Source organism: Myotis daubentonii, chromosome 11 (genome assembly GCF_963259705.1).
Source record: "Myotis daubentonii chromosome 11, mMyoDau2.1, whole genome shotgun sequence".
NCBI lineage: Eukaryota > Metazoa > Chordata > Mammalia > Chiroptera > Vespertilionidae > Myotis > Myotis daubentonii.
The window spans coordinates 61,456,486-61,527,774 of NC_081850.1; the positions used below are offsets into that span (position 1 = coordinate 61,456,486).

At 47.1% G+C, this 71,289-nt stretch overlaps 1 protein-coding gene and 1 long non-coding RNA gene across 3 annotated transcripts; one reads left to right on the forward strand and one right to left on the reverse strand.

The window, feature by feature from the left end:
- Window positions 1-2,217: 2,217 nt before the first annotated feature.
- On the reverse strand, window positions 2,218-7,329 carry KLF4 (KLF transcription factor 4). 2 transcript variants are annotated; one of them, XM_059657580.1, is made up of 5 exons: window positions 6,806-7,327; window positions 6,570-6,690; window positions 4,899-5,889; window positions 4,640-4,804; window positions 2,218-3,302 (listed from the first exon to the last, which is right to left on the reverse strand). In XM_059657580.1, exons 1-5 carry the CDS (start codon window positions 6,808-6,810, stop codon window positions 3,127-3,129), a joined length of 1,458 nt encoding a protein of 485 aa, XP_059513563.1. In that variant the 5' UTR covers window positions 6,811-7,327; the 3' UTR covers window positions 2,218-3,126. The 2 variants fall into 2 exon arrangements, with proteins under 2 accessions (XP_059513563.1, XP_059513564.1); XM_059657581.1 differs by lacking the exon at window positions 4,640-4,804 and having other exon boundaries at window positions 6,806-7,329.
- Window positions 7,330-7,694: 365 nt separating this feature from the next.
- LOC132212240 (uncharacterized) lies at window positions 7,695-23,391 on the forward strand. Its single transcript, XR_009447691.1, has 3 exons — window positions 7,695-8,893; window positions 9,701-9,812; window positions 22,678-23,391. It is a non-coding gene; the product is annotated as an uncharacterized LOC132212240 (long non-coding RNA).
- The last annotated feature ends 47,898 nt before the right edge of the window (window positions 23,392-71,289 follow it).

Consider the following 71,289-nt stretch of genomic DNA (forward strand, 5'->3'; position numbering starts at 1 on the left):
ATAGCATAAGGGCTCTCTTACCTGGGCTATCTATTATGTAAGGACATTATATTTAAAAATGGTTACTCTCCAAATGTGAAATAACATTGCATGTTTCTGAAAATTGGAACAATTTTTATTTTTATTTCATTTATTGGGGTGACAATGGTTATTTAATATACAGATCTTCTAACAGGGAACAGTTTTTGAAAGGAATGATTCCCCGACTTGAGATGGTGACAGTTCCTGTTTCACCCAACCATAACAGGGTTGTAAGAGTCAAGCATTTTTTCAGGTAGAAGGAATATTTTGCTGGAAAAGAGATAGACTGAAAATGTGTTGATGCGTAGGAAACAGTTGTTAATCCTTTGTGCGCACAAGTTAAAATCGAGGACATATAAAATTAAATCTCATAAGAAAAATGGGATAAGTAGGCGTCGAAAATATTAATAACTCTTTATTATACAGTATGAGAGGCTCTGTAACGCAGTAATGACAGTATACCCAGGAGCTCAGGACTGACAAGACCCTAAATAGTTTTAGCTATCTGTGCATGTTGAATAGTTTTGTCATATTACATTGAAAAATCTTCCTCACCTATTTTATTTTGAACCCAAAACCTTTTGGTGCAGGGGACAATTCTCCATCCAACTGAGCCACTTAGCCAGGGCAGTATTCATATTTTGACATTTCAGCCTAGTCTTTCCCCTTTTCTTCTTTTTTAAAAAAATATATTTCTATTGATTTCAGAGAGGAAGAGAGAGAGATAGAAACATCAGTGATGAGAATCACTGATTGGCTGCCTCCTGTATGACCCACACTGTGAGCCCTGGACCAGTATCGAACCTGGGACCCTTCAGTCTGCAGGCAGAAGCTCTTACCACTGAGTCAAACCAGCTAGGGCAACTCTTTTCTATTATTTCTCTCTCTTCAATGCACACGCATTTAAACTTATCCAATTGGAATCATACTGTTTATAGTCTTATATCCTGCTTTTTCCACTTAACATACCATGAGCATTTTTCCATGTCATTAAGTATGCTTTGAATATGGTCTTGGCCACATAAAATTCCATCCTGTTGGTGCACCTGTTTTCTTTTAAGCTAAGACATATGCCATGTTCCCCTATTATGCCGGACTCTTAAAAAGCCAAGAGAAATACTTTGTGTTGGTCCACCATGAGCCTCTTATGAATTGCTATTTTTGATTCGCTTTATAAAATGCACACACTACTGGACACTGGATATAGTGGATGGTTAATAAGCAGTCGAAAGGAAATGCCAGTCAGCTTCCATCCACTGGACGATGTGAGTCAGTCACCCACATCACCCTTACAAATATACAGTGCCAGCAAGTTTCACAAATGCTTTTTCCTTTTCTGTGACTGCCACAAATGAACTGCAGACACATAGGGACCCACCTCAAAGCAGTCTCAGTGCAGTTCTAAGCTTTAATCACTTCAGAAATAAGCTTACAAAAACATTTCTTAAAAATGTACTGAATTTTACTTTACACTTAGTTTTGTGACTTTGGAAAATTTGTAATTCTCTGGTCTTGGTCTGTTCAAACAAAAGGGCTAGCCATCTTCAGAGGACTGATGACGTTTTAAAACAATCTGCTGGAGACTTTGATGCTGACTTCTTTAGGGTTATAACTAGAATATCTGCAACACGCACTAAGCATAAATGAGTCCTTTAATCCTCAGGAGGGCACTGTGGAACTATGTTCTTAGGGTTCTCCGCTGTGGGAAGTTTCTTTTGTTACAAATTGTTCTGAATGCAAGGCCAGGCCTCGGAGAGACAGATTTTTATATTTTCATTTCATTTTAAAGAAAAACCATAAGGATCTCTTAAAATGTGAACCTGGAATGTGTGTTTATATTATGAATACTTTCATATTAAACTGAGCAAATTGAAGAATGATTGATCGAGCTCTTTCTGCCGGGAGATTCATACTCAGGTAAGGGAACTGCTTTTCACGTACTTTTATGTACATTGAAAAAAGCAACCTGAAAAGGTAAATTTAATTCTATGAGCTCCATTACTCAGAGTTTTCAGCCCTACCACATAGATTGCATTTATTGCCAAACTAAGTAGTCTTTTAAAGTCTTCTTTTAAATCTGTTGTTGAGATAAAATTTGGCTTTTTAGTGTGCTTTTCTCACGTCCTACCCACTGTGTTTAAACTGACGTTTCTGTTACCTACCTCTTCAGGGAGGAAAACAAAACAAAAGGCAATGTTCAGATAAAATATTATAGGTTTATTTAAAACTTAATTCTCACCTTGAGTATGCAAAATACAAACTCCACAAAATGTTCATTTTACTTTGTAGTTTACAAATATACAAAATAGAAGTTTGCTTAAATTTATATTACATATTTATTAAGGCAAGGAACTATATAGAAAAACACATTTGTTCTGCTTAAGGCATACTTGGGAATAAACCATTGTACAAATTATTGCACATCTGAAACCACAGTGCATAACAGACTGTCTGCATAAAAAAATGTTAAAGTAAACCAGGTGTATTTACCTGACTTAGGTCATACATGTAGATCGGAAGACAAAAATAGATTTTCCTTGTCAAAGTATGCAGCAGTTTGAGAACTTTGGCTTCCTCATTTGGTACCTTTAGAACCAAGACTCACCAAGCACCATCGTTTAGGCTATTGAAACACATTTTCTGTACCTGAATTTCTTCCTCTTCTTCTAACATCATAATAATGGCTTTTAGAAGGCAAAGAGAATACAAGGTGATCTTTATATGTCTATTGCATCGAAACACAATTCCAGGGAATGCTGGTCTTCCCTCCCCCCCGCCCCCCTCCCAACTCACGGATCTAATTTATACCCTGATATCCACAGCTTCCAGTCACCCCCTTGGCGTTTTGTAAGTCCAGGAATATTCAAGTTGGGCTTAGAATTGGAATGATAGAAGATCCAGTCACAGACCCCATCTGTCCTTTGATTTGTCTCTGGGTTTCCTCCCGTCTCCTGATTATCCATTCACAAGTTGACTTGCTGGGAACTTGACCATGATTGTAGTGCTTTCCAGCTGGGCTCCTCCCTTCATTGGGAAGACCGTGTAAAGGGAAAAAAATACTGAATTATCTTCTGGCAGTGTGGGTCACGTCCACTGTTTGGGGATTTAAAAGTGCCTCTTCATGTGTAAGGCGAGGTGGTCCGACCTAGAGAACGCCCGGTCGCACTTCTGGCACTGGAAGGGGCGGTGCCCAGTGTGTTTTCGGTAGTGCCTGGTCAGTTCATCTGAGCGGGCAAACTTCCACCCACAGCCTTCCCAGTCACAGTGGTAAGGTTTCTCACCTGTAACAGGAAAATAAAGCCGTTAAAGCCATGGCTGAAGGATGAAAAACAGACAGATGATGGGTACACCTGAAATCTATATAATTGTGTTAACCAATGTCACCCCAATAAATTCAATTTAAAAAAATGGAGATTTCTAAAAACAAACAAAACAAAACAAAAAATGAAAGGGTTGAAGAAACATATACCATGCTAACAGTAGTTAAAAGAAAAGCTGGAGTAGCTATAGTAATTTCAGAGAAAGCAGACTTCAGAACAAGGGTAATTATCAGGGATAAAGAGGGGTGTTGCATAATGATAAGGGGGTCAATTATCCAAGAAGACATAGCAATCCAGGATAAGTCCACTGAAACAGAAAGCAGATTGAATTTGACCTCAGTAATAAAAACAGAGATACAATAAGAACAACGACGACGAAGAATTGGCCATTTGGAAAACTGGAGCCCAAATACTAAAACCAACTCCCCAAGTACCCAACTCTGAAAGGACCCAGGAATGTCTTTCTATCACTTAAGACCATATTAACTTTCAGACTATAAGAATGCGTTATGTATATTCTTTTTTGCTTTTTGTTTTATTTAAGGAGGCATTAGCTAGATAGTTGATCAGTGAAAACACACAAATCCACCTCAACCTACACTTCTAGAGGGCTAACATTTTCATTCTTTTGCAGTCAAGATATCACAGTGGTAGAAATGAATTTGGAAATTATGTCTGCTAGTGTGTCTCCCCCAGCCCAAGCCAAGTTATAATAGCCTATCCCATTAAATTGGGTGTAAAAAGCCACTTTTTCTGTACCCACATTTCTGTAATTTTCCTGAATAGAACAACTCCACACAACCTTGTGGACCTACTTACGCTGACATGGAAGTTCATCCTAAACCAGGACCCCAGCAATCGGACCCATTACATTCTTGAAATGTAAATAAAACCTAATTATTAAGACTAGAACTAAAAATAGAAAGGGTGAATCTAGGAAGGGAACAGCTAATGAAAATTGTCTAGAAAGTAAAAAAAAAAAAAAAGGATGAAAAGAATCCCATCCACTGCAAAGTATAATTTCTTGATTCCAAGGGCAATGCTTTGCTAGGAGAGGCCCATGTTCAGCCTGGAGTCTCCCTGCCTTTGAAAGGCCTGACAAAACTGCACATTCAAGCACTGATACCATCCATCAAGCAAAAGGCTCCTGGGCAAAAAAGTAGGCGCCCGTTTGCTGCTCTCCCGGGATCCAGGAGATGGAGGAGATAGACTGTACCCCACATCCCAAGAGAGACCATAGTTATCGGGCGGGGCTGGACACCCCCCCTCCTTTCCACCACGGCTGTCCGTCCTCCTACCTGTGTGGGTTCGCAGGTGTGCTTTGAGATGAGAGCTCTTCGTGTAGGTTTTGCCGCAACCCGCATAATCACAAGTGTGAGTGGCTGTCCTTTTCCGGGGCCAGGACCTTCTCCCCCTCTTAGGTTTGGGCTCCTCTGGCATGCAGGACCCGGGTGGCATGAGCTCTAGGGGCGAAGAAGCGGGGGCGGTCAGCCTCATCCCGTGGGCCCCGGCACACGCCGTGCTCCCCAGCCCGAACAAGGAATCCCCAGGACTGACCTTGGTAATGGAGCGGCGGCACCTGCGGCTGCATCTGGTCTGGCAGGAAGGGTGGGTAGTTGGGCCCCGGGTGGGGGTGGAAGCCCGGGGGCAGCGGCAGGGCAGGATGACAGTCCCTGCTGCTCAGCAGTTCCTCGGCTCCCAGGGTCGGGGTAGTCCTGTTGGGGAGCTGCCGCCCCAGGGGGAAGTCGTGCGCCGTCGGCCGGTGGCCGTTGCTGAGAGGAGGTCCCGTGCCCAAGTGGGCCTCCAGGGGCCGGCCGACCGTGCACGAAGAGACCGCCTCCTGCTTGATCTTGGGGCACATGCGTGGCGGCCCGCCGCTGTAGGGCGCCACCACCACCGGGTGGCTGCCGTTCGGGCTGCCTTTGCTAACACTGATGACCGACGGGCTGCCGTACTCACTGCCGGGGGCGCTCAGCGACGCCTTCAACACAAACTTGCCCATCAGCCCGCCACCTGGCGGCTGTTGCTGTTGCGGCGGAATGTACACTGGGTCCAACTCGGGCCGAAGGAGTTCGGCCACGAAGCCGCCCGAGGGGCTCACGTCGTTGATGTCCGCCAGGTTGAAAGGAGCCGTGGGAGGGGGCGCAGACTCGCGGCCATACAGGAGACCGCCGCTGGTGCTGCCGGGGGCCACGCCCGGGCCCCCCTCGGGCCGGATCGGGTAGCTGAAGCTGCAGGTGGAGGGCGCACTGGCAGGGCCGCTGCTCGACGGGGAGGACGACGAGGAGGCCGAGGCAGACGAGGACACGGTGGCAGCCACGGACTCCTGATGGGACAGCGAGTTGGAGAGGATAAAGTCCAGGTCCAGGAGATCGTTGAACTCCTCCGTCTCTCTCCGGGGAAGGAGCGCCGGGTTGCTGCCGCCGCAAGCCGACCCGACTCCGCCGCTCTCCAGGTCGGTGGCCACGGTCGCCGCTGCCAGGTCGTACGGGCGGCCGGGAAGTAGAGGAGGAAGTCGCTTCATGTGGGAGAGCTCCTCCCGCCAGCGCTGAGGGGACAGGGCGGGAGAGGGGCCGTCAGTGGTGGTCTCCAGCCGCCACCCGACATACTGGCAGACCCAGCGCGCCTACGTCGCCCAGGCGTGGGGAACGAGCAGGCAGGCAGCGCCCGGGGGCTCCAGTGCCAGGGCTGCAATCTCGACCCACACCCGGGTCCGAGGAGAGGCGGTGCGTCCATACGGAGGGTGTTAAGTTGTGTCTGCCCGATTGCGTGTGAGCAAGCGCCTCGGCTCGCCAGCCAGAGTCCCTCCCTCGCCAGATCCCTGGGACGCTCCCGCCGTCCCAGAAATTGGGACACCGAGGCTCTCCCGGTGTGTCCTAGCCACGGGGACGCCTACGCGCCGAGCTCTCAGGCCCAGCCAGTGTCTGTGGACACAACCACCTCCCGCCCGGTGGCCCGCGCGCCCGCCCTGCCGCCTGCACCCCGGAGGACGTGTGCGGACCGGGTGTGCGCCTCCGGCGGCTCCGCCGCGTCCAGACCACACGCACGTACGGCTGAGCCCAGGGCGCGGAAGCCGCCTCGGGAAGGCTGCGGAGCCCGTGCAGTGTCCACCTCCTCCCCTGACTCCGAGGTGGTCCTCGGTGACCCAGGGCTCCGCCCGTCCCCACCCTACCCACAGAAGGTCCCCCCCCGCCCCGGCTTACCCCCATGGCCAAGGGCAACACTCACGTTATTCGGGGCACCTGCTGGACGCAGTGTCTTCTCCCTTCCCGCGGGGCCGGACGCGAACGTGGAGAAGGACGGGAGCAGTGCGTCGCTGACAGCCATGTCAGACTCGCCAGGTGGCTGCCTGTGGGCCGGGAGGGGCGCACACGGAGGGAGAAGTCAGGGGCCCACTCTCGATCACCACTCCGGCGTGTCCCACCCCGACCCGCACCCCTCCCTTCGCCCCGCGCTGCACCTACCTCATTAATGTGGGGGCCCAGAAGGTCCTCGGCAGGCCGAAGCAGTGGGGATACCCCGAACCCCAAAGTCAACGAAGTGGGAAAAAAAAAGACTTAGAAACGAAGTCAAAACCAAAACCCCAAATTGCCCGAGATCCTTCTTCTTTGGATTAAATATAAATGGTAGATGCCCGTGTTTTTTTTTTTTTTTTAAAGTTCCTTTGTATACAAAAGTTCTTAAAAAGTCGTAAACTCGTATAAAAATGGGCAATCAGCAAGGCGAGTAAGTAGGTCCGGTGGCCGGGCTGCTGTCTTCGACTCAGCAGAGTCCCCCACCGCTGTCGCTGTCGCCGCGGCTGTCGCCGGGAGAGCTGGGGCTGTGGCCGGGGTGGCGGGCGGGCGGCGCCGCCAGGTGAGACTGGCCGCGGTGGCGCGGAGCTGCGGACTGGGCGGCGGCACAGGGCGCGGAGTCCGGGGGGCTGCGCGAGGCGCGCGCGGCCATGGGCGCTGGCCGCAGGCGGGTGGGTGGGTGGGGGGCCGGAGGGGCGGGGAGGGGCACTTGGCGGCTCCCGGTGCCGCCGCCGCCCGCCACCGCCTCTGCTCCCCGCGCGCCCGCAGCCGCGCTCGTTCTGTCGGGCAGGAGAACTGCCGGCAGCCGCCGCGCACTCCTTACTTATAACTTTTGGCTCTCCCGCCCTTCCCCCCGCCTCCTACTGGCAGTGAGCGGCAGCGCGCCTCCAGGCCCCGCCCCTCCCATTCTTTTCCTCTCCCTCCCGCGGCCCCCCGCGCGTTGCCATGGCAGCTAAATAAACAAACTCGGCGCACGTGGGGGCGGGGGGAGGGAGGGGCGCGGGCGGGGCTCAGCCAGCCCGTGACGCCAGCCCGGCAGCTGGCGGGCGGGAGCCACGCTGACGCCGGCGGCGGGCCTGGCGTGGGGCTCCGGGTACCGGGCGCCGGTCCGGTCGCCGGTCTGGTCGCCGCGAGGCCTGGGCAGTCCCTGGGTTCGAAGCCCGCGGCTGAGAAGGCCGGTGGGGGCCGAGGGGGTGGGTTACGCGCTCGCCGCTGTCTGCGCCCTAAAAGCGCGATTATCCGCCTGACTCATCCAGCCCTCGGTCCCTCCAGTACGCACGCGGGAGCCGGGCTCCGGTCCCGAGCGCCGGTGCGGGCGCTTGGCCTGGCCTCGCACGGCTCTTCGTGGGCTCTTCTGCCGGGTGGGGGCTGGGGGGTGCGGAGAGGAGGCGGGTGCCCAGCACCGTGCAACGAAGACAGGGGGCCCGAGAGAACCGGGGTGGTGGTGGTGGTGGAGGGGGGTGTTCCTCTCCTGGGAAGGACGTGAAGAGACCGGAGTGGGGAAAGGAGCAAAGGTTTTGACATTTAAAGGAGCGAGGAAGGCTCATGGTTTGCTTTGGCGTGGGGACGGACAGAGGGGCTGCGAGTGAGACACCTTTCAACCAGGGAATCTCAAAGGGAATCTCAAAGCACTTTACAAGCCACGCACTCTCCTTTCCGCTTTATGGGTGAGCACACTGAGTCACAAAGAGGTGAAATGGCGAGATGAAGGTCAAACGGCAACTCGCTCGCCTGGCTCGGGCTCCGAGCGGTCCCCCTCCCTGCGGGCACTGAGCCGGGAGGTGGAGCGCTGCGGTGGGACCCCCGGCTCCAGCGGGGCACACCGAGCTGGCGGCTGCCGCCTCCGTCCGCCGGGAAGAGAAGAGGAAACGGCGATCGTTATTTCGGGCTTACAACTCTGCCTCCCCACCCCGAGTCCCCCCTTAGTTTGTGATCAGTAGTTTTCCAGCCGGGAAATGTTTTCGCCCTCATCTTCTCGGCAAAGAGTGCCTTTTTTTTTTTTTTTTTTTTAACGTGAGTGTGGTGTTCGGTATCGCTTGCTGAACTTCCGCTTGCGAGGTGTTTAGCTTGGATTCAGGCGCGCCGAGGGCTCCACCCGCCCTTTCCACCGACAGCCCCCCATTGGGAAACGCTGCCGCCCTGGCCGCCTGGTGTAGGCCCAGGAAACAAAAGGGAGGAGGGGGGCTTGGAAACGCGTGGAAGCCCCATCCCTGGGCAGAGTGTGCACCCACCTCCATTGAGCTCTAGCTGCCGGCTACTGTAAGTCCTTGTCACCTGTTGGAGTCCTGAGACTATGTTCCCTCTTAGGTCTCCTCAGGGTAGGTGTGATCCCTGGTGTTCCCACTCCTTACCGACCTCAGAAGCATTCTTGGAATGCATCTCTCCCCGAGCTCACCGGGCCCTTTCCGCCAACGCTGGGTCCTAGGTCCGGAGAATCGGACTCCCTGGAAGGTGACTTCCATCTCCTAACTGGGCTCTGGCTAAGGGCTGTGAAGGCCTGAAGGTGGCGAGAGGGGCGGGCGGGCCTGGCTTTGACAGGAAAATCCTGCCCCTCCCTCCCATGGCCTAGAGGGGTTCAACCCCACCCCATAGGAGCAGGCCAGTTACTTTAACTCTGAAGATACTGCCCCTTTCAAAAGGAGGACTCAAGAAAGGAAACACACCTGTTACCCCCTCCCCCCTCTTTGTGATGACAAAACATTTCTGGGGATGCTAGGACTTCAGGGTTGTGTGGAAAAGTTATCCCCTTTTCCATGAAGGCCAAGGTTCCCAAACCCCAGTGAACTTGGATGAGCCCTTGATTGGCAGCCATCAGCCTCAGGAGGTAAACATGTAAGTCGGGACTTGGAGTTTCCAACCTAGGTAGCCAGTTCCTACGGTTTTTCTCTGCTTTGTTTTAATTTTTCTAAGTAAGGCAGTAGCCCTTGCCCTTTAACAAAAGTAACCACCACAAATGAAAAAAACAATATTACACAGATGAATTGGAAAGCCACTATTATTATGTCATATAATCAAGACAAGATTCTGTAACTCAATTTAAAAAGACAAACTTGAATTTCCCAATAGGTCTTTTGGAGGAAGAAAGCCAGTCCTCCTTTGTGGCAGGCAACTATCTGGTGAGTCCTCTGGTTGCATCATAAAGGGAAATCGCTAGATTCACCTCGGATTTCTAAAAGAGGTAAGGAACTTCGAGTTCACAAATCATCGCCTTTCAAGGCAAGTGCCTGGTGTGACAGCAGGGTTATGACCCTCCCTCTCTCCAGAACAGGTAGGTCCAGAAGAGTTAAGTTCCTGCCCTATATAATTTATAAACATGAGGATGAGTAAACCTTTGATGACTAAATTGTACTCTAAAATAATAATAATAGAAGACAGCCTGTAAAGAAGAATTAAATACTTACTGGTGACTTTATTTCAGCAAACCGATATTACAAGTTTTGTGGTATGGAAGTTAATTATTAACGTCCTTGGAATTATAGATTTTTTTTTTTCAGTATAAACTGCATTAGTAGGCAGAAGGTGTGATGGAAACCATTAGTGCTGGGGGATTAATATGGAGCCAGGCAGGGGGTGTGATAGATGGAGGAAGCTGCATGGGGTCTCAGTGAGGGCTGCACCAGAACTGGGCAGTGGATCTGGGCACCTGGCTACACAGGATTTAGGAAGAGCTGCTTTTATTTTATTTTATTTTGGGGGCCAGGGAGAAAGAGATGCTTTTAATGAGGAGAAAACAAGAGATCATTTTAAATATCCAAGTTGTTTTTGAAATGAAATACCTCCTGATGAATAACTGTGAGAACGGCTTCCCTCAGCCTCCACTTGCATCCCTTTGTAAACTCCAGCTCCTTTAACCCCAGTCTTGTGTGGAGGTTAAGAAAGTGGGCGGCAGGACTAGTTGTCCTGGGTTTGTGTCCTGGCTCTGCTGCTTTCTAGCTGGGCAAGTTGCTTAACCTCGCCCTGCCTGTCTGTCCTTCCATGAAATGGGGATGTTAATAGTACCTGCGTCTTAAAGTGATGAGGAGGGTAGGTGGGATCTTGTAAGTCAAGTATGGAGCACAGGACCTGACCCTCAGCATGTGGTCTCCGGGGGACCGTAAGCTTCATGAGGACAGGTGCTATTTTCTCCACTACCGTATCCCCAAGTCCCAGTCCAGAGCCTGCCCAGCACGTGGTCATGCTCTGTGTTTGTTGAATGAATGAAGCATGTGCTTTTTGAACAGTCCGTCAGCAGGAAGCCTGCCTTTCCTTTCAGTTCTCATCAATCCCCGTTCTTGTCAGGAACCTCCTGTCACCCAGACTCTTCTCATAGTTTTCCCCAGGTTATTTCCTTATTTCCTCATTCTTCCTCAGCTTCCCAAGCTAGAAACCCAGATTTCCCTTGATTCCTCCCTCACTTTATTTGAACTGGGCACCAGGCGTCCAGGAAGTTCAACAATTTCCATTTCTAAGTCTCTCTCTCTCTCTCTCTCTCTCTCTCTCTCTCTCTCTCTCTCTCTCTCTCTCTCTCCTACTGCAAGTTGGGCTGCCTTGTTTCAGGCACTCCTTATGTGTAGCTTTTAATTATTGCTGTGACCTCCAAACTGTTGCCTCTCCTTGTTCACCGCCCCAGTAGTCCCACTGGAATTTCCCTGCTAGATCCAATCCACTTGGCGCACCAATCACCAAGCTCCCTTCTGCTCACCTCCCGGCTACCAGCTCCCCTCAGGCTGAGGGAGCAGGACCCAACTTCTGAGCCTGACGTACCAATCTCTTCCTACTCGGGCGCTAACACACTTTACAGGATCATCTCTGGGGACTGACCCCACCCTCCCTAACCGTTAAGGGGATGTTCTCTCAAGTCTCTGAATACCCGCTGTGCATTTTCACTGGCCGTTTTTCCTGTCTGAATGCCTCTTCTCCCCTCGGGGGCCCTCCTCATTCTCAAACCCCAGAGCCCCCCTCTGAATTGTCCCGTGGCCTGTTAGTCCCCATCCAGGTTTGAACTGTTCTCTGAGCTCTACTAAAGCCGTGCGGTGACTCGGCCATGCCACTGGCCCAGGGGACTGCTATTGTCTGATTATTTGTTTGTGGCTTGTGTCCCACTGTGGCATCTTCAGGACCAGTGCCCAGGAAGTATTCAGTGTAGGATGAAGGAAGTGAGCAAACCTGCCCGCGTGAAACGATTTGTCTGGGAGCCCAGCTTGTCCATAATGTTTCTCTCTGGTTGCGAGTTCACTGGCTTGGTACTGTTTTCCATTCCTTTTCTTTCTCCCTCCGATTCTTTTCCTTCTTTGAAAAGCTCTGTGGAAGAGACCGAAAATAAAGCCCTTCATAACTCTGGCCTCTCCAAACAGTTGGACAAAAAGAGAGAGAACGGCCTGGCCAAGGCATTGTAATAAAACCAACTCGAAAACACAAACAAAAATAACCAAAAGGCAAACCAAAACCAAATGGAGAAAGAGTCCACTCTTTTCTGTAGCCAAATCCATTGCCTTTAAAACCCAAACAGTGGGTATTGAAGTTTTTAGAGCAGAAAATGAATCACAGACATTAAAAAGTTGATTCTCAGAAACATAATTTTAAATTTTTTTTCACGAACCTTTAGGTTTGATCATTTAAGTTATGTTCTTAATCCCCCCCCCCTCAAATTTAGGCCCAATGCATTCTCGAAGCTATTTAAAAAATAAGCTCTAAATGTAATGGGGTGATCTTAAAAACTTTTGAACTATTCTGACAGTAGTGTATTAGATTCAACTATCCAGTGTCCTCAGCCTGTATGTTAAGAAGATACAAACAACAACAATAAAAAACCCAGAAACAAACAACAAAACCCTCTTTTCAGGTTGTTTATTTTTAAATGTAATATAGTACATAGTAATATGTTTTAAAAGTATAATATGTAGTAATATTTCTCTTAAAAGAAATTAGGGTCTGGCATTTACCATTTTTTAAAAACTCTCATTTTAATTAGCATTTTTTTTTAAAATTTTGTTTGATTTTTAGAGAGAGAATAAGGGGGGGGGGAGAGAGAGAGAGAGAGAGAGAGAGAGATCAATTTGTTGTTCCACTTATTTATGCATTCATTGGTTGTTGCTTCTAGGTGCCCTGACCTAGGATCAAACTCAGAGCTTTGGTGTATCAGGATGATGCTCTACCTCGCCAGGGCCTAGCATTTACCCTTTTATCTAGTCTGATTGTTTTTTCTTTCTTTTATATGCTTGTTTTTAAGGCCATAAAAATACTCTGATACTATATGCATTTGAAAATAAATACAGCATTTAAAAGTAAATGACCTAGCAAAGAAGGCAAATCAGTAGGAAATGACCTGTTGCTGGAATTTCCTCCTTGATTTCCCTGGCCTAATACACTCTTTCCCAAAAAAAGAATTAGAATCAAAAGGAGAACTAAGACAGTATATTCTCAAAGATACTATTTTCTTTTTTATATATATATTTTATTGATTCTTCACAGAGAGGAAGGGAGAGGGATAGAGAGTTAGAAACATTGATGAGAGAGAAACATCAATCAGCTGCCTCCTGCACACCCCCCACTGAGGATATACCTGCAACCAAGGTACATGCTCTTGACCAGAATCGAACCTGGGTCCCTTCAGTCTGCAGGCCAACGGTCTATCCACTGAACCAAACCGGTTAGAGCAGATACTATTAATTTAACAGCCTTCCTCCCTCAGAATTGTAGATTAGGACAATGTGGCCCTTCTGGGAAAAACACAGTACCTTGGTTTCAATCAGAACGGAGGTGAAATTTTTGCAGTATGGAAAGTGTAGGGATTTTGAGGTTTGAAAATGAATGCTTCACACCCTGAGAAATGCAAACGAGAAACAAACAATTCTGTGTTTAATTTTCTTCTCAGTCTGCGGGCAGCACAAGAAGATAGGGTATTTTTGCCAATTTGACATTATGTACTTGGAGCTAGGGAAATGATTTTTTAAAAAATAACAATGCATTTGATTACCCTGCGGTTGCCTCTTCTTCACAAACATTGTGTTTGTTAATCATTTTAATGTACCAACTGGTGGGGAGTGCTGGGAGGGATGGCCAGTGTTAATGTGGAAAAAAAAAAAAAGACCAAAATAAGTTTCTGCAGTACTCAGATATCTCCTATTGTGCTTGATGCACTTTTCAAAGTCGATCATTCAAATGTAGACGCAGCTATATCAATGGATTATCAGAAACATCTTAGGAGAGGAAGCTCTGGAATAGTTACCTAATCTTAGTGGCATTCCCAGAATTATGATAGGGATTCAAGAAGGTAATCTACTCAAAGACAGTACTCAGTCTGTGTTGTCAGTTACTGATGAATTTTTCTGGTTGCCGCTTTCACCCAGCAAAGTGCTCCAAGTGATGTGTTTATGGGAAATACAGAACTGTTGGATTTCAGTGTTCTGTGTTTCATTCAACAAACTCGGTTTTCCAAGGAAATAGAAACTCTTTTGGGCTTCTTTAAAGCCAAGACACTATCTTTGGGCTGAGTGCAGATTACAGTGTCATTATCTGAGTTGAATTCTTTGCACCCTTTAGCTACAGCTCAGTGAAGGGAGGGTCTTGGCAGAATTCACTGGGTTAAGGAAGATGAAGGAATGGCTAGGATGAAAGTAGTGTAGAGATAAAGAGCAACCAAAGGACCTGTATGCATGCATATTAGCATAACCAATGGACACAGACACGAGGTGGTGGGGGCTTGCCCTCCGGTATGGGAGTGGGTCAATGGCGGGGGGGAGGGGGCGGCGGGGAGGGAAGGAGGCATGTAATACTTTAAACTATAAAAAAAAAAGTAGTGAAAAGGCAACCATGTTTGTTACATTCGTTGTTTGGTGGAAAAAGGAAAAATAAAAAAATAGTGTAGAGACTCTGAGGGAGATGGCTGGGACAGCCACCCCTAAATTTGGATTCCAGGCCCTGTGCTACCTCTAACTAGCCAGATGACCTTGGGCAAGTTATGTCATCTAGCTGCTCTCTACTTTCCCTGTCTGTAAATTGGGGCTATGAATGTCCTGGCCTCACAAAGCTGTTTTGAGGATTAAGTGAGATAAAGGATGTGAAAGCTGCCATTGTTTCTCCCCTCCAGCAAGGAAACCTGACTTGGTTATCCCAGTTTTAACCATTCTGCAGTACCACACGTTGGGAGCTGATTCAATTCTGCATCTGAGGACTAACGTGCTTTCTCACTGTGTTTTCTTTGCCCCTTCACACCCCAACGTCCCTACAGATGCAACAACCAAGGACCAGGCTCAGCTAAAACCTCACAGAGATACTGTTAAGTAGGGCCAGGTGTAAATTTACATGGGAATCACACTTCCTGGGTTTGTGCCAGGACTTGCCAAGGCCTTTTCTTTTGGTTGTGTCAAATCTAGAACAACGGCGAGTGACCTGATCCCTTCCTAAGCCAGTCAAGAGTTAGGTTGGACAGAGGGGCATTTCAAAGTCAAGATCACCATTGAAGAATGATATGCTGGTTGACTGTGTCGGCCATGTTCTAACCTTGTCCTTCCTGGGAGAGTCCTGGAAGGACTCGTGTTCTCCCTTCAGGAAGCGGAGGAAGCATGGACATTCGGATTAATAATTAACATCGTGACTGTCAGACGCTGAACCAAGCAGTGTGCTAAGCACTTCATAGGCACTAACTCCTTTCCCCTCTGAGGCGGGTGCTGCCAGTGGTGCACTAGAAGGAGGGCTTCAAGGGGCAAAGACCCTGCCTGCCTCACTCTTATTCCAGAACATAGTGTGGTTTGCCGGTACATAAGAGGTATGCAATAGATATTTGTTTAATAAGTGCACTCGTCTCTCTCTCTCTCTCTCTCTCTCTCTCTCTCTCTCTCTCTCTCTCTCTCTCTCTCTCTCTCTCTCTCTCATGCACTGGGTTCCTGGTTCCTGGCTCCTATGGCAGGGGATATACTCCCCTGTGCCCTGGTGGCTTATGGCCATGTGGGCCTCCACACATGGAATAATAGGCTTTAATGAGCTTGAATGCTGAACTACACCTGGCTACAGCATGGAACGGAAGTTCTGGACACTGGCCTATTTTTGGAACCCCAGTTGCACCTTTTCCAGGACTGGATTCTCTCAATAAGCTTTGCTTCCACTAAAAAATAAAAATAAAATAGAACAAATGAACCCCATGTTACAGTTAAAAACTACAGTGTAGAGTGGCTAAGTGGCAGGCCCAGGGCTGTGCAGCTAAGTAAGTGAGGCAGCCAGTGTTCCTGGAGCCCACTCAGGGAAGGCGGCATCACCACTCTCTGTGCAGCCTTCAAGGGTCCTTGTTTGCCCCTGTCCTCAGCTGTGCAGGCTCCGCTGCCCCCAGAGTTCTTCCATCAAGTTCTCCAGAGAGTAAACCTGTGATTTTCTGCCCAAGTTGAGGGGGAAAGCAGTCACCCAGCTGCATCAGGCTGGGGAGGAATCTTAGCGCCTAACTGGATGGATGGATGGATGGATGGATGGATGGATGGATGGATGGATGGATTTTTCCAACTGCTGCTTATATAGACTTTCAATCGATAATCTTGTTTTCATTGCCACACATACCTTACTTTCAGGGTAATGTGGTGTTTCCACTTCCTGAGACTTCCGTCCGAGGGTCCAGCACTTTCAAATCAGTCGCTTCATTTCCCACGTTCTCTGACCTGAGTTTATAGACAGTTTGTCCATCTGCTTCCCAGCTCCCACTCTGTCCTGGTCAGTTTTGTCTTTTCAGTTTCCTTATGATCACTTGAATGGGGTTTCAAAGGAGCATCAGAAAACACATTTGTGCCCTTGCTGGGTAGCTCAGTTGGTTAGAGCATCGTCCCATTATGCAAAGGTTGTGGGTTTGATCCCTGGTCAGGGCACAACAAGAAACAACTAATGAATGCATGAGTAAATGGAAGAGCAAATCAATGTTTCTCTCCCTTCTCCTTCCCTCCCTTTCTTTCTCTCTAAAATAAATTTAAAAAACCCCCCACACAAACACATTTAATAAATAAATAAAATCCTGTGATCCTTTTACTGTGTTACTTTTTAAAGTTAAGTTTCTGATTTCAAAAATTAATGCTTGCTTATTTTCCAAATCCTACCAGTCCAGATATAAATTTTCAGAATTTTTATGCATATATGAAAATATTAAAATTTGTTTTTAAAATACCAATTACCATTTCACACAGTTTTGTAAATTTTATTTTCACTTAGCAATGTACCACAGACATCCATGTTAATAGATAGATATACCTTATATTTTTATTATTTATTTATTTTAAAAAAATTTTTTTTTACTGATTTCAGAGAGGAAGAGAGAGGGAGAGAGAGATAGAAGCATCAATGATAAGAGAGAATCATTGATTGGCTGCCTCGTGCACAGCCCACACTGGAGATCGAGCCCACAACCCTGGCATGTGTCCTGACCAGGAATTGAACCGTGACCACCTGGTTCATAGGTTCACACTCAACCACTGAGCCATGCTGGTCGGGCTGATAGGCCTTTTAAATACTGGCATCTGCATACATCAGCTTTGGGGCTAGGCAGTGTTTGGACTTCCTCCTGACTCAATGTTGGAATGTAACTGGAGGCTTCCACTTCGCACACATGGAAACAGAGGCCTCAGGAGCGGGGGAAACTTCCCCATGCCACACTCGAACAGAGCTGGGGCTGTGAAATACGTGTCCTGGGCCCCAGCCAAGTCCAAGCCTCCTTCCTGCATGGAACTGACACAGAAACCCCTCCAACCTGCCCTTACTAATGCCCCTTTCCTTCTTGAAGCCAGAGTCATGGACCTCAGGAGGGGAGGAGGAACCGTGTGGTCTCTAAGACCTTCCTCCTGCTCTAGGTTCTTTGCATATGTTATGCCTACAAGGATCCTGCGAGGTCTGTATTAGTAAGTCTATTATACAGAGGAGGAAGTGGAAGAGCTGGGACTCAGCTCATCAAATTAGTGATCTGTGCCCAGTGCTAAGATCTAGCACCAGGGACTCGAGGAGATCTGTTTTAGAATGAACACTGTGGCTGTGTGTGAGTTGGATTTAAAGGAAGAAAGAGTGGTGTCAGCATAACCCATCTGCCCTATGTGGCGAAAGAAGATGTTTCCTGGGAAAACTGAAGACACTGACGCCGCCTCCCCACTAACATGCACCAGTTCAGGCGTCAGAGTGAAACCTAGCAGCACAAATAACTTCCCAAGGCTCCATCTAGCTCTTCCAGGATCCGTGCTGCTGGGGTCGAGCGCAGGCGGGACACAATGCTTGCTGGCCGAGCCGCGTTCTGGAATGACTGAGCTGTCCAGCACGGCTAGTGGGTAAATGTCAAGTAAACACCAAATTCAAGTGCAATCTAACTATTGTGCTGGGACTGTTTGCTTTAGATATAATAGTCGGCAGGAAGGGAGAAGGAGCCCGAGGAGGAAAAATATATGTAACTTCAGAAGGCAAATCGTGAGCGTTGGGAGCCCTCCCTGGGCCAGCTGGAATGTCGCAGAGACCAACGTCAAATAAATAAAGAGCCTCCACTCCATGTTGCAAAAATAAGCATGTCCATTTGCTTGAAAAAAGTTTTTCAGATGAGGGAACATTTTCCAGTCAATCACCCCGCAGCAAAGTCATCCTGTTGAATTTGTGACTCACAGGCTCTCTGTGTCAATAGACAGGGAGCTGGCCCAGCGTTATGACTTCACTGGGAGATGAAGCAGAAGTTGGGATGAGGCTGGGCTGGCGTTGAAACAGGACTCTGAGCTCTGACAAGAAATAGCAAAGGAAAGTCTGACCGCTCGCTCGCAGGATGGGTAATCACATTTGTTGGTCCCTTTTCTTTCTTGCTTGCTTGTCTCCCAGAAAAGGACCAACTTAAACTTTGACTGACTTCATCCTTTCCTTGCATCAGCTTTGATGGAGGACCTGGCCATTGTGAGGGCTACAATGGATGGGGATCACGTGGGCCTGGTGCGCTATGCACATTGTCACCACATTCCATCCTCATAGCTATTCTATAAGGTGGTGGGTATTCATGGTATTCTATAGGTGAGGATATTAATGCCCACAGAGCTTAGGCATCTTTGTAAGCTCTAGGCCAAGGATAATGATTATTTTTTAAATCCTCACCCAAAGGTATGTTTTTATTGATTTTTAGAGGGAAAGGTGACGGAGGGAGAGAGATCAATGTGAGAGAGAAATAAACATTAATTGGCTGTGGTTGCCTCCCAGACGTGCCCCGACGGGATTGAACCCACAACCGAGGTATGTGCCCTGGTTGGGTAGTTCAGTTGGTTGGAGCATCGTCCCGTACGCCACCAGGTTTCTGTATGATAGTTGAACAGCCTCCCCTTTTGCTGTCCTACTATAAGCCAGACGCAAATCTTGGCACTGGGACCCCACAGATAAGTGAAAAGTGGTTCCTGTCCTGACCGGTTTGGCTCAGTGGGTAGAACATCAGACCACAGACTGAAGGGTTGCAGGTTTGATTCCTGGTCAAGGGCACGTATCTCAGTTGTGGGTTCGCACCCTGCCCCTGGTTGGGACATGTGCAAGAGGCAACCAGTCGATGTGTCTCTCTCACATTGATCTCTCTCTCTCTCTCTTGCCTCCTCCTCCCTCCCTTTCACTCTCTCTAAAAATCAATGGGAAAAAATGTCCTCAGGTGAGGATTAAAAACAAAGTGGTCCCTGCCTTTGAGGAGCTCAGGGACCAGCCAGCGACTCTTATCTGGTGTATGTAACTGGCATGAGCAGTGTAGGTTGCCTGGAACCAGGAGATGTTTCAACAAAGTAGCAAGAGGCCCACTGCTTATTTTCCAAGTTGGCACCATTTGCGAATGCCTCAGGAATGCATGAGGGATAGAAAACCACTGAGAGATAATAGACCATAGATGAGCTAAAACGTGATGCCAAACAACTGATCTGAAGGCAAAGCTCGCTGCCAACGGACTTTGTTTGGTATGCTGGTTGGGGGAGGCTTGCTGTTTGGTCTTGTGTAGCCACATAACAAGGATGGGCAGGGAGGCGAGCCCTTCCACGCAGCTGGAAGGCTCGGCCTGCAGACTGGGCGCTCCTGTAACACAGTAGAGAGTTTGGGTTAATCATTTGCTGCATCTGCTCGTCGGGCTCTTTAGCCCTAATGTGAAGGAGGGGATGGAGCAAGTCCCCCGTGGTTCGGCAGTATCGGGATGAATCTGGATGGTTGGATCTGTTCTTGACTTTGTCCACATGGCCTCAGCCTAGATAGTCTCAACCTGAGACTGTGGTTCATTGCAGTGGACCCGCTAGCTCTCAAAGCTGAGCCTTTTCTTCTTCATTCTCCCTGCAACTCTGCTACCCATTGAGCTCATAAAGGAGGTTTGATCCTTTTAGAAAATCTGTTGTCTGACTAGACAAAAGCAGTTCTTAGGGTGGCTTTGCCTTCGTTTTAATATTACATTGATTCTTTCTTCTTCTTTCTTCCTATGGTCTGGTGTTCTCCCAGCTCTGAGCTGTCAGTGTATGTAATATATTCTCTGGTCGCCTCAGTTCTCTTAAAGTTCTAGTCCTTAAAGTTCTAGTCCTCTTGATGGCCGGGAAAATCCTTGAAAGGACTCGGTCAATACTCTTGTTGTTGTTTTTAATCCTCACCTGAAGATATTTTCCCATTGAGTTTTAGAGAGAGTGGAAGAGAGGAGGAGACACACACACAGAGAAACATTGATGTGAGAGAGACACATCGATTGGTTGCCTCCGGCACAGGCCCTGACCAGGGCTGGAGATCAAGTCTACAACCAAGGTACATGCCCTTGCCCGGGATCAAACCTGGGACCCTTCAGTCCACAGGTTGACCCTCTATTCATTGAGCCAAACTGGCTAGGGAAATACTCTTTTGCTGGAGTATACTTTAAAAAATTATTTTGGCTCTGTGTTGTTTGAGCCCTGTGAGTGAGAATGCCCTATAACCATTTTGAATTTCTCCTCTTCTGGTTGGCAAGTATGTGTTCTGCTGTAATCTGCCTGGAAAACAAACAAGAGGGTTTACACTGGTCTCTGTGTCAACCATCTGCCCCCTCAGTGATCTATATAACAATGTAAGTGCTAGAAGGTCAACTGTGTGTGTGTAGGGAGAGAAATTCATTCATTCATTTACATGGCTGATATTTAGGGAGCGCCAGACCAGCTGTGTGTCTGTCTTGGTGCTAAGCATTGGGAATACCAATGGTGAACAAAGATAGATGTGATCCTACCCACAGGGAGCTGACAGTCTACCGCCCGTAGAAAGACATTAATTAAATAATTGTAAAAATAATCACAGGCTAAGAAAGAGGATGCAGAGTCCAGGAAAGCTTATGCCAGGTAGAGCTGGCCTCGTTGGAGTATACCAGGAGTGTAGTGGGGAGAGAAAAGCCATGTTTTCTTTGTGACCTCTGATCCTCAGTGATTAACACAAGTATTTGTGCCCTTGAGTTAGCATGACCTCAATGGTATTTTAAAGTTATTTCACTTTTTAAAAGTTATTTAATGCCCTAGGCTAGGGGCTCAGGGCACAGAAATAAATAAGGTATTGCTTAGGAGACACTCCCCGAAAAATTGCAGTGTAAGGTGCCAAGGGTCATCATAGTAAGTGGGGTGCACAAGGAGCCCCGAAGGGAGAGGGTTGATTCTGCTTGAGGGAGGGCAGAGGAGGGGTATCCAGGCAGATCAAGGCATGAGGTGGGAGAATGCAAGCTGTGGTGGTGGACTGGATGAAACCCAGTGGGGCCAGAGTGGAATGTGTAGGTGGGATTGGCGAATCTTTGGAAAAGTCATTTAGGGACCAAACTTGAGGGGCCCAGTGTCACGACTCCCCTTATGACAAATACTTCTCAAGACCCACATGTTAAAGTTGTATTTTCCACACTTCCAGTGATTGAAGAACCACATTCCCTTTTTTTGACATGGATGTGTTCTACCAGTCCTAAAATGATTGATAGTTTTCTTTAAATCTACTCATTTTCAAGACATTTTAAGACATGCTTAACAATAATGTGCAATATCACAGTCTGGATGTGCTAGCTCAAACCATAATTCAATAAATGCATAACAATGAAAATAATAACTGTTTCACCGTGTGCCATATAAAATCCTTGCGTCCCAGGGTACTCACATTCCATTTTGATAAAAACCATTCTACTGTAGCTCTAGGGGGAGTTAGATGCGGAGAACCAGCGTCCTTCCTTCTTCCATCACTCTGGTGTTACAGTCAGTGATCCAGCCCACTCTCTCCACCTGGATGGCTAAGATTCTATGACCAGGAAAGGGTTACCGCATCCCTTGGAAGAGAAGTTTGGGCTTGGATTTTCTTTTTTATCTATATTCTCTCATTTCTGTGGTTTTGAAGAGCATGCACTGTCCATCCAGTGCCAGTCTGCCACCTCCCTCCTCTTGTGCCCCCCAGCAGTGCAGCTTCCGGTGGTCAGTTACCTGTTTAAAACATACAGTGTGTGTGTGTGTGTGTGTGTGTTCGTTTGTTTTCTGTCCAGGAATATTCATATGAAAAAGGAAGGGAATTTGTAATACTAAGCATCTTGTCTCTGAGTTAATCCTCAAAGCAACCCTGAAACAGTCCCATTTTACAGAGGAAGGAACTGAAGCTCTGATGGATCCAAGTAACCGGATCTCAGGACTGTGTGGCCAGCCAGAGCTGGGCTCTGAATCCAACATTGTCTCAAGATCCAAAGCCAGCGGCTCTGTCTTTGGCTTCTCAATTCACTTGGGCCTATTTCTCATCTACTTAACAGACGCTTGTGAATTCCAGTTATGTACAAAGGGCTCTGCTCTGAGAAGGGAGATTCAGGGAAGAATATGAATGACAGAGGCTGTGTTCCTGGGGCAGTCAGAATTAGAAATAATATATATTTTTAAAAAAAAACAATTAAGTGGAATTAATTTTTAAGTTTAAAAATTAATTGATTTCATATTAACTAATACATGTACATGGGGAAAGATTCAAATAGTTTATGAAAAATCTAAGATTAAAAGCAACACTTTTCCCCGTTACTCCTAACTACTCGGTCTGTTCTACAGATGAAACTGTCATGAGTAGCTTCTTTCTGATTATTTTTAATTTGCTCTGTTGTTCTACAGAGACTTTGAAGCGACTGACAGTGAAGGATAGGTTTTCTTTTCCCTTATAACATTAATAATATAGAAATAGAAAACCAAGTCCCTGAAAAAGAAAAAGAAAAAAGAAGGAAGCTAGCTTTCAATACGGTTGCTATGACTGGACATCAACTGCTTCTTAGCTTCCTGGCAGCCAAGACGAAAAGGGAACAGGCTGTGTTCCGTAGCGCTCATCCACACAGAGGAAGAAGCCCTTTGCCATTCTGGGTCCTCAAGCCTCAAGTTCACTTATTACCTGAAAGCCCACGTAGGGACATCGATAGACATGATCATTAACGTGTTGGGCGACAGTTTTCCCACAAATGCCAATTTTTGTCATTTCTTGTCAAGACCTTTAATTAAGGTCCAGGGCTGACCATGAAAGCAGACATCAGTGAGGGCTTGGCTAACCTGGCTCAACAGAGGACTGCGACACAGAGCAGAAGGGAAGAAAGGCTGGTGAGGGCTACAGGTGAAGTCTAGCAGGAGCTCAGAGGACCGTGGGGTCACAGAAGTCCCCCCTTATCTATGGGGATACCTTCCGAGACCCCCCGTGGCTGCCTGAAAACACGGATAGTACCAAGCCCTAACCAACTTCTTCAACTCTTCTGGGAATACGACGGCAGCTTCTTCATCGCCAGACACAGCCTCTCCAGTGATTTTTGTTTCTTTCAGTCCAAACCTACTCCCGAGTCTGTATAACCAGCTTGGTGACCTGGTGTCACTCGTTTCAGGGGATCCCCTGCTGAAGTCTCCATGAAGGCTCAGTGCTATCTGGTGCCACAAGTTTCTGCCAATCAGAACACATGTTCTGTTCACGTCCTCCACCCACGAATGTAATAATGCCTTTTCCATCGTAACTGTGGCTGTAACTTTTGCAGATGGATGTGTGACAGCAAAACTAGTAGAAATTCTTTTCCTTCCTTACAATTTCATTCTGACCGTAGATCTTAGCAACCTCAGCATGCCATTTGCCCCCTGTCCTTATCAACTTGGCACTTTCACCTTTTCACTTAAAGGAAGTACAGTGGGGCCTTGACTTACGAGTGTCCCGACTAACGAGTTTTTGAGATACCAGCTGTCTCTCGGCCAATTTTTTGCATTGAGTTGATAGAGTAATTTGAGTTAACGAGCTCCTTAATGAGCTCGGTCTCGGAACGAATTAAACTCGTAAGTCAAGGCCCCACTGTACTTTACGGCTTCTCGTTGGTATATCCGAATTGCTGGCATCACTACTCGTGACCATTGGGACCATTAAGCAAAATAAGGGTGATTTGCAGACAAGCATAGAGATACCACAGTAGTGGATCTGATGACCTCCATGGCTACTAGCTATTAACTAACAGGCGGGGAGCGTGTACAGTGTGGAGACGTTGGAGAAAGGGATGAGTCAGGTCTTGGTGTGAAAAGCATAACTATTCAAAACGTGTGCAATTTAAAACTTAGGAAGCGCTTATACCCGGAGTTTCCCTTTCAACATTCTTGGACAGCGGTTGACTGTAGGTAACGAACTGTGGGTAAGGGGGGACGACCATATTTGCAGTTAGGCCGTGGAGAAAAGGAGTCAAAAGGCAGAGAAAAGGGTCAAAGTGAGGGCCATCCCAGGCTTATGGAAACATAAGACGTTCAAAATGGTCAAAGGCAACAAAGAAAATGGTTGGCCTGTATGGAGATGGTCAAACTGTCTGGGTGGGAGGAGTGGGGGGTGGGGTGAGAGGAAGATTCTGAGAAGGCTTCCATGAAAGAGACCGGATTTGCTGCTTGGATATTTTCTAGTTCTTCCGAGACAACTTTTTTTGTTGAGTTAAGCGAAAATGAATGAGAATCAGATGGACCACATTTCTCTCGAATACACATGGGCTTAAAAAACGAAGGGGAACAAGAACTTGACAGAATGTGTCTCGGCTTCTGCCAAACCCAAAGTATTTGAAAAATCACACAAGACACATCTCGAACCCAAACACATGCCTGGATTCTCCCACTCCTAATTGCAGCTGCAGCCGTTTAATGAAATGAATTGTGTACAAGAAAATGGGGTCTGAATGGAGGGGCCTCATTAAAGAGAATGACTGATGTGGGGCGGTTCGCCAGGCTGCCCTTGAGGTTGCGCACATCTCAGTGCCCTGCAGAGCGAGGGAGAGGGCCATTGTGGAGTTGCTCACCGAGCCATTGCTCTTGCTCCCTTGCAGAACAATTAAAACCCCATATTATTTAGCTTTATTGTATCATGTGTAGAAAGAATTCAGCATCTCTTATTTCTCCCCCTCTCTGTCTCTCAGATTTACATTTCAGACTGTAAAAATGAATAGCAATATGTTTTGCATCAGTCTGTATTCACATGAGTGGAGACCAAATGAGAGATGGTGGAAATAGAAGAATGAGATCGTTAGCGGACTGTTTATTATAATGCTAAACTCTTGGCTTAGGGATCATGGATGTGAAAAGTGGAAGAAATCAGGCCTGGAGAGGTTGACTGACTTGTCCGTGGTCCACGGTTGGTTGTGGAATTCAGACACAAGCAAGCCTGGGTTTCTGATTCCCGTTCTTTCATATCAAACATAATTTTGTCAGGCTCAGGAGCTGAGATAAAAGTGAATTCTCTGAGGTATCCTTCCTCCCTCCCTTCCTCCCTTCCTCCCTCCCTCCCTCCCTCCCTCCCTCCCTCCCTCCCTCCCTTCCTCCCTCCCTCCCTTCCTCCCTCCCTCCCTCCCTTCCTCCCTCCCTCCCTTCCTCCTTCCCTCCCTCCCTTCCTCCCTCCCTCCTTCCCTTCCTCCCTCCCTCCCTCCCTCCCTCCCTCCTTCCCTTCCTCCCTCCTTCCCTCCCTTCCTCCTTCCCTCCCTCCCTTCCTCCCTCCCTCCTTCCCTTCCTCCCTCCCTTCCTCCTTCCCTTCCTCCCTCCCTCCCTCCCTCCTTCTTTCCTTCCCTTCCTTTCTTCCTTCCTCCCTCCCTCCCTTCCTCCCTTCCTCCCTCCCTCCCTCCCTCCCTCTCTCTTTCCATCTTCCTTCCTTCCTTCCTTCCTTCCTTCCTTCCTTCCTTCCTTCCTTCCTCTCTCCCTCCCTTCCTTCCTTTCTTACAGACATTTTTGAGTGCTCAATAATGGCAATTAGCTCCAAAGATAGTTAAGAATCAAGCCCAGTCTGGAGAAGCTGCCATGTAACTGTGCTGTTACAGAGTTTAGAAATCAAAAGAAAAAAAGCAGCCCCTGAAATGGGGTGCACTAGAGATGGGAGGTAAGAGAGTCATTGAGGAGGGCTCCACAGAAGAGGAAGCCCAAGAGACCATTTGCAGGGTGGGCCTGTGAGCAAGTGGGGAGAGGCGTGAGGAGCGCCGTGGGTTTGGCTGGGTGGGTGGGCAGTGGGCATCTGGGAGACTGAGGCTCCCTGAAGCCGGGGCTGACTTTGGGAAGGGGATGGTGGTGGTGGTGGCATTGGATGAGGGAGGAAAAGTGGGCAGGAGTCAATCTCAAAGGGTCTTGTATTCCATGTAAAGTAGGGTGGTTGGGTTTCATGGCGTTGTCAAATCCATGACTGCTCAAAGTCTATCCTTCTGAAATGAAAGTTCTTAAAGAGGATTCTGAGAGATTTTTACATGCTTTATGATTATTTATGTGTGTGGACCATACTTATTGAGCTGTACACTTAGGACTTAAAACCCACTTTATGTTTTCAATTTATTCTACCGACATATTTTGCCACATTATTATTTGCCTGGATTAGTGCAATGGCCCCCTACGTGGGCCTGCATCCACTCTTAGCCCCGGGAAACCATTATCCATGTGCCACTGGAGTGATTATTTTAGTGCGGAAATAACTTGCCACTGTCCCGCGGAGCACTTTCAACTCTCACAAGAGTGGCCAGCACCTGGGCTTCCACGAGCCCTCTCTCTCTTTTTAAAATTTTTTTATATTTTTATTTTTTATTGATTTCAGAGAGGGAAAGGGAGAGATAGAAGCATCGATGATGAGAGAGAATCATTGATCAGCTGCCTTCTGCATGCCCCCTACTGGGGATCGAGCCTACAACCTGGGCTGTGCCCTTGACTGGAATCAAACCCGGGACCCTTCAGTCCGCAGGCCAATGCTCTATCCACTGAGCCAAACCGGCTAGGGCACGAGCCCCATCTCTTGCCACTTCCAGCCTCTCACTTTGCACTGACTACAACAAGCTTCCAGAACAAGGGAAGCTTCTTTCTGTTGGCTTGCTTGCTTGTGTTCTTTTGTTTGTTTGCTTGCTGTTGTTGTTGCCTCTGCACCTTTGCTCATACTGTTCCCTCCACTGGGGACGCCCTTCCCGCCCATCACTTATTACCCCAAGGGGGACTCTTTGAAGAAGGAAGGGCTCCTTCTGAGTCAGCCTTTCATCCTTAGCACCTGACATAAAAACGGGCACATTTTAGATGTCTTATAAATATTTACCGGATGAAAAACAAAAACAAAAAAGAAAGAAAAAGATATTTACTGGATGAGAGTATCCATGACTCATAAACAATGGATTTGACAACACCATTCGTTCATTCATTCATCGGATCGGATATATGATCTCATTTAATCTTTGTAGAAGCTCATGGGCATTTATATGGTTTATACTGGATGAAATCAAATTGGTTGTTATAATACTGTATCAATATTGTAGAGGTTGGTAAATAACATAGCAACTGTCCTGAGTGAGTCCCCCCCAAACCCGCCTCAGCCCACCCCACCCCACCACACTGGTTCCTCCCTTGGAGTCCCCTGGTGCTCCCTTCAATGCAGCAACCAAAGGGTTAACTCCAAGCACTGCAGGGGGGCCCAGGAACTCATATGGTTGTTAAGGGGTGGTGCTCTATCACCCCTGTCCAGGGACCTGGGGTCATGCAGGCCCATGTCACAGAAGCCCCACTCATCCAGCAGGTATGTGATGCCCCAGCTTCTGAGTCCAGGGCTCCTCCCAGGACACAGTCAGGCCTCCTGCTCCTGCCTCTTCCAGTCTGTGTGTTGTCAAGCATCTGGGCTGGCCGAACCCCTGAGCCCCCTTGAGCTTGGACAAATCCCTCTGTGCACAGAGTGAGGCTCAGGGTAACCTACTGTTAGAAGCTTGAGAATGGCCTCCCCAAATTATCTAAGCTTAAAATATAACACTAAGCAATGGTGTGCATTGCAAATTCAAGATCAGCCACATTAAATTTAGTTCAACTCGTTCAAACAAAATTGCATTCACATGGAGACACCGTGGGGCATTTCTGGCCTGAACGCGTAATTATTTTCCCTAGGTTATAACTGTTTCCCTGTTTCTCACTTTCCAAAAATACAGAGTTCCCTTTTCAGCTCATACCGAGGGACAGTGGGGCAGCTGGAGACAGAGCACAGAGCACAATATTCATGTCTGTTTCTGGACATGGGGTCCAAAAGTTTACACATAAATAAAAACATCCTTCCAAGGCCTAAGGCTTTGTGCTCCGAAGCTCATAGTCTCAGCCCCACTCTGCCGAACTTTCCCATTCACCTCCTACCTGCGCTACAACACCCCATTCCTGGTCCTCCACCCACCAGGAAGCCAGGACTTCCTCCTAGGCCCCCCCGCCCCCCATTGCCCTGCCTCCAGGGGAGCTTCTGAATGAGCCTCTACAGCATGGGCTTGGTGCCAACCCGTCCCTCCGGAAGTCTTGAACCTCTGAGACACAGGGCAATATAGAAGTGGCTCAGGGCAGGTCATAAACCCATAGCAGTTCCTGTAGGAACTGATTCAGCATCTTCTGCAGGCCCATCCCTCACTTAGGAGAAAAGGCTCATCTGTGTTTCCTTGAGTTTCAGACACTCCCCTCCCCCCCTATTTAAGCATCTTTAAAACTGGGACAGGCCTAACAATCAATGGCTCTTACAAGTGCTCTTGGGGTTGCTAGTCATGAGAGGTTCATGCCTTAATTGATTGATTTCCTATATAAATGTATATAAGATGCACAGAGTGAGAAATGATCTCAAAAGCTGTTTCTAAGTAAGTGCAGAAGAGCCCGCTCACTAAGTACAGAGTGGAAATTCCCGGTGATAAGAAGGCAATGTGTCATGGTGTAATTGGCAGCATTTTTTTTTTCTTCTTGGTTCATAAAATGATGAAATATGGCATTTGAGAAGATGACCCCCCTTTGTCCTCAAGGAGCTCATGTTTTATTTTATTTTTATTTTTGTTAATCCTCACCTGAGGATATTTTTTCCATGGATTTTTTTTTTTTTTTTTTGAGACAGTGTAAGAGAGGGAGGGAGGGGGAGAGAGAAACATTGATATGAGAGAGATGCATCAATCGGTTGCCTCCCCCATGTGCCCCAACCAGGGCCGGAGATCAAACCTGCAACCTACGTGCATGCCTTTGACTGGGAATCAAACCCATGGCTCTCTGGTGTGTGTGGTGATGCTGTAACCATTGAGCACACTGGCCAGGGCAAGGAGCTCATGTTTTAGTAGGAAAAAAAACCATACCCAAGTGGTTAAAGACAGTGTAGTAATAAGTGCTATGACAGAAGAAAGCATGGGGTGCTGTGGGCAGACAGGAGGGAGAACTGGCCTGGCAGACAGGACCTGGGAAGGCTTCTAAGGTGAGGAAGCCATGGCTCTAGAACATGAAGGATGCCTGGCAGTTCATCAGGCGGAGAAGAGGAGTGCATTCTAACCAGAGGCAGGTGTTCACAGGCAAAGGCGAGGCTGCACAGCCCTGGGGAAAGGATGAGCGTTCTGTTTCTAGGTCAGGGCTAGAGAGTGAGGGCTCCCAGATGCATGCTCAAGGAGTTTGGTTTTATTCGGGCCAGGGGCATGACCAGGCCTATGCTTCAGAAAGGTGTCTGCGTGCAGTGTGCCAGGTGGCTGAGGATGATTGGGAGGCTGGGGAGGCCCTGCTGGGGATGGTCAGACAAAGGAGGAGTGAGGGTCTGTCTCAGGGAAGGAAGGGCAAGACCGGAACCCATATACCTGCTGGCTCTCAGATGTTCCCACAGGCACCCTGGGAGGTTGGAAGTATAATAGTTGAGTAAACTGAGGCTGTATGGGGTACAGTGGTTTGGATCAAAAGTTGAGTGGTGAGGTCAGAATATTACCAAGGGCTGGGCAGCTGACTGACTGGCTGTCGAGTGGCCTCACATAATGGAAAAGCTGTGGAGAAGACACTGTGGCCTTGGGGCCTAGTCCAGGGGCTGGGCAGGTTTAGGAACTGGCTTAGTCCTCCCACCCAGGGCCGCTTTAGCTCTGGGGGCTGGAGTCACATCATACAAGCTCTGAGGCATGGGTGTATATTGTATTATATTATACTAGTGGCCCCGTGCTTGGATTTGTGCACAGTGAAAGAAAGCGGGGCCACCTTCCCTCCTCTCTGGTTCCGGGGTGCATCACCCAAGAACTGCTGCTGCCAAGTCACCGCAGCGTGGCAGTAAACCAGATTCGGGGCTGACAGTGCCCCAGCAACAACGTAACCCCTGGCCAAAGGTGGAATCGCGCGGCCCTGCGAGGAATCGGGCTCCCTCCTCTCTGGTTCTGGGGTGCGTCATCCGAGAACTGCCGCTGCCAAGTCACCAGAGCTCGGCAGCTCCTGCGTTGAACCTCTGCCGCCCGGTGGTCAGTGCACGTCATATGTACTGGCTGGTGGGACGATCACTTAACCTTTTATAGATATACATTGGTTTATGCCATACCATACCATACCATACCATACCATACCATACCATACCATACCATACCATATACTGATTAACAATGAAAAGTAGAAGTGTCACAGTGAGGACAATGCTTGGTTTCCAGCATCCTCTCCCTCTAGCAGACCTGTCCGTGGGAAGCAAGGGTATGACCCGAAGGACTGATTGCCTCCCTTGTGGGCCTGGAATCCAAGCAGGAGGTCAGTCATGGTCCTTTTCTCTTTAAATGATTCAGCCCCTGACAGCCTGGTGCACCCATTCTGCCACTGGGCGGGGATGGAAGGCCCACACTCCACTGCTGAGGACCCCGGCCCCCTGAACAGTGCTGGGATTTACCTCTATGTCTCACCACGTCTTTGCGGTGACCTACAAGGCCCTAGACGGCCTAGCTCCCTGCTTCCTTCCTCACTCATCTCCCACTCCCCACTTGCAAACACCCTTCTAGCGCCTGGCTTCTTCAACACTCCTGACACCTCCCACCCCTGGTCTTTGGCATCTGTAATCTCCTCACCATGGGACCCTCCTCCTCAGACATCCAAATGGCAAATTCTCTCAATTCAAGTCTGGGCTCAAGTACCAGCTTCTTGGCATAACCAACCTTTCAACTATTGCCACCCTCCCTTCCCAAACCTGGAAACCTCTACTCCTCTTGTTGATTTTGTTTTCTTTGAATCACTTGTCACCCACTGAAGTATCATTTATTTTTCAGAGTTATCTTTTTTGTTGTCTGACTTCCTCCCTTGAATATAAGCGACACAAGAACAGGAAGCTGAAGTTTTGTTCACTCTGTGTCCTCATACCTAGAACAGTACCTGGCACACCGGGGAGGTTCAGGAACTATTTGTTGAATGAATGAATGAATGAATGAATGAATGAAAAGTGACTGCTTTTTTTGTACTTCTGGATCCAGACATTTCTTCTCTTCTCGCCTCTGGCCATTTCTGAGGGACACATTCCTTCTTTAGATTCCTCCATCTTAAATCAGGTTTAGCTTTGTTCTGGGAGAGCCATTCACTCTATCTCTTTTCAGTTTTGCATATCTTTGCCCTAGAGCTTTAGGGCATCTCACAGTCACCTCTAACTCGAGCCTAGGTGAGTGGATAGCTGCCACATTGGAGTCAGGCCCTCTGACTTTCCACCCATGCAGCCCTCTCTGTGTGGGAAGTGGGTGATGAAGGGGCAAGGTGGATTGGAGAGTTCTGGAAAGAAGGTGGGGGAGGCTGGTGAAAAGAGAACTGAATAACAGGGAGCAGGGGCGTCTGAGGTAGCAATTCAGGGGCCGTGGCGGGTCGTTTGGGGAGTGTTTTGCCTATGACATTCATTTCTGTTAAGGTCAAAGCTTACTTAGCAGAATTGAATTCCAGTGGAGCCGCTGAGAACTAACCATGTTTGTGAGGGTAGTAGTGGTTAGACCCACAGGCCTGAATGCCATAGTAGAAGGGACCTCTCCAGCGAGGGTCAGGGACCCCATGAGATGGCCATGGTGGTTTCTGTTGTCTCTTGTTTCTGGCAGTGATTAGCAGTAACATTGTCAACACTCAAAGGGCTTGGATCTGCTTTTAGGGAAGACAGGAAGTGAGGACTGGGGTGAGTCTATCCCAGGCTTAGCCTACTCCAAGGAGAAGAGGAACCTCAAGATCAGTTGCAAGAACTTAGCATTTTTAAGCACCTATGGGCACCAGGCATTGTCCTGGCTCTCATCCACCTGGTTTCACAGATTCCTCCTAACAAGCACATGAGATCAAGATTATCTTCCCCGACCCCAGGTGCTCCCTGAAGTCAGAGCTGGGCCAAGGTCTTTGAACTGGACTTGGGCTGTTGCAGCAATCTCTGCTCTTACCTCCAAAACCAACTTTCCCCAGGTGGGCTAAGCCATTGCTATGGTTTGCATTGGAAAATATTTGCTGGATTCTAGGACTGGAGTCCAAGGCCTGGCCCTACAGAGCCCTGGGGCTTGTATAAGATCGGTCAGGATGGGTTTTTGGACATTGTGGTCCCAGAGTGAGCCAGACCACCTCTGTGGCTCTTGCAGTCCCGACCCTCATTACCTGAGTATTTCTTGCCTACCTAGGTGGCCAGCAAAGGGACTGAAGTCAATTGGAAGTTGACTTGACCTAGAAAAAGAACCCAGCTCCTTCTCCCTTATCTTATATCTTTTTCCCCATTGGGACTGCTGGGTCCTCCCTCAGGCATCAAAAATGCAGGAGTCAGGCCAACTGGCATTCTCATTCTGGAACCTGCCACTTTCCAGCTGTGTGTGTTCTTGGGCAAGTCACTTGTCCATTCTGTGTCTTGATTTCTCATTCTTTGAATGGGGATAATTATTGTAGCCACCTTAGTGTCGACGTGGGATTTAAAGGAGTTAATACATATACAACATTTAGCGTAGAATCTGCATGTTCCAACTGAATAGATGTTATCTTTGTTAATAACCCCTTCCAGGTGTGCCTTCTTCACCCGAATGTCCTCCCTGTCATTGCTACTGCACACCCAACTCTCCTGCACCTCCTCCAAGCAGTCTTCCCTGACTCTGACCAGAGGGATGGAGCCCTTCAAGGACCCCTTTGCTTTCACCTGTTTATTCATGGTGTTTGTCACTTGTAGGCCTGAATCCTCTTCCTTGCTGATTTGCAAGCTTCCTTGGGCCGGGAGGATGTCTTTTCCACTGTTCAGGCTGTGCAGCACCAAGCATGACTCCCCTCCATCTCTGGGGCCTTTGACCTTGGGGCTGGGTGGGGATTACCAGCACTGCCAGGGTGAGGAGACCCAGGACTCAGTGGGGGCTCAGCGTGTAGTTGGCTTGGTCCTAGTCATGGTGGCTGCGTGCAAGTTGCTTCCTCATTTCTGGGGGCCTCTCTTTCCTCATTGGGGGTGATATCACAACCTGAAAGCTATTACAGAGGCTGTATTAAACGGGCTCATTCTTAAAGGGCTTAGCGCTGCCTATGATGGAGTCAGTCAACTGTAGCCATTACCTCCTTCTCCAAAAACCAGGAGAAGGAAAGAAAGATACCCGTGGCTCCACTTTTGACCAAAACTTTTCCCAAACAAAAAACAGTTTAAAAGTAGAGTGGGGTGAAGGGGAATACAGTGAGTCACTGGTTAATATATTAATTTATTTTACGAATGGTAGTTCTTAGCTCTTAGGCTGTATTGCCTAAGTTCACCTTGGAGAATAGAGGCTCCTGCCCTAGCCGGTTTGGCTCAGTGAATAGAGCATTGGCCTGCAGACTGAAAGGTCCCGGGTTTGATTTTGGTCAAGGACATGTATCTCATTTGCAGGCCATGTACCTCGTTGCAGGCTCCTCCCTAACCTGGGCTCTGGTTGGGGTGCGTGCAGGAGGCAACCAAATACATCAATATTTCTCTGTCTTTCCCTGTCTCTTCCACTGTCTCTAAAAATCAATGGAAAAATATCGAGTGAGGATTAAAAATAAAAGAATAGAGGCTCCCTAAATAAATAATTTTCTAGACCAGTGCCTTCAATCCTGTGACTTGGAATCCTTCCCCATCACTGCCCTTTTTGCGGACTCCTCAACAGGCACAGGCTAAAGACTCATATGAGTTAGTTCCTTAAATTCTCCTTGCTATGCTCTGCCATAGATGCCACTATTACTAGTATCTCCACTTCACAGGTGGGAGAACCAAGGACCAGAAATACCAAAACACTTGCTTGAGATCACAAGGCTGATGGTGGGGTGGGGGGTGGGGGTCGGGGGAATGGTGTCAGGATATAAATGCAGTGACCAGATTCCAGATTCTCTGGGATGAACACATGGGTGAAGTTCACAGCCTGGGAAAGGCAGCTAGACGAGGTGAGCATAGTGGAGCAGAGGGGAGAGATGAGGGTTGTCTGTCCTCCCTCCTGACCTCCCATGAGCCTGTTGTAATTCAGGCATTCACCTTTCCTCCTCCTGTTGCAACAACTGAACCTCCTATTGGTTCATACCTCCTCTCTGGCCACTCAGGTCAATCTGCCGACCTAGACAGCCAGGGAGATCTTTCTGATACCGAATCTCACTGTTCAACGACACCATCTAAAATACACCACTCCTGTTGCAACAACTGAACCTCCTATTGGTTCATACCTCCTCTCTGGCCACTCAGGTCAATCTGCCGACCTAGACAGCCAGGGAGATCTTTCTGATACCGAATCTCACTGTTCAACGACACCATCTAAAATACACCAACAAGTAGGGGACATATAGCTTCTTCAATAAATGGTGCTGGAACAACTGACTACCATTCAAGAAAAAAAAATTTATACACACACACACACACACACACACACACACACACACAGCCCATATACTATTGGAGCCCTACCTCACACCTTATGAAAAATAAACTCCAAACAATTTAAATATTAAAAAATGACAAAGGAAACCATATAGAGAAACATGTATAACCATTTTGGTAAGTTTGAAATGGAAAGAGCTTTCTGAAGAAAATGCAAAAATGCAGTAGTTTTAACAGACGGACAGACTCTACAAACATTTAAAATTCTTGTGTGTGTATGTGTGTGTGTGTGGTGTGTGTGTGTGTGTATGTGTGTGTGTGTGTGTGAGAGAGAGAGAGAGAGAGAGAGAGGGAGACCCCACAGTAAAATTAAAGAGGAAAACAAATATTGGGGAAAATATTTGCAATGTATGTGACAAGTGAAAACTTAATATCTTTGCCACATAGAGCCTTCTTTCAAAGAAAACTTTAATGCCATTTGGACAAAGTATGTGAACTGCCAATTACAAAAGAAGAAATAAAAACGGCCAACAAATACATTTTACAACTTGAACCTGAATTTTGCAACTTACATTCCTAGAATTCAAGCCTAACCTTGAATTCTAGGAATTCAGTTTGCGAATATACTTAAGAATAGTGAGAAAGCCTGGGGTCTTTGGACGAGATAAACATGTTGTTTATAGTATGTGCCTGTTTGTTTCCCTCGGAGCTTGTGAGGCCAGCCTGGCCAGAAATGAGTCTTATGCCCAATGGTGTGCACAGGTGTTAGCCAATGGGCCCAGGGGAGAATATGGCTCAGGGAATGCTTGATGTGTAGGTGAATGAATAGAAAGAAGAAAATGAATAAATAGAGGTGTGCACGTGCTTGGTATTAACTGTGGAGGCGTCCCAGCCCCCATCCTCCCACTGCAGTCCATTCCCCTGGGAGGTGGGGAGAGAGAAATTGGGGCAGATCCTGTTTAAGAACATTCAGTGGCTGTATCAGTATTTACCACCCCAGCAGCATCTGAGGGCTGGTTACTCCACCTTCTTGCCTACACTGGGTACTACCTGACTCTCTCACTGAAGCCATCCTCTTGCCTGTCCAGGGTAGCTTTAATAGGTATTTCCCTTATGCACCTTCTATATGTGCAGTGTGTGTGTGTGTGTGTGTGTGTGTGTGAAGTGCCCATTCAAGTTTCTTCTCCTGCACATTTTTTTCTGTTGGGTTGTCTATCTCTTTGTAACTGTGTGTAGGAGTTTTATATACATTCTGTTTATAAATCATTTGTTGGATATATTTTTGCAAATATCTTTTCTCAATCTGTGCTCTGTGTTTTCAGTCACTTAGCAGTGTCTTTTGAGGAACAGTTCTTATTTTTAAAGTATTAAATATTTATTATTTATATTTTTAAAATATCCAATTTATCTGATTTTTCTTTTTTTAAAAATATATTTTATTGATATTTTACAGAGAGGAAGGGAGAGGGATAGAGAGTTAGAAACATTGATGAGAGAGAGAACATCGATCAGCTGCCTCCTGCACACCCCCTACTGGGGATGTGCCCGCAACCAAGGTACATGCCCTTGACCGGAATCGAACCTGGGACCCTTTAGTCAGCAGGCCGACGCTCTATCCACTGAGTGAAACCAGTCAGGGCAAATTTTTCTTTTTTTAAAAGTATATTATTTTATTGACTTCAGAGAGGAAGGGAGAGGGAGAGAGAAATAGAAACATCAATGAAGAGAGAGAATCATTGATCGGCTGCCTCCTGCACGTCCACCAAGTGGGGATCGAGCCTGCAACCCGGGCATGTGCCCTTGACCAGAATCAAACCTGGGACCCTTCAGTCTGCAGGCCGACGCTCTATCCACTCAGCCAAACTGGCTAGGGCAAATTTTTCTTTTATGGTTACTGTTTTTTCTGTACTATTTAAATGAAATTTTTGCGTGCACTAAGTAATATTCATATACGTGTGTGTGTCTATATATATATATTATTTTTTTTTTACAAAGCCATGCTGTTTCACTTTTAACATTTAGATCTATAATCCATCTGGAATTGATTTTAATGTGGGGTGAATTTTTTTTCATGTGTTTATCCAATTGATCTGGCACCACTTATTGAAAACATCACTCTTTCCCCTTCTGCATTGCAATTGTCACCAATATCATAAATCAAGTAACTATATTTATGAATCGGTTTCTGAATTCTCTCTTTTAATCCATGGCACTATTTGTGCCCAAACACATGACCTTAATCACTGTAGTTTTATAATAGGTAGTCGTGTTAGACCTCCAGCTTTGTGCAAGATTGTCTTGAATATTCTGTGGCCCTTTAACTTTTAGAATCAGCTCGTCAATTTCTACAACCACCTTAAAAACAGTTTGGCGTATTCACTAAACCTGAACAATTGTACTCCTGTGTAAATGCTTAATAGAAAGAAATATTGAAGAATGCCCATTGCAACTCTATTTATAAGAGCCCCCAATTAGAAACAATCCAAATGTCCATCAACAGAACGGATAAATAAATAACTGCATGGTCAGAATGGAATGCTGAGCAGCAAAAGACTGTAAACCAACCAGTGCCACACAAAACGGCATGGTTAAATCTCACAAGAATGATGTTTAGTACAATAAGCAAAAACAAGAGAGTTCATACTGGGATCCCATTTAGACAAATTTCAAAAACCAAGCGAAGGTAAGGTACAGCGTGAGAAGTCAGGGAAGTCACGTCATTTGGGGAGGCAGGGTCACGGTGCAGGCCTTTTGAGGTGCTGGATAGATGTATTCTCTTTCAATCTGTGACCATTCAAAAACACTTATGATTGTGCACCTGTCTGTATGCATTTTATACTTCAATTAAAGCCTTAGAATTTATTCAATGCAATTAGGTATATTGAAAGCTTACTTGGGGCGGGGGGTGCTGGGAAGGGATGGAGGAACAGGCCTCTAGAATTTTGCAAAGCATTGTGGAAGCAAAGGGACCCTTCCATCAGGCTTGCCTGGCTTTAGGGAAGTTGTGTGGTTTATTGAGTGTTAAGTAGGATTTCAACTATTAGTCAAGAGCTGTTAGTGTTTTTGAGGCCAGGAAATAGAAACATATGAAACTAATGTGGCAAGTTGTATTTTTAATTTGAAAGAAGGTTAAAGTTTAATTTAAGGCCTGACTAATTTCCTTGGCACTCCAGGGGGGTAGTAGGTATGTTGTAATCTGGATGGTGAATATAAAACCTCTAAAATTTCTAATATGAGGAGAATTGATTCATGGGCCCCTTTATCCTGTATTTTTGAGTACACTGAACAAGTTACTAACCAAGGTCATCAGTTAGACGTGGCTTCACCAGTAACGTGAACTGTAGTTATATTTGTTAGACAAATAAAAACCCTTACATTTCTCTGGATAGCGAGGAGTTGCCAAAGTAGCCCAAGAAGAAACTATACTCATAGGTAAGGTCCAGGGGAAACACTGGATACTATGAAGCAACCAGGGAGAGGGAGATGGAATTTTCTGTCTAATGGTTGGCAAGTTGGGGAAATCCCAAAGGACCAAATGTTCTGGAAGAAATTTTGTGTAGTAAGAATGTCCCCAAATTAGACCTCGCAGCTTAATTCAGGCCTTCTGGAACCCGCTGGCTTCAGGAAGGGTAGTGTGATTGCTTCCTTAGAAAATGTAAACCAACTCGATCCCACTGAGAGTGGGTGCAAGCCAGGCGCAGCGGACTTGGTCCCTTGTACAACGCCGGGCCGGTTCCGCCGCAGCTGGAGCGAACTGTTATTTCACAGCTACTTTGTTGTAAAGTATCTGAGCCCGTGGAAAAAGCGTGTCATGGAAAGGACTCCGGAGGCGGATGGCTGACGATGCCACCCTTGCTGAGCCATTCTCAGGGCCCGGGACCCTGGGCTGCCGCATCACACATTCTCCGTGCCTCAGTTTCCTTCCTGAAAAATGGGATAACAGCACACACCTCGAATCACAAGCCCTCGGTGAGAATGAACTCAACCGCAGTGTCTGGCCCCTAGCAGGCCTTCAGCCAATAATCATAATGTTATTATTTTCGCAATGCTTTCTGGCTGAGGTCATGTTGGACAATAAACGCAGCATCGAGCATTTCCTTTTTCTGGGTCAGTGTGTCCACAGTTAGAGTTCCTGCTCTGAATCCACTTACACAAAGTTCAAAAAACAAGCAAAGCGGATGGACATGTCATGTCAGGAAAGTCATGTCGTTTGGGGAGGAGGGGCCACGGTGCAGGTGTCTGGGTGCATTCTCGGACAGATTCTGTTTGGATGTGTGTGTGTGTGTGTGCGCGTATGCGCGCGTGTGCACACACGATCACAAGTCCTCAGGCAAACACTGGGAACTTGACAATTAGTCAAGGAGTAGTATGGACATATTGATTGGTCTGTCTCTGCTACTAGCCTTGAAAAATCAACATAGTATGTTTTGAATTTTAAAAAAATAAACAACTAAAAAAAAGTAACCCCCAGTGAGCAATACATTTTGTACTGATTTCAGTACATACGTGCTTATAGATGAAGTAAGTTTCAGATGGCCACTGAAACTGCCTATTAACTGCAGTGCATCCAGATATTTTATATTCTAAATTCTTCTATTTCACTTTTTTAAAAGTTTTTATTGATTGATTTGAGAGAGAGAGAGAGAGAGAGAGAGAAACATTGATTTGTTGTTCCACTTATTTACGCATTTACTGGTGGATTCTTGTATGTGCTCTGACCAGGGATGGAACCCACTACCTTGGTGTATCGGGACGATGCTCTAGCCCACCAAGCTACCCGGCCAGGGCCTCCATTTCACTGTGAGAGAATGTTGGTTGCAATCCTTTATTGATTTTATTCCCTACGAAGGGATCAAATCTTGCCGTTTTAAAAACATGACTCTTACCCAGCCCCTCAGATTGCAGAATAGGAAACAGAGGCTCAGGGAGTTGGAAGGAGTCACTTAAGAAAAGCGTTAGATGGCACGTGACTGAGCCAGATGCATGGGCCCCAAAGCTCTGGCTATTTCCTTGAACCTCAGCGTGGAGGTGCGTCCCAGCGTATAGGCAGCATCGCTCCGGACAGGCTGGGGGGGGGGGGGGCGACATTTCAGAGCCCCACCTGCCCCTGCTGAGCGTGAGCAGCCGCCTCGCCTCCTTCCTGGTCAGAGGAGCTGTTCTCGAGGAACCCTGGCGTTCAGGATCTTGTCCTGCTTCCCGCAGGCAGCCAGCAGCAGCGCATCAACCTGCCGCAGCCCGCGGTGCTGGCACAGCAGCATGCTTTGTTGTGGATTTCTCTGCTGGGTGCACTTTCGCCTCCCGGAACCGGGACCTGAGCACTGGGCCTTCCTTGTAGAAGGAGCTTCTGAACCCGCCCTCTGTGCTCCTGGGTAACTGAGCGCCCTTATTCTGCGTTGCTAGTTATTTCCATTCGTAGTCATGTCTACCCCATGAATCTGCTCAATCTGCTACAGGTCCTGGCCCAGCCAATGTGAGTCGCATCAAAGTTAGCTGTGCTGTTTCCCAAGAATTTGTTTCCCTGGAGATACTTTTTTTTTTTTTTTTAATTTCAGGAAGGACACACACTTTTGGCCTTCTATTCATGGCTGCACCAAAGCCCAGACATCAGATCTCAGTGGCCGTGTCTAACCGGGAGGTTTTCTGCCTAAAGATACACCTGGCTGGTCTTGCTGAGGCCAAGTTCACAGGTTTCTGTGACAGCAGGAGCCTGTGTGCCCATTGCTACCTACACCTTGGCCTTGGCGGCTGTCTGCTCTTTGGCAAAAATGCCTGAACCTCTGCCCAGGTATGTGTGCCTGTCTGCTAGCTGGGAGGTGGGGCACTGCTGATCCGCCCCTTACTTGTCCCCTCAACAGTAGCAATTGGCACGCAGTCATTCATTTCTTTATTAAATACTTACTGAGTGTCTGTTAGAGTTGCATTGCTGGAGACCTAGTGGCCAAGGGAGACAGATAAGGTCCTTGATCCGCTGATGTTTATATTCTAGAGAAAGGCACCTAATAAACACGTAAACAATGCTAGTAAGTATGTAAACATGGGATAATGTTAGATAGTGTGTAAGTGTTATGAAGAAAAGAAAAGAAACGAAAAAGGGATAATGAGAGAAGGATTGGGGCTGGTCTCTGGAAGGAGATAACACGGGTCAGAGATCTGAATGACATACTGTTAGTATCTGGCCCAGGTGACAGGAGCCTGGGGCGGGGGGCGGGGGGGGTAAGGGTGGGGGTGGAGGTAGAGTGTGAGTCAAAATGAAGGTCATTGTGTGAGACCAGAGGAGAGGCAACTGGGGAGAGAGAGGGAGAGTGGGATCCTATGGCGAGTAACTTCTACATTCAAGGAAGGGCCCAGGAAGGAGCATGGGTTTTATTTTCAATGCAATGAGGATGTATCTCTTTAACACCTTTCTGACCTTTCTCTCTGGGTGAGCTGCAGATGGCTGTCTGCACCTGCCTACCACTTCTGGTCTTGAGGGCATCCTCAGAGCCAGGGGCTTCTACTTCCCAAGGCATGTAAATAAAAAAATTATATATATAACACAAAACTGCATCCCGCCTTTTTGGTGCAAGCAACATTATGACAAGAGACAAAGGAAAAGCAATCACTTCCCCATCTCCACCGTAACTAGCAAGACACTTCTCAGGTTTCCTGTGATGGCCCAGCTCTTGCCAATAGGCGCACTTTTTCATACCTTTCATTAGGTGAAAATGACCCCTGGTGTGGAGCGAAAGATCGAAAGATCCTTTACAGCGAATACTTTCCGCCTGCCCGGTCTTCCTTTCTCCAGCCCACCAACTTGCTGAAACTAACACCGTTAGCCAATGCCGCCCGGCATTGTGGGAATTCTTCTAAGTGCATGGTCTCAAATAATCAACGTAACAACCCTGTGAGGTAAGTGCTATTATTATTCTCACTTTACAGAGGACAAAACCAGGAGGCTCTGAGAGATTACACACATTGCCGACGATTGTGTAAATTGTCGCCAGTAGTGACACAGTCAGGATTCAAATCCCAAAGCCACTGTGCCCTGGATCCTCATTTTGACACTCCCCACCCCCACCCCTGCTGCTCTGTCAATTATAAGGAAACTTCACCAAACCAGGTTCTTTCAAAAAGAGCATGGCTTCTGCCTAGTTGGGCTGAGAAAGGGACTGTCACGGGGTTTCTGTCATCCTTATCTCCCACACTGACTGTAAATAATGCTGATCCTTAGCATGCATATAGCTTGGTAAATAGACACTTAAATGTTTATCAACGTCTTTCAAATACCTGATCTCACTTGATACTCAGACACTAAGCCTGTGGCAAGGGCTCTGAGGAGAGAGGACAGGGAACTGCAGTGACCAGCCCAAGGTCAGCTAGGCCACAGGAGTCTTCTGCTGCCAGACCAGGAAGGCGCAAGTGGGTAGTGGCTGGTGTTGTGGGCAGATACTAAAGTTCTCTTGGCCTTGTCAGTGGATTCCCTGGGCTGGATGTCACCACGGAGACGAGGTGGGGCTGGGCGTTCTCCATTTGCTCCTGCATGAAGGGTTATGTGCTGGGCTCTTGAGTTGCTTCAACACTTCCTCCAGATGCTTGCCTTTTATTTTGATTTGCCTTTTTGTGTTTCACTGTCTCCCGAGGAGTCCTGTGAAGTAATGCAGGCATCTCGTGCCCGAAGTGACCCAGTTGGGTCAAGGCAAAAAGGTACTAGATTCGCCGTTCCAGTTTTCCTTGTCAGCACAAAACATTAATGCTACCGGCAAAAACAACTCTGCTCCCCAATAGCTTAGGGCTCACAAGGGCTTTCACATCTGTTATCCCGGTAATTCCCAGGGAGGCAGGCAGGCAGGAAGACTTGCTGCTGTTTGTGCCCATTGTATAGATGAGGAAACTGAGTCCCAGAGAACTAGTAAGTGGTACTGTCAGGACTAGAGTCCAGTTTGTCCAAGAAGAATCCAAACTTTGTCCATGCTTTTTCTACTACATGGTGCCTTTCTCTTTTTATTTTCTAAAAAATAGATATGAAATGTCCAGCAGCCTTAAAATGGTTTCTTTACTGCCGTCCTCCCCTCCTCCCTCCCAGGATAATGCACCTTATAGATCTGTTCTCCAGGCAGCCTTTGAGCATCTGGCAAATGGTAGGATCTCTCCCCATGGCAGCTGGAAGCCAGCGAGTGAAATATTGACCAAGTTATTGACATAATGGCTCCCCATGTTTGTGTAGGCATCAGGCAGTTAAAGATTGCTTTTTAATACTCTCTTTTAAAATGAAAATAAATATGACAATAAGCCCAAAATGGCCTTAATAGAATGTCAAGGCCAATCAATACTGGAGCAGGGTTAAGTGTATAGTCCGGGGAGGGAACCCAGGGGGAGACACATTCCGCCTATCTGAACACATGATGGGGCTGAGGGGCCTGCAGGCTGGGCCTTTGAGAACCGGACGAGGGGCTTGGGTAGGGGTGAGGAAGGAGCAGTTGGGGAGCTCGTGGATGGAAAGATCACTGACTCCAGGTGGGTCATCTCCGGGGACTCGCGCTGGTGACATCCAGAGCAGCAGCGTGTCATTGAGGTCGTCCTCTAAGGGGTGAACTATCACCTAACCAAGCAGAGATATGCAAATCGAAAGGAGATAGAGCAGCTGACAGAGCCAGGGCATCCAGAACGTTAACATATCTAAAGAAGGATTGTGTTTACTGAAAGGCAACCCGGTCATTTCTGGAATCTGGGAAAACGGGAACTGCAGAGGCCGGTGGAGCCTTTCTCTATCAGGGTCCGTGGAGACCGATGTTCCAGACACAGGAGTGCAGACCTGCCACACTTTCAGTCCCTGCATCTGGGCCCCTCCATGCTTCTCCAGCAGGTCTGTCTCTAAAGAGAACCTCTGCTGAGGCCAGGAACCTCCGAGCACATGGGGGTTGGGGAAGAAGTGTTAGACACCATGATGAAGTGAGCAATGGCCGTGGGCAAGGAGTGGGTGGGTATTCTGACTAACAATTGGGTTCAGCCAACACAAGATCCCGGTGACCTTGGTAAGAACTGTTTCAGTAGCAGAATGGGCATGGGGCCAGCTTGTGGGCTGTGCAGGATGGGAGAGGAAGAGAGTTGAGCTAACTTCAGTGAGAGTGAAGGAATAGCTGGGGCGGGGGTGGGGGGGTGGGAAGGGGCGGGGGGTGCAATGAAAGATGTCTACGTTTATACATTTATCTTGTAGTGTGAGAGATGCGAGCACCTTTGCGTGTGGAAGGGAAGCGCTGGTGGAAAAGAATGGACTAAAGATACTGCAGAGAGAGAGGACCATTGACAGTGTGCTGCCCCCGAGATGGGTGGGGAGGGGGCAGGCTCAGGGGGAAGAAGAGAGGCGGGAAGTCTCTGCAGAGGCCCAGCGAGCCAGTGTGGGGCGGGCCCAGCTGTTAGTGTGAGGAGGGGATGGACGTGTGCAATGGGCTGTTGAGAGAAATGGGGTGGGGGGGGCATCCTCAGCAGGCCTCAAGGCAAAGGCTTCTCAGATGATGTTTCAGATGCAGCACGACCCCCTCCTGCAGCACCCCCAGGACATAGCTGGGAGGGCGAGGCAGGGCTTATAAAGGACACATGTCTCCCTGCCTTCAATGATGCAACCACGAGTAACAGTCACCAAATCCTGTCTCCAGTGTAAAAATGAAAGTGATATTAGAAACGGCCATTATGAAATCTAGACACATCATTCTTTCCCCGCGAGTCACCCAACACAGGGCCTTGCCAGCCCTGTGCCTTTATCCCCCCATCCCCACAGCGGCGACTGACTGAGAGTCCAGGGCCCAACCTCGGCTCACAGGCCGGGACCTCACAGCTGCACACAGGTTTCGAGAGGAAAGGGAAGTGGGGTGTGGACACGAAGCCCTAGCGGACGGTGGGGAGCCCAGAAGGATCCCATTTCCAAGAACTCCGATCTTGGATGTGGGAGCCAGTGGGTCCTTCTTAAAGCAAACCCATCAGCTATAGATGAGTTCCTCTGGGGCCAGCTCTTCTTCCTTTGCTTGATAATTGCCAGCAGCTTCTCTAGATACTGAAGTTCCTGATGAGTTACATTAGCATTTTAATGGCAGCAAAGACAATTCCAGGAACACGTGGATGAGCAGTTTCCCTTGGGTGGCAGTGTGAGATTTCAGTGTGTGTGTGGGGGGGTATGGGGGGGGTCCAGGCCTGGAGGTATTGGGGAGGCGTTTTCCTGAAGTTGGGTCTCTCTTCTGCAGCAGGGCGACCTGTGCTCTCTCTTCCCCAGGAGTGGAAGGAGACAGATGCCCAGATGGTCCCAGTTTATGAAATAAGAACAACACAGTCCAGGAACAGAACCTGTTGATGACAGCAAGTTAGACATGGCAGCGGAGGGCCTGGCCATTCTAGTAAGTTGTACGTGTTATCTAGACTGGCTTGTGAGGTGCATGGCAACATGTGAAAAGTCACACATACATCGTGGACTTGCGAACGCCCCTCAAGGGCCAGCAGTGGGGGTGAGGGAAGGACCGGAGGCCGGGATCCCAGCCCCACCACTTCCCACGGTGCGGCTCTGGGCCATCGTTGCTCTCTGAGCCTCAGTTTCCTCATCTGAGAACCATCATGATAATAGCCAGATCTCAGGGCTGCTCTGAGGACCAGGAGAGGAGATGGAATTTGAAGGCCTGTGCAAATGAAGGTGCTCATCACAAACATTAGTCCTCACGCGTAGAGGCTTCAGATAGGTCCAATCTTGCAGGAATTGAGGCGTGTACCGCATTCACTCACTTTGCAAACTTCTAATGTTGCCCACCCGTGTGAGGACTCTTGCTAGGCCTTTTGGATACGAAACAATAAGTTGTAAATCTCAGACCTGAACAATGCCCCACTCGGGGGAGGGGGGACCAGTGGTTTCAGGTGAATCGCGCTGGAGGGCATGGGGAAGGCGGGCTCTGGTGTTGGGGTGTTCTAGTTTTGGGGAGGAATCCCATGTTTGCTGAGCTGACTTTTTTAAAAAATATGTTTTTATTGATTTCAGAGAGGAAAGGAGAGGAAGAGAGAGTCAGAAACATCAATATTGATCGGCCCCAGGCATGTGTCCTGAAGGGGAATTGAATCGTGACCTCCTGGTTCATGGGTTGACGCTCAACCCCTGAGCCAGAGCGGCAGGCCAGGCTGAGCTGACGTTTGAGAGGGCAAACTGCTGGCTGAAGAGGAAAGAAAGGCTGTGAGGGCAGAGGGACCAGCCTAAAGGCTTGGAACAGCAGGGTGTTTAGAGAACTTGTGAGAAAGTCTACAGGGCCAGGGCCTTGAATGGCCTAAACCCCACAGGGCCCTCCCGAGGTGTGAGGCTGGGTCCTTTCTGTTCCCTGCCACTGTTCAGGCTGTCCTGTCCTGGGTGGTGACTGAGAGGAGCGGGGACAAGGAGCCTGTATTTTTGAAACAGACCAGGAGCCTGGGAAGGACAGAAGGGCGGCTCCCAAACGCAACGGCTTCAGGTCCGAAATATGAATGAGAGGAGAGGAGAGCGGGCGCGACTGGGCTCGCCGTGAGAACCCTGCTTTAGCTGACTGAAATGTTAGCTAACAGGTTCATACCGTGTAGACAAAAAGCAGACCCGTGGCTGGAATCCAAACACAGAGGCTGTTTAGGTGGGGCCTTTCCTTCCGCGCATCCTCTGGAGCTCCGCGCTCAGCCCTCGTCCGCCCGTGCTCAGGCCCAGCTGCTTGTGGTCACCTCCGTTGTGAAATATGCCCGACCTCGGTAAGCCCGAACCCTCTACTTGTACCCAAAGCATGTGTGTAATTACGCTCTTGGAATATGCCCAGATATTCCCTTCTCCCGGCTACAACGCCATCTCATTTGTTCCGATGGCATCGGCGGAGGGTGCAGGGAGGTCGCGGCTGTGCAGGGAGAGGAGTGGCGCATGCGCTCTGGAACCAGGGCGCCGGTTGTATCATTTGATCCCCGCGGGCTGGGGTCTCTCATCTGGAAGTCAGAGGCATTAGAACCTACCTTCCAGGCTTTTTGAGTTCAGTCATACAACAGACAGATGGGATTGTACACTTGCAGGGAGGAGGGGTTCATGATTGCATGAGGACTTCAGTGCTCTGTACATGTATATTTATATATATTTTAAGTGATCATAAGTCATACACATATATATCCTCCCTTCTTTTTAAAAAAATATATTTTTATTAATTTCAGAGAGGAAAGGAGAAGGAGAGAGAGATGGAGACATCAATGATCAGAGAGAACCATTGATTGGCTGCCTCCTGCATGCCCCCTACTGGGGATGAGCCCCCCAACCCAGGCATGTGCCCTTGACTGGAATTGAACTTGGGACCTTTCAGTCTGCAGGCCGAGGCTCTATCCACTGAGCCAAACCAGCTAGGGCATATATCCTCCCTTCTGTATTATTTCCCCTCCTCCTATTTTTTCAGTTCCAGATGGAGGAAGCTCTCTGAGGAATCAGCAAGGTGAAAAATAGAAGTCACATTTAAATTTACTTTCCAAGCCTCATGTCCCAAAGGCATGACCAAGTTACAAAGATAGTATCAAATATTCAGACATATTTAAAGAGATACAGCATGGTGATGACGAACATGAGCTGTAGCATCAGACAGACCAGAGTCCAAATTCCAACGTTTCCCAGCTATGCTTAGCTGCTCTGAGCCTCAGCTTCTTAATCAGTGAGATGGGTATAATAATACAGGCTTTATCGGTTACTAATATGCTGTTTTGCACAATGCCGGTAAGCCTGCAACACACAGAGCTACTCATCATCATATTTTATAAGCATTTTATTGTTTCACAATTTCTATGAACTGAGGTTTCTTTGATGACCTTGAAGGCCGATGTTTGCTCATGCCTTCATTTATTCAACAAATATTTATGGAGTTCCTACTGTATGTCAGGCACTGTGCTAAGCTCTGTGAAGTTTTGAATGAAAGAGTATTTGTAGGAGGTCACACTTCAAACATGAGTAAAGCACTTATTCTGCTCCCGGAGCCCTTTGTCAAGCTTCAGGGGCTATAAATCGGCAATTAATTTTGATTCCTCTATTAATTTTGGCAGGCAAGTGTGATTACATTTAAGAAAAGGGTTGGGTACTGGTATCTTCTTTTATCTCTCACTACATTATTTTTCTCGGCTTTTTTTTTTTTCAAACGAGATTTGAGGTGGCCTAAATAAAACCTAAGGAAGACAGATCAAGAGCCATAAAACATAATAACGTAATGGGGGCATTCGTTGAGCCAGATACAGAGTATAAGACTATCTATTGCAATAATGCACAAATCTGAGAACTGAGCTTCCTAGTAGTCCAGGGGAAATGGAAAAGGATGAGTTAAAGGTCATATGAAACAATCAATAAAAGTGAACCCACTCATCAAGAGTCACTTTCTTTTCCCTTCAGTGGTAAACGCTGAGAGGTTATGACATAAAACTTTAAGGACCATTGAAATGTAAAGCAGCCCCCAATTAAAACTGTAACCATAGCGACAGGAGTGTTCTTTGTGTGGCTGTCTCCTGCACCAAGAAGTGACAAGCGCTGATGTGTTTAGATGCGGAAGGAGAGCATCCCAGTCACACTGGGAGGCTTCCTGGTGCTGTGTGTGAGGTAGGAACTGCTTGAAGAGACTCCAGGGAAATAAAGTGTTTGCATTGTCTAAGATTGTTTCCTTTCAAGTATCAATTGTTCCAACAGGCATTTTGCAAGGGCGGGCAAGCAGAAAACTGTAGATCCAGTTATAGATTACATATCTTAATGTTGTTGAAATAGGCAAAAACATGGTAGAATAAAAACACTAAAAATAAAAAATAGGCCACCAACTAATCTGTTGGTTGAAGAAACTTTCACCTTCTCCACTGTGTATGACTTTAATGGCACTTGATAGCAACTAGAAAAATCTAAGACTTTCATTTTTTTTATAAGAAAGTATAGTCAATATTTGCTGTTTTTAAAAAAACACATATTTTTATTGATTTCACAGAGGAAGGGAGAGGGAGAGAGAGAGAGAGATAGAAACAGCAATGATGAGAGAGAACCACTGATTGGCTGTCTCCCACATGCCCCCCACAGGGGATCGAGCCCGCAACCTGGGCATATGCCCTTAATCAGAATCAAACCTGGGACCCTTCAGTCTGCAGGCCAATGCTCTATCCACTGAGTCAAACCAGCTAGGGCTTCATTTGTTTTTTGTTTTGTTTTTTTTTTCATTTGTTTTTAATTATGATTATTTTTATGGTTCATTGTGTGTAATGTATCATTACAGTGGCTTTGATAATAAGGGGTAACTCTTAAAAATATCAAGTTGAGCCCTGACCGGTTTTGCTCAGTGGATAGAGCATGGGTCTGTGGACTGAAGGGTTCCAGGTTCGATTTCGGTCAAGAGCACATATATATAAATCAAGTTGAAGCTGTAGGCACATGGTCTCCCAGAAGCCTCGAAAATGTGCCCCTGGAGATCAGCAACCTGAAGAGTTACATATAACATGCGGATGTGTGTGTCATGCTCCAGCCCCCATTTTACAGATTCCAATAGAGCTTCCATGAACTTGCCATGCTCCAGGAAGAATTGATTGAGTTAGGGAAACTTGGACAATATTTTAGAAGATTAGGGTAAAAAGCTCCGAGAACTGTCTAGTTGATCAGCATTGGCTTTCGGTAGCAAAATAATTTTGCCTTTATCCATAAATATTCATTCAGCGAGCATTACTGAGCACCTCCCGTCTACTCTGTGCCAGCTAGGAGTGGTTGTGGGCACGGATGCAATGGTAAGTCAGTCAAGTGGGAGGTGCAGGAGGTAAATGAGTAAGTGTGCCGAGTGCCACAGCGCAGGGTGGTAGCGAGTGTTGTTGGGTCCCAGAAGGAGAACGCCGTCTGCTTGCATGTTCTGGAGAAGACATCCCAAAGGAAGGGACTCGGGCTGAGTCTTTTTTTTTTTATTTTATTGATTTTTTACAGAGAGGAAGGGAGAGAGATAGAGAGTTAGAAACATCGATGAGAGAGAATCATCGATCAGCTGCCTCCTGCACATCTCCTACTGGGGATATGCCCGCAACCCAGGTACATGCCCTTGACCGGAATCGAACCTGGGACCTCTCAGTCCGCAGGCCGACGCTCTATCCACCGAGCCAAACCGGTTTCGGCTCGGGCTGAGTCTTGAAGCACGAGTAAGAGTCCCAGGAAGGAGCGAGAGGAAGGACATTCTGACCCAGTGGAACAGCATGCGCCAAGGTGCTGCACCAGGAAAGGGTGCGATGCAAGTAGGGAACAATAAAGAGTCCATCCGGTGTGAGCAGAGGGACCAGGGGTGGTGAGCAATGAGGCTGGGAGCTCCATCTCCAAAACGCGTGGGTTTGGTGGGTGCTGGCGCTTCCATAGAGAAGGTGGGACATGAAGTCAGTAATGTCTCCATGCACCCCAGGCACCTCTTTCTAAGAAAGCTAGCATCCTCTTATATTCAGACGCTGGCCAAATGTCTCTTCTTGGCTGTTGACCAAAGAACTTAAGTTCTTTGTATCCAGGAAGGGTTAGCATGCCGTGAAAGCCAGCTGAGAGGTTTGGATCATTGTCTCTCTGGAAGCGAGAGACGATTACAGGAGTTGTGTTGTACAGTGACCAGTCGTGGCAGAGAGCAGGTGAGGACAGACCCAGGGCAGAGAGGCCGTTTGGGACACCACTCCCATGTGTGGTAAGGTGATGAAAGCAAGATAGGGGCAGTGGTGGAGAAGAAGGAGTAAACTGGGACAACCTGCCAATTAGTCAGGGGGATGAAGGAACGGATAGATTCAAAGTTGACACTCATTTCTGGCTTAAACAAAGAGGTGGTTGATGGTCCAGTTCTTTGAGAGAGTGGCAAAGGGAGAACACGAATACATTTATTTTTGAACATGGCACTCGTAGGACCCATCCAAACGGTGGTTAGATATAAAGGATGAGAACACAGCCCTAACCGGTTTGGCTCGGTGGATAGAGCATCAGCCTGCGGACTCAAGGGTCCCAGGTTCGATTCTGGTCAAGGGCATGTACCTTGGTTGCGGGCACATCCCCAGTGGGGAGTGTGCAGGAGGCAGCGGATCGATGTTTCTCTCTCATCGATGTTTCTGACTCTCTATCTCTCTCCCTTCCTCTCTGTAAAAAAATCAATAAAATATATATATTTTTAAAAAAGGATGAGAACACAGGAGAGAAATATGGGCTGAGGACAAGGATGTAGGAATTGTTAGTGAGAGGTTGGCCATGGGACCTCAGGGAGTGCCAATAAGAGAGGAGGGCTTGGGGCAAAGTCCTGGGGAACACGGACATGTACTGCTGGCTAGAGGACATAACCTGTGATGTGACATCAGGTGAAGGCCTGAACTCTCGGTAGCTTGGTTTCTTTATTTGTAAAGGAGATAATTGCAGTAAATATCAGTGTTACGTGGGAGATGAAATGAGTTACATATAAAGTGCTTAGCAGAGTCTTTGCCTGTAGTCAGAGATGAGTGTGTGTTAGTAACTCTTTTTCTCATGTGGCCGTGTGAGTCGCAGCAGGAAGAGCTCAGGGAGTAATGGGTCTGAGAATCAATGGAGAGTTTGGTTTTGAAATTCACCTCTATAGGTGGTGAGACCTGAGGCTGACTGCTTTCACTTCTCTGGAGGTTCCCAAGCCTTGGCAAGGTGGGGACAATACCCTAGTCCCGTCCTTTCCTGGGGTGACGTTGGAATTAACTAGGGCCCACGGATGTTTTAATAGCAAGCTTCACAGTCCCACAGACCCACTCCGTGCCCACATTCCTTAGGTAGCCAGGGCATCAGGAGCGGTACAAACTCCAGGGGATTCTATTGTGCAGCTAAAGGAGCGCGCCTCCTTTAGAAGGACCTTGTGGAGGCCAAGGTGAAAGGGCTTGGCCATGAAACCTCATCGTTTTCCTGTGCTAGCTCTGAATTCTCTCTCCCTTTAACTTTGAAAAAAAAAGTAAGTCTTGTACTTAAAAAAAAAAAATCCCCTTTCAGCACAGGCCATCATGCAAAGCAGACTCTTGCCGATGCTTTATCTTTGGCTCCAAAGAAAGTCCAGCCACACCCTAATAATAACGGGCCCGCGGGGCTTTTTCTGGGCTAAGCAGCATGGGGCAGGTCATTAGGGAGCTCTCTCCAGCTCTGGAAGCCTGGGATTTGATAAGACACCGAGCACCCTCTGCGTGGGAGGGCCGTGGGGAGGACCTTGCCCGGGGCACTAATGCCAAGCTCAGTTTCCTAGGCAGGAGCAGTGCAACCCTAGGGGGAGCGTGCTGCGGGGTGAGGAGGAGGCAGCTGGTGTAGGGCCTGTTGTGCGTACAGAAATTGCACGTTGAAGCTCTGACACTGGGAGGAAAAGGGATTCTACCTTGTTGAGCAGCAGTTCCTGCTTCTCTCCCTCTTCTCCCTTCTATTTCTTCATTGTTGTCACTGGAGTCACAGAGACATTTTGGTTGGTCCCGTTTTTATGTGTTGAGCTAACCCCAGTGGGCCTCTGTCCCGTGAGGGCCTGTCAGCCAGTCGGTCAGCATGCAGTCAAGGCTGGCATCATCCCCAGGGATTCACCTGGAACCACAGATTCGGACTTACTGAGGGCTTTGTGCTAATGGTTACTCATCCACAAGGGTATCTCACATTTGCTAGTGAGATTCCTGATGTTTTAATAGCAAGCCTCCCAGTCCCAGTCTCACCAATTAGATTTCTGCTCTTTCTTACTGCCTTGAGACTGGGTTCCCAAATTCCTTTTATCAAGTTCATGCAAGTCACTCCATCCATCCAGCTACCCATTCATGAAGCCACTCACCCACCCATTCACCTGCTCTCACTGACCCATCCTCAGTCCATCCATCCAGCCATCATTCCTTCACTTACTCTTCAACCAAGTTCAAGTTCCTAGTCTCCAAAAGGATTATTTGATATTTCCTCTATTATCCCAGGGAGACAGAATTTACTCACCATATAATTATTTTATTTTGCTGCAAAAAGCTTTATCGTGTCATTTGGTGCCATGCATGGGAGAGGGCTTCATGGTGGTTAAAGAATGGCTAGCAGTTTGGGGAGAGGCTCAGGTAACAGCCAGGCACCAGGGGGTGCAGAGGGGCCCCTCAAAACCTCTGGGCTCCCAAGGCTCCTCGTCGTCGTCGTGCTAGAGGGTGAGCCTTGGAAGAGAGACTCGCCCAGCCCAGCGTGGGGGCCGGCAGCCTGCAGATGTGAGTCAAGTGTCGCCCATCTTCTTGATGAGTTTCACCTCCTCACCCAGGAAGTGGTTCTCCAGGAAGTCACAGGGATGAGGGTCTGCAAGGGGAGAATCAGGGCCGGCAGCTCCGAAAGGGCCTGGCTCAGGCTCCTCTCCAAGGCCAGGGCGGCTTGCATGGCCCTGAGTTTTGCCCGCTCATCTGGGGCTTCAGCACGTCCTGGAAGAGAATTCGGCCACCAGGCTGGATTTGCAACTTTAAGAGACACTCAGCGCCCTCAGCTTCTTCTCCGCCAACTTGTAGAAGAAGCAGCCAATGCCCTCGAGAGCCACATCTCATGGTCAAAATAGCAGCCCTGAGAGAGGTAGGTGTGCGAGGCCCGCAGATGCAGGTTGGCCAGGCGGTTGACCACAGCCTCAGCCTCGGTGGAATAATTCTGACAAATTTGGGAGCTCATGGCTGTTCAGCAATAAGGAGTGAAGGTAGAAAAAACAAAACAAAACAAAAACACCGGTGTGTTGGCTGGTCCCTGAGGTGGTTCTGAAGGTGGTGACTGGATGAGACGCAGGAGAGAGGCCGGAGGCTGGAAGAAGGGGCGTCCCTGGGTCTGTTCCGTCCAAACACTGTTGAAGCAGGAGACAGATCCGGGACCGCCGAGGGCACTGCCTAGTTATTTTATTATTGTAATTAATCAATTGAATCATTAATTCCAAAAATTTAGAGGCTTTCTCAGTGATTGTTATTGGTAGTTACTAGTGAGGTTACAGTAACTAGCCTAACTTGAATCTTGAAGTTGAGTAAGCATTTTCCAGGTGAAGAAAGTGCAGCGAGGAGTGGAGAAGAGCCTTTCCGGCATAGGGAACAGCTAGTGCAAGGTCTTGTAGGCAAGAGAGGAAGTGTAGCTTATGGGGCGCAATGTCAGCGTAGCAGGGAGATGGGAGGCACAGAACCTCCAGCAGTCAAGCCTGGAGAGATAAGCAAGCGCCAGGTGATGAAGGGTCTTGGTGTCCTACTGTGATTTCTGGAGCTGCTGAAGGGATTTTGCATTTGAAATTGATTCTTTTGACCAAACCCAGAAGTAGTTGCGCTTCCAGGTTTTCCATGTTCAGTCAGTAGACAGTCTCAGAGTCACAACTTAGAGACTCAGCCTGGGAGCCAGCGCCATTGCTCTTTGTCCACCACCTTACTGGGCCAGCCACCCCTTCTGCTCTGACTCATTCTCCTCTCCATATCTAATCACTTTTATCTGGCAGTTTCTAACGTAAGTCTGAAAATCTAGTCAGAGTTCAAGTAAATGTTTGTTGAATGAATCACTAATTCCCGTTGAGTGTATGTGTGTGTGTAAATGTAAGGCCTCTGAATTTCTTTCTCTATCTCTGGCCTACTTTAAGTTACATTGGTAGAAAGGGACTAAATCAGCAATTAAAAAAATCAGGCTATAGGCCTGGCCCAGCTCTCTCACTGACCAGCTGCTCCTCTTGGCCAAGTCTGCATGCACTTTGGGGCCTCTTTGAGATAGAAGTGGTAGCTTAGCTCTGACTTGCCTGATGCCTGTGAGTTGTGACCAAGTCTATACCTGAGAAAGGACCTTGCTAACTGTAGAGAGTGGCACATTCATAGGGTAGCATCCTAGCTCTGTCCTTAGTTTATGGAAAATCTCCGTCATGTCTACTATATCAGTCATGGTCTTTGCAGGACACCGATAGTACAGTTGGGAGTGTTTAATCAAGTAACTTTTATAAAGGGGTGGGTGGGGTCTGGGGACACCAAAAACATTAGGGCAATACTTTGAGACTATTTCCCCAGACCTGAAGGGTCAAAGGGAAGGAGACAAGGGATCAGTATACCAACCTCTCTCCCTGTCCCCTTCCTTCTCCTGCTAGTGCCTCCCATAGGCTGAACCCAACCAGAAGCCAGGGTCAAGGCTATCACTGATATAGTCCATAAAGGGCAGCCTCCTGGGACACAGAACGAAGTGAAGAAGTATGGAGAGTATCCCTGGGGCCCACATGGGAGGAGTCCTGCATGTCTACCCTCCCACCTTTGTTGTCTCTCCCCTCCCAAGCTGTTCCCATTGCTATAACTGTCCTGCCCTCTCGCCCTATATCTGACTCACTCCTGTTTGTCATCCAGCCTTTCACTCAGGCCTCATCTTCCCCAATAAGCCTTCCTCGGGCCCCTTTCTGTCACGATATGGGTGACACAGTAGGGATTGTTTGCCCTGTGGAGATAGGAATTCTTCTTTTTCTCCCTTACTGCTCCCCAATCTCAGCACAGGACTTGTGAGGAGCAAACCCAAGAAGTGTTGGTTGTTCAAGGTGAGCTTCGTGACCTTGAAGCACATGCTCCATAGGTTTCTCCTCTCCTACAAAACCTTCAATGGCTCCCATGAGTCAGATACATTCCAAACCCCTTTCTTTGCGATCTGAACTATTCCACCATCTGCTCTCACGCTCACCTGTCTGATCCCCAGCACCCACACCGGCCAGCCTGCTGAGTTTGAGGATTCTTGTCTTCTGTTGCCATGTCTTGGGTTGTTTTGTGATTCATCCCAGTTGGGTTTGTTTTTAGAAGTTGGTATTTATTGGTGTACACATGATGTCGATTACTTCGGTAACTCCGGTAACCTCTGCAAAGTTGTGAGAGAGTTGGAATGCATCACACGGTAGTACTTACATACATTCTCTTTCCCCCAATCCAGACACACTTATCTCTCCTATCTCTGGGCTGATAAGGTACCTGGGGTATTGGGAAGGGCAGGAAAGGTCTGTGGATTTATTGGTTCCTTCTTTCACTAGTTGCGACCTTGAATGAGAAACTTTGTTTTCCACCTTTTGAGAAGAGGGCCGTACTACCCTTTTTCTGGGCAACCCCATGAGCTTTTATATGTGAATGAGGAAGCCTTAAGGCAATGTCGGTAGGTAAAATTCTGCACTGTCCTGCACTGCCATTGCTATTTTCATATCAAATGATAGTTGGTGCAAATTTCTCAATTATGATGCTCAGCACTGATTGGAAATTAGACTCAACATTAGATCATATTATTTAATGCATTAATAAAAAAGCCTATATGATTATACCACAAATTTGTTTTTTAATATTCTGATAATTGGGGATTACACATTGATTTTTTTTGCAATCACATGCATTTTATTATATCCATGTAGACACATTATTTTGAGATGTCCAGAGACTGCCAAATAGGTCCCCAGAGCACTAGTGCAGAGCCCAAGCGCAAACCCACAACCTCAAAAGAATTCAGATTCAGATTCCAAGAACTATCCTCAGGGGAAACTGCCCCAGCCCCAGGCCACAGATTCCTGTTGTCTCCAGATGCCCCAGGAAAACAGAGGAAGGGGCTTGGAAAGGGAAAGCAGGGGGGTGAAATGTGAAACAACGCTCAGGGAGGCAGGGAGAGCTTTTGGGCTTACATCCCAGCTCTGCCATGGGCGTGATCTATGTCTTTGAACAAATTCCCTCTCCTTTCTGAGCCTCAGTGTGTCCACCTGTACCACTGCTGGTAATAGTACAGCAGGTCCTCTAATCATGTCTTTTCATTGTAACGTTGATGAGATGCTGTAGGGACTTAACCTTGTTTATACCAATTAGTAAAATGGGTTTCCTGATACATGGTTTTGCCTACAGTCACAGAACTTACTGAGGACATTAAGTAAGGACTTAATACCTATCTTGCAGGGTTATAATGGTGTTAATATATACATGTCTTCTACTGAGTTGACACACACAATAGGCACACAGCCATAAAAAAGAAGGCTGGGGCCCTAGCCGGTTTGGCTCAGTAGATAGAGCGTCGGCCTGCGAACTGAAAGGTCCTAGGTTCGATTCCGGTCAAGGGCACATGCCCGGGTTGTGGGCTCGATCCCCAGTGGGGGACTTGCAGGAGGCAGCCGATCCATGATTCTCTCTCATCATGGATGTTTCTATCTCTCTCTCCCTCTTCCTTCCTCTCTGAAATCAACAAAAATATATTAAAAAAAAAATAAGGCTGGGAGCAGGCTTCATGTCCTCTGGGGAGGAGGGGGGGGGGTGAGCAGCCTGCAGAGTGGGCCTTCACCTGCCCTTATGCAGGCAGCCTGGAGGCAGTCCCCACACGTCTGATGGATGTTGGACCACCAGGAGTCCTGAGGCTGGCATTTGGGGTCTGAAAACGCAGGAAGTGTTCCTCGCTTGGGTGCCAGGCCTTAGGTTCTTCAAAGGACCATGGTGCCCTGAGGTGGTCAGACTTTGTGGGGCGTGAGGTTGGAATCAGTCTGCCTTTTCCCCACTTAAGGGAAAACAGGCCGTTAATGGGGCTGCAGTGGTTGGGCCTGGAATGCCTAGGCTGTGAGCACACCTTGTCCTCAACTCACCTGGGCCTGCCTGTGGCCAAGGGCCCCCAGCTCCCCACGTGGCCAGCTCGGCCCGGTTTTCATGAGGCAGGCATGGCGGGACACAAGGCAGGGACTGGGTGTGGATGAGCGTGCACAGTGGGCTGGAGCTGATTTGCTGGGATAGTCAACGTCAGAGTAGCACTAGGGTGTGACAAGAGAGACCCCTGGGGACACAGATTTTAGGAGGCCCTCTCTCCCAGACTCCACCCTGCACTTGCACAACCTTGCAAATGAGGGTGTCCTTGGATTTCCCACCAGACCCTGTGTCCTGAAGTGTGCAGGTGAGTCTCGCAGGCCAGGTCTTCATATTGGACTTCATACTGAAACCATCTGGAAAGCTTGTTAAAATGCAGAATTCCTCCGGAATCTCTGTAGGATTCCTTGGAATCTGTACATATCAATGTCCCTCAGGTCCTGGCCATGGGGCCAGGCAGATCCCCTCAGTAATGTGGGGATGAAACCAACCCCCACAAATCTCTATGGTTTACACTTTTCCTCGCACAGAACTTATTGGATTTTCACCATGTGCACTTTTCAAAGAGGAAGAGCACATCAGTGATTACGTGAAAGAGCCAGAAGCAACAGTATTCTTTTGTTCATTCATTTTCATTTAGCAAATCTGGATGAAATATCTGCTGAGGCACCACAGGAAACTGCTACCTATCAGGTATACACATGCACGTGTGCATATAGACGAGTTAACATATGAGGGCTATGGAGTCAGAGGAAGCACCAGTGAGAGCGTGTGTGTGTGTGTGTGTGTGTGTGCCCGCACGTGCATTGGGAGAAGTCCCAGAAAGCTTCCCGGAGGAGGTCTGGGGCCGGGTTTTTGTTTTTTTTTTTTTTTTTTTTTTAAATACATTTTATTGATTTTTTACAGAGAGGATGGGAGAGGGAGAGAGAAAGAGAAACATTGATGAAAAGAGAAATATTGATCAGCTGCCTCCTGTACCCCCCCCTCGCCCCACACACACACTGAGGATGTGCCCAAGTGACCAAGGTATATGCCCTTGACTGGAATTGAACTTGGGACCCTTCAGTCCACAGGCCAATGATCTATCCACTGAACCAAACCAGCCAGGGCTGGGGCCGGGTTTAGAAGGTTGAGTGGGATTTCACCATTTATGGAAAGGCATTCTTGCAGAGGGAGCGGTGCATACCAAGTTGTGCTTTGTTGGGCTTGAGAATGTTGACTACCTGGGGGTTAACTGAGAAGAGGCTGGGTAGGTAGCCTTGGATGAAGGCTGAGTTTGGATGGTTTCCTTCAGGCCACAGGGAGCCACCGAAAGTGTCTGGACAGAAGAATGACACTTGTGGTTTAGCCCGGTGCTTCTCAAACATACTATATGAATCGCCCGGGCATCTTGTGGAAATGCAGATTTGGACTCCACAGGTCTGGGGAGGGGCCTGTCATTCTGCATTTCTAACAAGGGTCCTGCCTGTGCTGCTTGGTCCCTGGGTCCCACTCGAAGTAGGAAGATGTTAAGTGGCTGTGTTTAAAACCAGTGTGGGCTGACAAGGGGTGAGACTGGAGGCAGGAAAACATCAAAGTAGGTGCTGGGGAGCGGGAGCTGGTGGCTCCACGAGGATGTTGCTTCTGCAGTGAGCTTTGGGACTCAGACCCCATCGGCCCTGGGTAATGGCGTCCTCCATGTGGGGTCAGAATCCAGCTTCGCTCAAGTCTCTGAAGATGGTGAGTTTCGGGCAACTGACATCCGTGCTCTTGGGGGATCATCCTAATCTATTTTTTAAAAATATTTTTCTTATTGATTTTGGAGAGGAAGGGAGAGGGAGAGAGAGATAGAAACATCAATGATGAGAGAGAATCATTGATCAGCTGCCTCCTGCATGCCCCACACTGGGGATCGAGCCCACAACCTGGGCATATGAGGAATTGAACCATGACCTCCTGGTTCATAGGTCGAAGCTCAACCACTGAGCCATGGCGGCCGGGCCATCCTAATCTATTGATATTCACTCTAGCACAGGAATGGAATGGTTTTGCTAGCAGAAAAAGACTCTCTTCCATGCTGGGGAAAGTAATACGACCATAGGGGCAGGACCCATAGACTGTGACCAGCTGTTTCAGTGGTTTCTGTTACTATTTGTGAAGTCTTCATTCTTGTCATCTGCTAGCAGAGGAGTGGTGGCAGTTGCCAGAGGGTTGAGGCAAAAAAAATCATGGGAGAATATGCATTTGAGAAAATTCCATTCATTGACTTAATTAATTCTGGGAATTCAGCAAAGACCACCATGATCCTTTAGCCGCGAAAATGCTTGGGATGGCCTTGGAAATGCCAGAATTCTGCAGGACCAGCTTTTGGGAAGTCCTGTACTGTGCAGTTTTGTACCCTGAGTATTTTGCCTGTATTTAAAGTTTTTGAAATATTAAATGGTGCTATAGCAACATAAGGTGAACTTAATACAGGGAATGAAAATAATTAAATCCTGAGGGGTGGTGATAAATCTTGAAGTCATCACCCTGCCACACTCATCCTTACATGTCAATATTTCCTGTTGTTTTTTTTCCAGTCCTCATCATTATGCAGACTTATTATTATTATATTTTTTAATGCAGTGCAATTACATTCGATTCTGTTTTTTGCTTTTTCTGCTTGACACTGCAGCATAACTGTTTTTCCATGTTGTTATGCAGGCCTCATAACCAAGTTCATGGTCTGTATAATTCCCTGGTTAGATGTATGATAGCTTTTTTAAGCCTTGCTATTGGCCATTTAAGTCACATGGTGCTATTAAAAACGGAATGAGCAACACTGCTAGTGGGAGTGTGAAATGGTACAACCCTTTTGGGAAAGCAATTTGGCAATATGTACCACAGGCCTGAAAAATGTTCATTGCCTTAGAGCTAGTCATTCCACTTCTGGGAAGCTCTCATAAGGAAATAATCGAAAGTGCAGAGCTGGATTTATGCATCTAGATCGAAACTTGAGGTAGAAGAGAGACAAACTTGAAACAACCTAAATGTTCACACATAGGGGAAGCATTATGTAAATGATGACATAGCTGCTCAGTGGAATATTATGCACCCATAAAAAATGTTTATGAAGAGTTTATAAATGGAAAATGCTTGCATTATGATGGAAATAAGCAGGATGTAAGATTATATTTATACTATGATCTAGCTGTGTAAAAATAGTTTACCAAGTATGTATAGAAAAAGCAGGCGCTGGGGAGTGGGGAGCTGGAGGGGTAGCTACCAAAATGTTAACGGTGGTAGAAATAGGAGTGATTGTGCTTTTCTTTCAACTTTTCATGTCTTAAAAGGAAGTTAATTTTGTTCTGATAAAACAGTACCCGATGTCCATTGAAGAAAATTGGAAGCATTAAAGAAATATGTAATCTAGAAAGCTAAGCCTTGTTCATCGCCCTCTTTGCATATATCTAAAACACATGTTTCCAAAATCAAGTTAGTGTGAGAATGTCAGGCCAAACTATTTTTGGAGCAGTTGTACATATTTCTCTTTGTCTTATAGAATTCTCTTGCTTTTTTAATAAAAAAAAATACATGTATCCTAAGGCAACATAAGTTCTACATAATGTAATTTTTGGGTGGTCAGCATCATAGTATCTGGATTTTTCTTTATAAGAAAGGAGGCTGAGATCAGCTACCAGGGAAAATTAGCACGGGTCCTGCCCATTATCAGACAGGCATCACTGTGGGGTTCTGAATTTCCTGGATGCCTGGATGTGGAGTCGAGTCAGTTTGTTGACCAGGACCTTGATAGTCTAGATCATTTACATTGATTCAAAATTATTCTTTATAAGAAAGTTAAAGTAAAAAACCTCTACATTTTGATATTTCCCAAATGTTCTGTCTGACCAAATATTTATAATAATTAGAACAATCTTTAAAACATACAGTACATGCCGAAACCGCTTTGGCTCAGTGGATAGAGCGTCGGCCTGCGGACTGAAGGGTCCCAGGTTCGATTCCGGTCAAGGGCATGTACCTGGGTTGCGGGCACATCCCCAGTAGGAGATGTGCAGGAGGCAGCTGATCGGTGTTTCTCTCTCATTGATGTTTCTGACTCTCTGTCTCTTTCCCTTCCTCTCTGTAAAAACTCAATAAAATATATTTAAAAACAAAAAAACCAAAAAAAACACACATACAGTACATGATGAGTTCTTCAGGAACGAATGGATTAAATAAATGATGGTAACTACATGCAGGAGAATACTATATAGTTGTTAATGATAAAATAGAGCTCCATGTTTATGGACGTTGAAAACATGTCTGCAACATGTTAGCCACATGATAAAAGTAAACTACAACATGCACACTATGATCCTGATTTGTGACTATCATGTTCAGTGTGACACACACACACACACACACACACTCTTAAATGATATTCGAGAAAGGAATTCACCAGAATATTAATAATAGTTATCTTTAAGGAATAAGAATGTGGGTGATTTTAATTTTCTTTTTCTTTCATTGAATTTTCTAAATTTGTTAACGGAACACTCACTATCTATGTAATTTAGAAAATAAATGTAAAAATTTGTCCAACTTCATTAAAGAAAAAAAGGAGAGAAGAAGCAAGACTGGCTTTTGTATGGGAGGTGAGAAGCTGTTGAAAGAAATGTAACCAAATGTGTTTTCACTACAAGATTTTCCACTCAGGCCCTCAGGGCTCAGATACATGCTCCTGTGAAAACCAAGCTGCTCACTGTTTCTCCCACCCATCCCTTTCTCACCTCACCTGTACTTCACTTCCTCCAGGGAGCCTTCTCAGATCTCCCCACCCCCACCAACATGTAAATAGTATCTTCTGCAGGATTTTTAGAGCCATAGATCTGATCCCTTAAGTGTCTTATCACTCTAATTGTTGCATGATGGATATGAAAAGACACTAAGATATTATTGTTTAAGATAGGAGTATATTATTATTAACACTAGAGAGGGTTTCTTCAAATAAGGCAATAGGAGCTTTACATTCCTGCTTCTCCCACATCACGCAGAGCTTGGTAAGGAGTAGGTGCACAATAGAACTTTCCTGAAGGACTGAAAGATCGGCACAGGGTCCTTTCTTCCCTGGGGGAGAGTGTTGCAGAGAGATGAGCTTCACAAATAAACATGCACTAGCAACATAAGGGAGACATAGAAGAGCCTTCCTGAATGACCCAGTGTGTGCCAGGGATTGCAATGGGCACTTAATTTCTCCCAATCCTTTCAATAATCCGCAAAATAGTTATTAGCCCTAATTTACAGATGAGGGAACTGAGGCTGAAGTTTGCACAGCCAGTGAGCGGGGCAGACAGGGTTTAACCCATGTCTGCCTGACTCCACAACCCCTGACCTTTCCGTGAGGCAGGAGAGGCGCCAGAGGAGTGACTCAGGGAATAGGGTCAAAGGTCTCCCTCTTCCGAGGCAAGTGCCTTTCATGCCAGTAGATAATACAGTTGCCAATTTCATCTATGATTGTCTGCGTATCTTCTGTGCTGGATGCCATGTGCCAGTACACAGGTAAAGGGTGTGGCTATTTTTTTTTTTATATATTAACAGGATGTTTAGAACCTGTCTGCCCAATTAAGAGTTTAATTTAACCTGGCCGGCGTGGCTCAGTGGCTGAGCATTGACCTATGAACCAGGAGGTCACAGATTTCTGGTCAACCTGGACTTGATTCTCCAATGTGGGGCATGCAGGAGGCAGCTGGTCAATGATTCTCTCTCATCACTGATGTTTCTCTCTCTCTCTCTCCCTTCCTCTCTGAAATCAATAAAAACAAACTTTAAAAAAGTTTAATTTCTCATTTATATTCCTCAGTCCACATGCTGATGCCTGTGCCTGACCAACATAACCCCTCCTCTGAACAATATGAGACAAGTCAGGATGCTTTTCTACTAATGGGCTTTGAGAAATGATCTGCTCTTCGATCTCTTGTCTTTCCCGAGCATATCTGCTGAACTTCCCCAGGTTATATGCGGTGAGTGACCATTCAGAAGTAAGTGAGGCAAGCCAGAGGGGATGGTGCATGAAAAGAACAATGTATCAAAAGAGCAGAACTCATTACTCTTCTTTTTTTAATGTTATTTTATTGTTTAAAGTATTACAAATAGTAGTACATATGTCTCCTTTATTTCCCCATTGACCTTCCCCTGGTGTCCCAACCCCCCCCGCCCCCCCCGCCACCACCCCAGTGTCTTGCGTCCATTGGTTGTGCTTACATGCATGCATACAAGTCTTTCAGTTGATCTCTTCTTAACATTTATAGCCCTGGTCCATGTGGCTCAGGTGGTTGGTCCTGTGCACTGAAAGGTGACCAGTTCTATTCCCAGTCAGGGCACCAAGACAAAAACAACATTTACAATCAATTTTAAAGTATTTTTTAAATTATGATTGAAATATAATTAATATGTGACATTGTATTAGTTTAAGGTGTACAGCACAATGATTTGATATATGTATATATTGTGAAATGACCCCCACAATACGTTCAGTTAACATCCATCACCACACATAGTTACAATTTTGTTTTCTTGTGGTGAGAACTTTTAAGGTTTACCCTCTGAGCAACTTTCAAATGTGCAATGCAGTGTTGTTTAACTCTAGCCATCTTGTTGTACATTATATCTCCTATCTGGACGTTTGTACCTTTTGACTACCTTCATCCAGTTTCCCCACTGCAACCATCAGTCTCTTCTCTGTCTCCATGAGGTCAGTTTTTTAGAGTCCACATATAAGTGAGATCATATGGTATTTGTCTTTCTCTGACTTATTTCATTAGCATCATGCCTTCAAAGACTATCAATGTTGTTGCAAATGGCAAGATTTCCTTCTGTTTTATGGCTGTAATATTCCATGTGCCTGTGTGTGTACACATGCCATATTTTCTTTATCCAGTTATCTGCCCATGGACGCTCAGGCTGTTTCATGTCGTGGCTGTTGTCAAGCAGGCTGCAGGTATCAAGGGGTGCAGGTATCTTTTTGAGGTAGTGATTCTGTTTCCTTCAGGTAAACACCCAGAAATGGAATTTCCGGATGCAGTCTTTTTTTTTTTTTTAAATAAATAAGTTTTATCGATTTTTAAAGAGAGAGGAAGAGAGAGGGAGAGAGAGAGAGATAGAAACATCAATTGATAAGAGGGAATCATTGATAGGCTGCCCCCTGTACGCCCCCTACTGGGGATTGAGCCTGAAACTTGGGCATGTGCCCTGACCGGGAATGAAACCAGTGACCTCTTGGTTCCTGGTTTGATGATCATACCAGCTGGGCATCGGTTTTCATCATTTGCTGCAGTATGTTCCAAAAGGCACCATGAAAATGGAGTTAGTATTGTTTCCAAGGTAAATACAGGTTTAGGTGCCCGGGAGCCTCTCTTCACAACGTTTTCATCAGCCGATCAACACATAACTTTGTTGTATGCCTGTCTCTGTTTAGAGACACCTTATTGAATGCATATTGTGGATTCATTAACATTGAACTCCCAGCGCATGGTGCTATCACTCAGGCCTGAAGGAAGCTTACCTAACACGTTTTCTTCGTGAGGCACATCACTGCCTACTTGTGCTCAGGAATAATCACACTTCTGCCCTGCGCTTGGGGGCCATTTCAAGCAGTGAAATCAGCAACGAACAGCACAAAAGTGTGAAAAACATGGCACGAAATAGACTGGGAAGAGGATGCTGGTGCACAGTATGAGAGATGAAGAGGCAGGCTGCGCGTGGCAGCCCAGCCTTGGCTGGGAACGTGTGTAAATAGTTTGCTCAAACTGCCCTAAAGCACCACGGACGGGGGTGTAAACAACAGAAATGAATTTTCTCCCCGTTCTGGAGGCTGGAAGTCTGAGATCAAGGTGTCAGCAGGGTTGGTTTCTCCTGAGGCCCCTCTCCTTGCTTTGTGGATGGTCACCTTCTCCCTGTGTCCTCAGGTGGTCTTTCCTCCTGTCTCTCTGTGTCCTAATCTCCTCTTCCTGTAAGCACACCTGTTAGCTAAGGGCCCACCTTAGTGGCCTTATTTTAACTTAATCACCCCTTTAAAGGCCCAATCTCCAGAGTCACATTCTGGGTTCCTGGGGTTAGACTTCAACATATGAATTTTTGAGTGGGCACAAATTTGCGCATGTCTGTGAATGACCTAAAAAACAAACAAACACTGTGAGTGTTGATTTTCGGGTTACAAATAAATTGTAGCTAGTTGGCAAAGTCATAAATAAGGAATAATGAGGATTGATGGTAATTGCATCAACGACAACTGTGGAATCAGACATCTGGGGGCTGTTGAATTTTTTGATACTTGCAAGGCTGTCTAAGGTAAACTTCCAACTCTAAGAAGATAACTTTCCTCCCCATTCCCAGACTTGGACCCAGATACACAGTCTGGGTCACTAGGAGGAGAGGGGCAGGAGCTTTCTCACTTACCCGCAGTAGCCTCCTCCCCTGCCCTCTTTCTGGGATTCTTCTCCTCTATTTAGTTTAAAACAAGGAAAGCAATCGTGCTTGTAAAGTTTCTGGCCTCACCCAAAACATTATAAAGTGAGCTATACATCCTGGGGACACAATGGCTGCTCACTCTGGAGCTTTCTAGAAAATCTAAGCCAGATAACCAGAGGGGCTGGGGCTAGGGCTGGGGCAAGGAAGAGAATTTCTCACTCTCCTCTGGTGAGTGGGTGGGCATGGCAGCAATGATTGGAGTTAAGGAGATTGAATTGCACGAAGTTCTCTGGCTGCCAGGGGTCAGCATCAGAACCAGGGACTTCAGACCCCCTCCTCCCCCGACTTGTCCTCCTTTCTCAACTTTTGAGTTGGAACGAACGGAATCAGTCCCAGATGCTGATAGTAATACACCCACTACATTTGAGATGATCAATACATCTTTCTAGGCCTTGAGGCATTTGTGAATTCTTTTACTTTAAAAAATATATACTTTTTAAACAATTGATTTTAGAGAGAGGAAGGGGGGGGGAGAGAGAAACATCAGTGATAAGAGAGAATCATTGATCAGCTGCCTCCTGCATGTCCCGAAGTGGGGATCGAGCCTGCAATCTGGGCATGTGCCCTGATCAGGAACTGGTGACCTCCTGGTTCATGGGTCGATGCTCAACCATTGAGCCACACCGGCCAGGCTCCTTTACTTTTCTATCATTTCTTGAATGTCTACTACAGATGACTCTTGAACAATGTGGGGGTAAGAGGCACCCCCCACCCCCATGCAGTTGAAAATCTACTTATAACTTTTTAAAAAAGTATATTTTTATTTATTTCAGAGAGGAAGGGAGAGGGAGAGATAGACACATCAATGATGAGAAGGTATCATTGATTGGCTGCCTCCTGCATGCCCCCTACTGGGGATCAAGCCCGCAACCTGGGCATGTGTCCTTGACCAGAATCAAACCAAGGACCCTTCAGTCAGCAGGCCGTTGCTCTATCCACTGAGCCAAATTGGCTGGGGCCCACCTATAACTTCTGACTTCCCTACAACTTAACTACACTTGGCCCTTTGCATCCCTGAATCCGACCAACCAAGGGTCAACAACAGTATTTGCCATCTTCGGTTGGGAATCTGCAGTTGGGAATGTGAAAATATTTTTTTCAATTCGCGGGTGGTTGAATCTGCCAATGTGAAACCCAGGATAGGAAGCGCTGACTGTATCTATAGAAAAAAAAAAATCTGAGTTGAAGTGGACCGTGCAGTTCAAGCTCGCGTTGTTCAAAAGTCAGCCATGTATGCAAGAAGGGATTGGGTCCCAAGGTGAGTGAGCCCGGGTCCCCCACGGTGGGGTTCTGACCGCCGAGAGAGCTGCCCAACACAGCGACAGTGTGAGCCTCACATGCCACTGCACGTGTCTAGCGGTCACAACAGAAGACGGAAACAGGTGAAATTAATTTGACATGTTTGTTTAACCCAATATATGCAAAGTACTGTCCTGTCCACATGTAGTCAGTACGAAAATTACTCATGAGACATTCCACATTCTTTTATTAGTTTCATTAGTATGTACTACATTTTGTGAGACTCCAATGTGGATTTTACGCTTCCAGCATTGCTCAATCTGTGTTAGCCCCCTTGGTAGTGCTCCATAGCCACAGGTGGCTACTGACTACCCTATTGACGGCACATGCCAATGGAAGATACTTCTAAATGAATTCATGCCATGAGGAGATGCTGGCCATAAAGGAAGTCTGTACTCTGTACTCTGGGAGCACTGGGGAGGGAGCAATTTACTTTGTCTGGGAATTGCTTCGGCGGGGTTCCCAGAGGAGGGGACTTTTGAGTTGAGACTTAAATGCACCAGAAGGAAAAGACATTTTTGGCAAAGGCAGGAGCCTTTATTTGGGGGCTAGTCAGAGGGGGAGGCCCTGTTCCCTGAGCCGGTTTGGTCTGGAAGTTCTTCAGGCTGGCTTGAGTTTGCAGTGGGCCTGGAGTTGCAGGAGGGACCATCAATTTTCAGTCCTGATGAGTTTGCTCAGGGCTGTGTGTTTATACCTGAGTCAGCCAATCCCTGCCTTCTGGTTGCTCATCTTTAGACCAATGCTGCTCACACTCAAGTGTTACATGATGGTGCTTAATGCAATTTGTTGACTGAACGAATGAGAGTAATGAACTTAATGGATTAAATCAGGGAAGGTTTTTTGGAGGAGGTAGGTTTTCTAGGAGGCTGCAGAGACTTACTGGGCTGTTATTGGGAAGATGATTTTCCCCTTGTCTCTCTTTTTTCCCATCTTTTCTCTTCCTCTTCTCTTTATACATTGCCCACAAAAGACTTTAAGGGCCCTTGGGTGGAACCCTAGAACTGGCTCTTGGCATCTAGGTAGGTGGGACCTCCCCGAAGGGCTAAAGGACAGGATCTGGGGGGTGGTTGGGCCAGACACAAGGCAAAGCTGGTCACAGCTGGTGGCACGTAGTTCCACACCTGGTTCCCCGACACTGACACTAGACAGGTCGTTCACCTCTCGGCGTCTCAGTTTCGACATGTCCATCAGGGAGAACATACTCCCTGCAGACCATTACTGCTTTTACTATTCTCTCACTGCCTCAAGTTCCTAACCTCCTCCCAGGAAATAATTTAGCAACTGCTGAGGCCAGCGAGCGGCCGCGGCCAAATCAGATGAATGCCACGGAACACACTAATCTGAAGGGAAGTCCCTGCCTTCCTAAGGCTGCACGGACTGCGCTCACCTCCACAGAAAGCAGAGACGCAAATGACGCCTGAAGAAGGAAAAACATACTTTCCGAGTTCACTTGGCTGCGGGAGCGTTTCAGGAGACCCAATTACAGTAAATCTAAAAATAAGGCCTGGGGAGGAGCCGTGTGCTTTTCCTTAAATGCACAAAAAGTTTCTCTTTTCTACCTGACTCGGGAACAATATAATCCAACAGGCACATTTTGCTTTATTTTGTTGGGTAGGATCCAGAAAAGCTCAGGGGAGAAAGAGTTCCTGAGATTGTAGCTTGTTTCTAGAAGATCAAACCAGGGAAAGTTATTTTTATACCTAGTGGTTTCTCTCTCCAGCCTCCCCCCCCCCCCCCGCCCCCCCATTCCTTCTCCTTTTAACTGCCTGGTATTTATCCTCACAATTAAGGGGTTTGTCTTGTTAAACAAAGTATTTTTTCTTTCCTTCATTATAAAAGAAATACATGTTCATTGTAGAAAATTAGAAACTACTAAGAAAAAAAAGGAAGGAAGGAAAAAGATCTGTCAAAGATAACCATGGTTAATTCTTTGATACTTTTTCTTTTGGTCTTTTTTTCTCTGCTTCTTTAAAAGTGAAGTCCATATGATACATATAGCTTTTTTTGGGTTAATTCTCACCTAGGGATATTTTTCCATTGATTTTTTTTTTAATTAAATCTTTATTGTTCAGATTATTACATTTGTTCCTCTTTTTTTCCCCCCCATAACTCCCCTCCTCCCAGTTCCCGCCCCACCCTCCGCCCTCACTCCCCACCCACTGTCCTCATCCATAGGTGCACGATTTTTGTCCAGTCTCTTCCCACATCTCCCACACCCCTTTCCCCCCCAAGAATAGTTAGTCCATTCCCTTTCTATGTCCCTGATTCTATTATAATCAACAGTTCATTCTGTTCATCAGATTATTTATTCACTTGATTCTTAGATTCACTTGTTGATAGATGCATATTTGTTGTTCATAATTTGTATCTTTACCTTTTTCTTCCTCTTCCTCTTCTTAAAGGATACCTTTCAGCATTTCATATAATCCTGGTTTGGTGGTGATGAACTCCTTTAGCTTTTCCTTATCTGTGAAGCTCTTTATCTGACCTTCAATTCTGAATGATAGCTTTGCTGGATAAAGTAATCTTGGTTGTAGGTTCTTGGTATTCATCACTTTGAATATTTCTTGCCACTCCCTTCTGGCCTGCAAAGTTTCTGTTGAGAAATCAGCTGACAGTCGTATGGGTATTCCCTTGTAGGTAACTGACTGTCTTTCTCTTGCTGTTTTTAAGATTCTCTCTTTGTCTTTTGCTCTTGGCATTTTAATTATGATGTGTCTTGGTGTGGTCCTCTTTGGATTCCTTTTGTTTGGGGTTCTCCGCGCTTCTTGGACCTGTAAGTCCATTTCTTTCACCAGGTGGGGGAAGTTTTCTGTCATTATTTCTTCAAATAGGTTTTCAATATCTTGCTCTCTCTCATCTTCTGGCACCCCTATAATTCTGATGTTGGTACGCTTGAAGCTGTCCCAGAGGCTCCTTACACTATCCTCGCATTTTTGGATTCTTTTTTCATTTTGCTTTTCCGGTTGGATGTTTTTTGCTTCCTCGCATTTCAAATCATTGACTTGATTCTTGCGCTCCTCTGGTCTGCTGTCGGGCGCCTGTATAATCGTTATTTCAGTCCGTGTGTGCTTAATTTCTAGTTGGTTCCCCAATATAAGATCGAGGGTCTTATTAGTTTTCGTGTAGATCTCATTAAGTTTATCGGCAGCTTCTAAACAGTTCTTGAGAGACCTTAAAAGTGTGGTTCTGAACTCTATTTCTTCCATTGACAATTTTGTCCTGTTTCTTTGTCTCCGCATTTTGTTATGCTTCCTTGGTGCACCCCCTAGTGGTCTTTGTTCGCAGTCTTATTGATAAATCTTGATTGTTGTAGCTAATTCCAGGGAGGGTTTGACCTCCAGGCCAAGTGGCTATGAGAATCAGCTGTGTCAGTAGTGAGAGAACTTCTGTCCTCTAGGGAGGTGCTAATCTAGCCTTTGCCTGAGGCTATCCGGCAAATGCCTCTGTGCAGGGCTTGGGCGGGGCGGGTCGCACAGGATCAACAGGGTGGGCCGGAGAGAGCAGTTATGGCGGCTCTCAGTCCTGTCCCCAGGGGCTCTGCCTCTCTGAGTCCCAGCACCCGCTGCAAAGCTGGGAGAGAAAGCTGCACTCGCTCTGACGGAAGCCAGACAGTCCCGCTTCTCCCGTTTGAGTCTGGGTCCCTAAAGACTCGCCCGGATCTGGAGCTCAGAGTCTGCGACTCCCTCCCGATTGAAAACGCCAACCACGCCCTCCGCCGCCAGCCCGCTCCGCGCACTCCGCACCTCAGAATTTGACTTCAGCACTGCACCTCCTCTGAGTGTCCGTATGCGTTTCTCTTTCCTCCTAGTTGTAGGACTTCCACTCAGCCAGCGTTCCTGGGGTTCTGGGTGATGTCCGTTCCGTGTTTTAGTTTCACTTTTGAAGTAGTTGTTCAAAGCAGCAAACTCCGGCGTTAACCTATGCCGCCATCTTGGTTCTCCCTTTCCATTGATTTTTAAAGAGAGTGCAAGGGAAGGGGAGAGACACACAGAGAGAAACATTGATGTGAGAGAGACACATTGACTGGTTGCCTCCTGCATGCACACTGACCAGGGCTGGGGGTTGAGTCTGCAACCAAGGTATGGGCCCTTGACTAGAATTGAACCAGGGACCCTTCAGTCTGCAGGCCGACACTCTAGCCACTGAGCTAAACCCGCTAGGCGATACACATAGCTTTGTATCCCACAGTTGCAATGAAATATTTCTAACACGTGGCAGAATATGCTGCATGCCCCTCCCCCATCACATCTTCCTTCTCTTCCAGAAGTAAGTTTTTTAAAATAATTCCACTGCTTCTCCCTCCCCGCCAGTTTTGCACATATTTTGGTATTGCTAAATAATAGATTGTGCAATTTTGCATGTTTTTGAGCTTTATATAAATGCCAGCATAGTGTCTAGTT

Coding starts and splice junctions, on each gene's coding strand:
- KLF4 (XM_059657580.1), bottom strand. Junction 5,890..6,569: donor CAGCAGGTGCCCCGAATAAC/GTGAGTGTTGCC, acceptor CTGTCCCCTCAG/CGCTGGCGGGAGGAGCTCTC. Junction 4,805..4,898: donor GCCGCCGCTCCATTACCAAG/GTCAGTCCTGGG, acceptor CTTCGCCCCTAG/AGCTCATGCCACCCGGGTCC.